The 72,089-nt window shown below is 38.1% G+C and overlaps 3 protein-coding genes across 7 annotated transcripts; 1 reads left to right on the forward strand and 2 right to left on the reverse strand.

Moving 5' to 3' along the window:
• Positions 1–5,112: 5,112 nt before the first annotated feature.
• hsd17b10 (hydroxysteroid (17-beta) dehydrogenase 10) lies at positions 5,113–8,806 on the reverse strand. Of its 4 annotated transcripts, XM_081385838.1 has the most exons (8): positions 8,717–8,768; positions 8,509–8,582; positions 8,050–8,120; positions 7,247–7,411; positions 6,961–7,125; positions 6,635–6,763; positions 5,906–6,014; positions 5,148–5,762 (listed from the first exon to the last, which is right to left on the reverse strand). In XM_081385838.1, exons 4-8 carry the CDS (start codon positions 7,406–7,408, stop codon positions 5,572–5,574), a joined length of 756 nt encoding a protein of 251 aa, XP_081241964.1. In that variant the 5' UTR covers positions 7,409–7,411; positions 8,050–8,120; positions 8,509–8,582; positions 8,717–8,768; the 3' UTR covers positions 5,148–5,571. The 4 variants fall into 4 exon arrangements, with proteins under 4 accessions (XP_081241962.1, XP_081241963.1, XP_081241965.1 ...); XM_081385837.1 differs by lacking the exon at positions 8,050–8,120 and having other exon boundaries at positions 5,114–5,762; positions 8,717–8,780; XM_081385839.1 differs by lacking the exon at positions 8,509–8,582 and having other exon boundaries at positions 5,115–5,762.
• A 3,671-nt stretch (positions 8,807–12,477) lies between these two features.
• fam120c (family with sequence similarity 120 member C) lies at positions 12,478–37,978 on the reverse strand. Of its 2 annotated transcripts, XR_014031736.1 has the most exons (17): positions 36,029–37,978; positions 32,597–32,843; positions 32,420–32,502; positions 32,150–32,278; positions 31,924–32,026; positions 31,325–31,398; positions 30,480–30,766; positions 30,136–30,382; positions 29,497–29,668; positions 28,030–28,279; positions 27,791–27,905; positions 22,040–22,249; positions 21,726–21,951; positions 21,505–21,637; positions 19,216–19,279; positions 17,756–19,107; positions 12,478–16,313 (listed from the first exon to the last, which is right to left on the reverse strand). XR_014031736.1 is itself a non-coding variant. In XM_081387669.1 (16 exons), exons 1-16 carry the CDS (start codon positions 36,548–36,550, stop codon positions 18,826–18,828), a joined length of 3,144 nt encoding a protein of 1,047 aa, XP_081243795.1. In that variant the 5' UTR covers positions 36,551–37,978; the 3' UTR covers positions 15,766–18,825. The 2 variants fall into 2 exon arrangements, 1 of the variants encoding a protein (XP_081243795.1); XM_081387669.1 differs by having other exon boundaries at positions 15,766–19,107.
• Positions 37,979–39,137: 1,159 nt separating this feature from the next.
• On the forward strand, positions 39,138–53,766 carry LOC308702845 (isocitrate dehydrogenase [NAD] subunit gamma, mitochondrial-like). Its single transcript, XM_081385972.1, has 13 exons — positions 39,138–39,317; positions 39,638–39,685; positions 42,134–42,231; positions 42,321–42,436; positions 42,806–42,866; positions 42,947–43,079; positions 43,161–43,294; positions 43,992–44,094; positions 44,419–44,565; positions 44,650–44,744; positions 44,934–44,994; positions 45,168–45,287; positions 53,667–53,766. Exons 1-12 carry the CDS (start codon positions 39,225–39,227, stop codon positions 45,270–45,272), a joined length of 1,194 nt encoding a protein of 397 aa, XP_081242098.1. The 5' UTR covers positions 39,138–39,224; the 3' UTR covers positions 45,273–45,287; positions 53,667–53,766.
• The last annotated feature ends 18,323 nt before the right edge of the window (positions 53,767–72,089 follow it).

Genomic DNA, 72,089 nt, shown 5'->3' on the forward strand with positions numbered 1-72,089 from the left:
GGGCACAAATACACACACAGATACAGGATTACCGTCCCTCAGCACAAGGACTGCTACTGTAGCCTGCACTCAACAGATAAACCAGCACAATGCCTCTAATAGGTCCCAGAAAGACTCCATATCCAATGTTTCAGACAAACCTATTTGTTGTCATGAAGGATAAAGCGTAAATGAGCAGTGTCAGGCTGGGTTACGGTATTGTCGGATGTGAAAGGTATTGTAAATGTGGGATTGAGTGATAATGCTCATATTCAAACCAGCCAATGGTCCTAGACATCTGTGATCATTGGGACTCTTTAGATTTAATGACTGGGAATTATCTTTTCACTGTTTCTTCAGTGGGCGCAGTCGTCCCTTGAAGATTTATGGGGTGTTTTTCTGGAGTTTTCCAAATTTGATTTGATTTTCTTGGTTTTGGAGGAGGGATGCTGTTGTGGGAAGCATTCTCACTGCAGCTTCTGCTGGAGATTAAGGATTGAACGTCTCAGTGGGACGTCGCTGTGCTGTTTAATTACAAACGCACTATTCATAAAGCTGTTTCTGTTCATGTGCTTTCTATGGTTTTTAATGACTCGCCAAATATAATTCTTCTATTTCACTTTTTTATTCAAAAAATAAAATAAAAAATGTCGTACTAGCATTCAAAAGATTATGGTCTGCAAGATTTTTTAAACCTTCAAGGCTGCATTTATTTAATCAAAAATATGAATTATTGAGAATTATTATAATCTTAATAAAAAAATAATACTTTTTTAATTACAAAATTTGTCACTTTTGATCATGCATCCTTAAAGTTCATTTCTTAAAGGGATACTTCACTTTGAAATTTTGGGATGTTTTAGCTTACCTCAAGGGCATCCAAGATGTAGGTGTCTTTTTTTCTGCAGTAGTTTCAATTTTGATATTTTTAGGTCAAACCGTTCTTATCTGTCAGTCATATAATGCAGGTCTACGGTCACTGTCTCAAAGAGCATGCACAGAGTCCAAATTAAAACAATTCCCCATCGTCCAAATTAAACAATTCCCCATCGTAAGTACACATTGATGGCCTAAGACACGAAACGAGCGGTTTGTGTGAGAAAACGGACAGTATTTATATCGTTTTTACCTCTTATACACAGCCACGTCCAAGTGATCTGAGGGCGCGAGCGCATCCTGCTGTGTGAGGTGTGCGCAGACTGGTGCATAGATATATACACTAGATGTCGCATTAAAGACATTCGTTCCAATGAACTGCGTAGCCAAGGCGACATCTAGTGTATATTTCTTTGCACCAGTCTGCGCACACGTCACACAGCAGGATGCGTGTGCGCCCTCAGATCCTCAATTATTTGAAATAACGAATTTGAGCGCGCAAAAGACGCGATATGTGAACGGCCCTTGGCGAACTACCTCCAATCAGGCCACGAGCTACTGGTAGCTCGCGAGCGATGTGTTGGAGACCCCTGTATTAGAGATTATATAGATCTATGTGAGACTACAGTTTGACTTTTCATGACACATTGACATTATAGTACAAAATAGCTTTTTGGGCATTATCCTGAACATTGTATAAGCATTCATTTTACGTGTGTATTGAACAGAAGAGAGGCTTTCCAGAGCGCGTGTAAGTGTTACATTTAGATTTTCCAGGCAAAAGTGAGTCCTTCACATAAAAATCAGGAAGGACAACCTAGGAAGTCAAGGTAGGTCTTTTTTCATTAAGTTTCGTTACAAGCTGTTCACACATTAGTTCACAGCTGTTTTTGATTAATACATGGAAATTCTTACATATAGCCCCTTTAAAAAAATCTTACCAGCCCCAAAGTGTTTATATATTGCATGAAAAGAGGAATCTTATTTTTAGGACCATTATGATTTCTGAGCTCAGTCTACCTCCAAATTCTCATTACCAAAATGCAAAAAGTCTCATTCTCAGTATTGTATTCTCATTAGTGTAATGTGAAAAAACAATGAATTATTATGTACATTTTTTGTTCTGGAAGCATTCTGGTACTAAAAGAGGGAATAATCTGGATGTGTTGTCACTACAGAAAAAAAACCCCAGCTTAAATACGCTTTATTTTCTTAAACATTTATGTTCTTTGATTCGCCCAGTAACACTAATAAAGGCTACTGATATCTCACTGCTATGTCAGTTTATGTTTTAACATATTTATGTTTTACTAAAGAAAAGAGGTCGGTCTGACTGACCCAGATAAATGACAATCAGCTCACATTCTCTCCTCCTCTTTTCTGCATCTGTCCCCATCTCCAAAAGACTTCCAGCCCAGATCCCTTTTATTTTCTTTGGAGCACTTCAAGGAACACACAGCAGGCTAGACGTGACTTCATGGGGATCTACACTGATAAAATCAACTTCAAGCAATGTCTTTTCTATATCTTGGGGGATTTATAGAGACAGCTTGTTATCCAAATGATGCATGTACATGCTGTCAATGCACGTCTCTAAACACGATCAGGTCATGGCGTGTTTGTGCAGTCTGCCCCCTAGAGGCTCACATTGTGTTCTGATTACACCCAAGCCCTCACATTTACACAGTCTGGAGGGATTGAATTGTCCCGAGCACATTAATAATGCATAATGATGAATCAGTCTAGTTAGTGTGCTCTTGAAACCTCTATGGTGATTCTGGGCAAAACCTTTGTTGCTTTGGGAACAAGCACCTCTGTCTTTAACCTTGTCTTCACACAGTCTCCGATGTTTGTCCTCTGTGGATGGCAGCGCTCCATAGTTAATAGTGAAAGTAATTTTCCTGACAGTGCAGAGATCAATGGGATGACAGCAAGTGTCCATCAAAGCTGTCCTAACTCACGGCCCCCTGATAGATGCACGAAATGATGGAGCAGACGCTGGGCAACACATCAGAGTGAAGTTGAGACAACACAGTGACACTCAATAACCATCACCCATGATTCAAACCACTCTCCATGTATGGCGTCCCTCAATCTGATGTTTGATCTAACATCTGTTTCACCACACACTTGAGCAAGTCTAGTGAAATGCTTGTTTGACTCATATCATATTCATGTTTGGTACAGCTCATCAAAGGAGATCCTTCTTGCATTGTGCGTTACATATTGCTGTATAATGCAGCAAGACTCAAGATTTTTATTCGTCACAGACAGTTAGATACACAATAAAACTGGCAGTGAAATATCAACCTTGTGAGCTATTTAGACTGTGTATTAAATATATAAATAGTTTGCTATAGCTGAGATGTCTGTCCATTTGGTTTCATAGTGAATTTAACATTAGTTTACTATCTAGCTACGAACTACGACCTAACAATACTTCTACAGCATGATTTTAAAAAGTCAGAAAACAGAAATCATCCTTTAATATTCCAGAGCCAAATGAACCGTTAACTTCTCTAAACTAAAGTGTAATCATGTTAACATGTCATGCCCTGCAGTCTATAGCTTGTATGATAGACTGAAATGAATAAATCAGAGATTACAGTGGAACTGCCACCTTGTGGTCAGAAATCAATCAGCTGTATGTGTGTGTATGTGTTCTTGTATAGCCTATAGGCCTATGTTTTTTTTTTTTTTTTTTTTTTTTTTGTTTTTTTTTATGCTGAGAACGGAAACATACAAAAGAGAAAGTATACATCACATAATATCAGCCAAAACAATAATAAAGGAGACTAGTCTATATGGTTTACGAGAACACAGATGTGTATAATGACATAGGTATTACAATGTAAACATGGTTTGAGGACACTTCTTGTATATCCTCGTAAACCAAATGGTTTAAAAAAACATACTTAACGCTGTTGAAATTCGAAAATGCCAAAAGGTTTAGTGTAGGACTAGGAGGATAATATACAGTTTGTACAGTAAAAAAAACAAACACATTACGGCTATGGAGAGTCCCCGTAAAACACATATGTGTGTGTGTGTGTGTGTGTGTGTGTGTGTGTAAAGCAGATTTACGAACATCAATCTGGGCTTACTTTAATTATGCTCAATCTGTTCACTAAAGGATTTACCAGGACTTTTGTGCACAGCTGTCAATATTTTTCGGTTTTACTTTTTTTTGGATGGTGATTAGTCTTACATGCTGTTTAAGTAGCTGTATATTTAAGTCACTAATGAATGTTTTACAAAAAAAATCCAGAGAAATCCACAAAAAATATAGCCGCCTTTATCTAATAAATATTATAGGCTACATGTAGCCTATTTAGAATATTTTTGCCAAACAAAAATAGCACTACAGATATTTTATTAATGCAATAAAGACCTATGACCCTGCGGCCTCATTTATAAAATGTTACGTAGAAACCATCCTACGTTTTTCAAATGTGCGTAAACCTACGTGTGATTTAGAGAACGAACGTCTCTTCCAGAAGGGAAAGTATAGTCGCTAATGATCTTGAAATCGAGCGCAGCTGAATGGTTTCCGATCTCCGCTTTGTAAACGTCGCCTAATTAATGTCATTAACATATAAAAGAGCACCAGTCAACGACCAAATCCTTTACTTGAAAATGGCGAGCGGCAAGAAGTGAATAAATTCTTTTCCACGGCAAATACCGTTTTGATAAAAATGAACGTTGGCGTGGATTTCAGCTTTATAAATGAGGCCCCGTCACAATATAGAAGATCATTATGCAAAAGTCATATGAGCCTCCAGTCCTGATTAAGTCAAAACAAGCTCAATTCTGCCCTCTATTGGTCCAGCTATTCACTGTACTGTGATCTCTGACAGTGATTGTAATTTATTCTTTTTTCAAAATGGAAATAAATAATTCTCCATTCAGAAAGGGTTTATTTTACAGCAAAAAAAAATGTATCATATTATAGAGCAGTGGTTCTCAACCTTTTTGACTCAAAGGTCAAATTGCCCAACACAATTTTCAAAAGCCTCTCAATAGGTGAAATATTTCCTGCAGTATTTCTGATATGATTATGACAGATATGGTTGTTGTTGTTTTTTACGATAAGAAATTGGGGAAACAAACAGAAACAAAAGTTATCGAGGGAACAATATTATATATATATTTCTTAATTTTAGTTTAAGTTCTATTTATTTGAATTTATTAATGATATTAATTGCATGAATAATAATATATTAATTTGAATCATTTTAAGTCACGACGAGTCACATAACGTCAGTGTGGTTACAAATCCAATGCGTCTTATTGACCATCTTGCCTGTAGCTTTATTTTCGGTTCACTACAGTTGATCCATGAGCTTTTCTACAACAGCAAATATTCATTCATTAAAACATCCTGTTGTGCTTTAAATATTTTATTTTACACAAAAAGTTATGTTGATACAGAGACATTCAGTTTACATGACTACAACCTTATGATTGTATGAACACATTAGTCATTAGTTAGACCACAGTCCCTCCGTGGCACAAAAGTGCAGTCAGTATATAAATACCAGACAGACTTAAGAGTGTAAAAATCTACAAGATTTCCAAGGAAACAAAACAAAACATGGTAGCACTTTCACTCGGGTACAACGTATCCTGACTTTATGCTGTATCAGTTTCTTCAGCCACAGGGAAGTTTGGGCTATTTCAAAGAGAGTCTGTCCACTCTGTTCTCTTTTTTTCCCGTCAAGGTTGCATGCGAATGGCTCCGTCCAAACGTATCACTTCGCCGTTGATCATGGGGTTTTCTGCTATTGCAGTCACAAGGTGTGCAAACTCAGCTGGATCTCCCAGACGTGACGGGAAGGGCACCTGCCTGGCCAGGAAGCTCTGCACTTTCTCAGGTAATCCTGCTAGAAGTGGTGTTGCGAACAGACCTGTAGGGAAAGAAGAGGAAACATGGCAAAAGCATGGAAAGGCAACAAAAAGGCATAATAATGAATTAACTGTGTTAAAAGTATAAGACTAACAGATGAGGACATCATTCTGTTTAGAGAAAATATGTTTCGGGGATACCGACCTGGAGCGATGGTGACCACGCGGATCCCCATTGGTGCAAGGTCTCGAGCAATAGGAAGTGTCATTCCCACAATCCCACCCTTAGAGGCGGAGTATGCAGCCTGACCCACCTTTAAAAGTCAACAAAACACCTTACAAAACATGTAGTATTGCAATGCTTTACATCTGTAAAGTTGACAAGAAGTTCAAAAGTAAGGGTCAGTAAGAAGTCTCATACTCACCAAAGCTACATTGATTTGATCAAAAGTACTGTAAAAAATTTAATATTGTGGAAATATATTAAAATAGAAAACTGTTATTTTAAATTGAAATTATATTGTAAAATGTAATTTATTACTGTGATGCAAAGCTGAATTTATAGCATCATTACTCCAGTCTTCAGTGTCACATGATCCTTTAAAGGAACACTCCACCGTTTTTTTAAATAGGGCTTATTCACCTTCTTTCCTACATTTAGATAAGTGGGCAAATGCATTTTTGTCTCAGTGCATGCATTGTTTTAGTTTGACAGGGTCGGCGCTAGCTTAGCTTAGCATAATGAATGGAATCCTTTGTTGCCAGCTAGCATGTCCTGAGTAAAAGTGATATAAAAAACAAACAAAAAACACCTAATTACTTCTTGTGGCCACAACAGGTACAAATAGCGACTTCAAAGAGAAGTCAAAGAAGAAAGAATAATAATTCTTACAGACCCCAAACTTATGAACAATAGTGTATGGCTGTGTTATACCTGCCCATCATAAGCAGCAACACTGGCTGTGTTGACAATGCAACCTCGGTGTCCATCCGCATCAGGCTCATTTTTTCCCATCTCCCCTACAGCCAGTCTGATCACATTAAAAGTCCCTGCGATGTTCACCTTTAATAGATTAAATTTATAATTCATGCAATAACATGGAAAAAAAGACTGATGCTTTAGAGAAATTCCACAGATAAACTTTACAGTGACAAATGAAAGTTGCTTTGGGATATTTAGAGTAGTCATCAGCTGTAGAAGTGTATGATCCAGTGGCATGTATGAGTTTCAGGCAGCACTGTAAATACAGTGAGGCTTACAGTGATAACACGAGTGAAATCCTCCAGACTGTGGGGAAGGTCCTTTTTAAAGTTGTACGTTTTCACAGCCACAGCGATCCCAGCACAGTTCACCGCCAAGTCCACTTTGCCATACTTCTCCTTGGCCAAATCCACAGCCGATCTCACATCTGACTCCGATGTGACCTGAATTAAAAACAAAAGCCAAATCAGAAGGAAAGAACATTTTTGAAATCTGCATTGTCTAAAAGAGCAAAAAGAGAGAGTGAACAATGCAAAAGGGTGGTTAATAATAAGTGTCGCTCACGTCAGTTGGTGCAAATGCACATCGCTCCCCAAGAGCAGCGGCCAGATTGTGTCCATCTGAGCTGGGCAGGTCCAGGATCACAGCGCTGGCCCCCTGACGGATGAGCCGCTCCACAGTCGCTCTCCCCAAACCAGAGGCCCCTCCTGTCACCAGACCCACCATACCCTGTCAAATCGTCAAAATGCCTGTTTTTGGGGTGTATCCTCTTAAGTGCAGTCTTAAATGAGTTAATAAGATTTAAATGAACGTAAAGAGCTGGGAGAAAATCAGATAGGTGTCAGATCAGTGTCATGTGCGTCAAGTCTTAAAGTGACAGTGGCCTAATATACCTGCTGCAGTCTGTGTCATTAATGTTAATTAAAGACCAGAAGAAAAGGAGAAGATAACTTGCTGCTCTTGACTGAATAAACATTGTTGCTTTAATAAGGATTTCTCTATATATAATTATATATACAGTGAAATTAATGCAGTGTTATTTTACACTTGATTACTCTATTCGATTACATTAACATTTCTTACCTGGGTATCACTGTTAGACCTACCTAAAAATCTTAAAGCAGTTTATTTCATTTGAATCTTTGTTCTATTGTACTCATTTGTGCTATCGCTTGTAATTTGTCTATTTGTTCTTATTCTATTACTTCCTGTTTGTCTTTAAAATACTTTATATTAGTTATGTTAGGATCTTTTTTTTTTTTTTTTTGGTATGTGAAATGCTGGTGACATAACCATATTTAATTATTAAAATACAATGTTACATGTGTCAAAAACAACAATAACAATAACTTTTACTCATTTCATACCCAAAAATAGAGAGAAATTCAGTAGCAGTATTGGTGTTGGTGATACTGGCCTTCATTCATAGTAACGTTACCTAGTAGAAATATGCCATTAAACAAATATGTAAAATATATCTTTATGTTGTTTGTACATTCATTTGGAGATTCAATGAGAATTTTGTATTAAAATATAAAAAATATATTACAAGTTTAAATGTTAGGTGCCATTTATTACAGAAAAGAGTGCAATTTTTTTAATCGATAGCTAGAAAGAAAGACAGACAGATGCAAGGGTAAGAAAGATACACAACCTGCATAAAGCTTGGTGATGTTTGAGTATACTACAAACACAATGCAGTCGTGGTTCAACAGTAATATACGGCAAAACAATGAGGTTGAGCACACAACACCGGAGTTTGAGGACTGATACAATGGAACAAATAAGAGCAAAGCTGGATAATCGCCATTGTTTCAAATATTTACCTGCCTATCAGTCAAACTCAACTGCACAGAAGTTCCATTCAATTAGTTAGCAGTGAGGCTAGAACTTCAAAATACTGCGAAAAGATGTGAAATACAACCATACAACGACGCAAAAATTAACAAAGGTAGCAAAGCAACCTTGAACTACAGGAAAAACGACATTTTTGAGACTGTACATTTCTGTTAATTCGTTAAATTTCTCTCTCACCTTGACACTTCTAATGTTCGCCATATTTACACGCTGCAACTGCTTGAGTACCAGTGGTGACGTCAACGCGCGACGTAAAAGCGCTTGCTTCAGACCAATCAGAAATACGGACACGACAACTCCCTTTAACGCGATTGGCTGCAGTAACTTTGACTGACATCTTCATAGGAAGTCTCGCGCCAGTCATTAATATTTTAAGTTCTCGGCGCATTTTATATGTTGATTCGGTAAAGGTAGTCTGAAGACTCATTTTGAAAATATACTTTGTAAGACCCATTTATTTGAGTAATATTAAAAACGAAATCCAGTTCTAATAATAATGAATAATTACTGAGAGACACAATGAGTCTATTCAGTTTACTTTTATAAATTACAGCAGTTGCACAAATAATCATAATAATAACATACATAATAAAAATTGATACACAAATGTATGGGCTGACAATTACATAACAACCTAGTTATAGCATAATGGATAATGACGGTAGGTAGTGCAGTCCGATTTCTGACCACCAATTTACACCAATGTAACATTAAATAAAGACTGCATGAAATAAATTAAGACCTTCAGTTATTACCATCAATATTTTTTGGGGGGAGGGGAGGGGGGGGGGATCACCATGAAATCAAAACTCACAATTCTTTTTATTTATTTATGGAATTGCAGTATTTATTATAAATGATTCATCCGTGCACATCATTATTTTTTAAATTCATGTATCCTTGTAATCTTTATTCAAAATAACTTCCCCTCCCTCTTGCAGCATAATCTCTTCTCTTCTCTGATGATGTGTTTACCGGCGTGAGGGCGGGACAACCTGTCACTCACATGACATCACAGCAATAGCAAACCACAACCATCCAATCAACTACCCATAGACAAAATCAAGTCCCGCCCTTCATTTTTCACTTGGATATGCCCCGCCCCTGGAGCTCAGACTTCCAGACCCACTGAAAATGTCCAAGTCCAGACTTCCAAAGGTCTGTCACATTGGAAATCGAATCCCACGCCCGCCCAGGGTACACATTAGGGAAGAAAAACTATCACAACTTCCGTTTCATGCCGACTTTAATATATATTGTGACGTTTGTGCAGTAAGACAATCACCAACTCTCAGAAGAAAGCACACAGTACAAAGACACATAAATTCAGCTATCCACTGATGAAGGACCATCATTGGTGCATCTGATGTGAGGGAGCAGCTGTGAGAAAGACAGTAGGCTGTATAGTTATCTCCCAGATCTGGTGTGATCCCAAACTATACAAACTACTACCTCATTCCACAGCCCCCATGCAGCAGCCCCTCTGTCTGGTACCCTGCGGGAGGAGACAGGAGGCAGAAAGACATGTCAGCGCTACAAATAAATTGCTTGTTTGTGCTATTTTTATTCTAAATTTAACGAACTATCTTTGCCACTGCTAATGTGATTTTCATAAATCCCACAGTGAAGGCTGTCATCATCATCCTTTAACCCCTAGCTCAAACATCCACACCATGGAGTGTGGGCAGACTTCTGGCATATTTCTTTTGAAACATGAGTCATGATATACCATGAACAACAAAGAGATTACACAAAATGGATCAGGATCTGGTGCTCCGCAGCATTTGATGCAATAAATGTATTGCCACTTATATGTGCTTAGAGAGCAATGGCAAAAAATAATGAATACTGCTTATCAAATAATGTTATGCATTATAATATTATTATTATGCATTATATATTTTCATAATTCTATATTTCACTGTATGACTGCAACACTGGTTATAATATGCATTATGCCCTGTATTAGTAAAGATAATGCAATTATAGCAGTGTCTAGATGTGTTAGGACTGGTCCTTGAGTGAAATTAAGCAATGAATCAACCCCCAAGTAAGATTTTATTGCACATATACACAAAAATCTTGTACAGTAGTCATTATTAATAGCCTATGCATCCCTGCTGGAAAATCCAGCTAAAGCTGATAGCCAAATTTTGGAACATGGTAGCATGATGATCTGCTAGAATCAAACTGTCATGCTCCAAAGCAAACTCATCTACCATCTTAAACTGGATTTTCCAGCAGGGATGTGATTCCCACCCATGCACATTTCAAGAGAGCATCAAAATAAACTGCATGTAAACTGAATGTTATGTGATGATGACTGGTCTGGTATACCGGTATTATTATTATTATTATTGCAAACCATCCATCCTAACTCAGTACTTCTGTCTTAGTAATCAACAGCTGGCAGAGGCTTGATAATGCATGTCAATCTGGTGTTTGAATCACATCAGTGTTTGATCGGTTGAACAGTAGACTGTCTGTCTGGCCGCCAGATTAATTTTATCATGACAAGCAGAGACACGCGTGCGATTATCAGTGTCTTATCGAGAAAATTCAGCTTTGCAAATCAGATCGACACCCTAACTAGACTGACTTACCGCTTGAAATGGAGCATTTTGTCAGCTAATTTTTCAGTGAATATTGTAGATCTCCATGCATGATCTACTTTGCCTTTCACGTGATATTAAGATCATATACTCTGAATATTAGTAAAGCTATCAAATACGAAAAATGGCGGTTGCCTCACTAGTGCCCCCGGTTTGATAATCAATAAATTGCATGCTAAACTGGAAATGTGTCCATGCAAATGTAAGACAGATTGTAAATTGCTGCGCCCGTGTTCGCAGTGACTGCGGCAATGACAATTTAAAGAAGGAACGTGGTGTTTCGCTCACCTGAGATCGCGACTGTACATGATACCGCCATCTTACATCAGCAGAAGAGCAGAGTGAGACTCACTAGCTGCAGGCGCGCAGATCTACCCCTGAGGTGACCTGCCCCTTGAGTGATGTGATCCGATCCGCCGTCCTCTCAGTTCACCATTAGGTCATTTAATGGACTACAAAGTGAGCAATTAACAACTAATGGTTGTCAAATGTCACAACTTGCACGAGAGAAAATGCTATTTGTTACCATTTCACGAGGAAGGTTGCTCTTCCATTTTGAAATGGTGATTTAGTCAAGTTAAAAGTAGCCTACATTTTAAAAATTCTATCAGTGTTTAAATGTTAACAAATGGGACTTTCTCAAGCTAAACTTTAAAAGATTATTGTCGAGTTATGCTGTTATTTTATTGTGCTCCAGGTCATGACATTACAAGATGTGTAGTAGAAAAGGAACATAAGCTAATATTTCTACAAATCCAATAATACATTTAATAAGGTCAAAAGATTTATAGCAAAAATATTGCTACATTTCTAAGGAATGTGTTCTCCATGCACTATAGCACTAATTTTACGTCTTAGAAAATTATAGCACTGGAAAAAAATAGCCTTCAGATTGCAATAATTCATTGATTTCATGCGGTAATGTCCTAATATTGCACAATCTTGGAGATAAATTCTAATTTTATTCATTTCAATACTTTTTAGTTATACATTTAGAAATTTTATAAGTAACACTTAACAATAATGCAAATGCACTTGATAAAAACAGTGACATTAGCATCATTACTCCAGTCTTCAGTGTCACACGATCCTTCAGAAATCGTGCTGATTTGGTGCTCAAGAAACATTTCTTATTATGTTGAAGAGTTATGCTGCTTTAAAAATTTTAATCTTTATTTCCCCAAACAGCAGAACTGTAGTGCATAATAAATGCTGTAGAAACATGATACCTAATTAACCAATGTTAACCACTTTAATCTGGTACGAGTGTTAACTTTCATTAAAAAAAAAAAAAAAAAAGGCAAATGAAAACCCAAACTCCTTTTTACTAAAAGAATAAATTTTATTTCAGCACTGTAAGTCATTTCCCAACCATACAAACATGACTGCCAACTTTGACTTTCTCTCTCTCTCTCTCTTTCTTTGAGCCTTTTGGCTTTCTCCCCAATCCATTGTGAAATCAGACCACAACAGCAAGACAAATTAAAAAGAAAAGTTTCTTTCCAAAACAATCAGGTGCTTTCTTTATACTAAAAATAAGAAATTGTTAATAACGATCATAACCATAACAGCAATAATAATAATGAACTTTACCCTTCACTTCACAAGTTTTTTGGAGCTTTTGGAGATCTTGATGCATGCATCAATGCGATTGTGTTGATGAGCGGATCAGTTTTCCAAGAACAGACGACAGAATGTGTTGCCTACAAATGGATGTCTTGAGTTGACGTTGAGTCTTGGGGGCACATGCTATAAAGCAATGGGGACAAGATATAGAGGCTACTACATACTTCTAGAAAATGTAGGATGTCAGCGGGCCACTGTACACAACACATTGCTGTTATCAGACTAGGATTGAAACCTGACCACACCAGTGGTCCTGTGGAGTGAAGGGCTACAGAGCCAGGATACAGGGGAAACAATTATAAAGCAAGAGTCAGATCTGAGGTCCAGACACAAATCTACAGGAATGCACAGGCAAAACTCTTTACCAAAATAGCTGTGTGTGTGTGTGTGTGCACACATGTGTGCATGGTTACAGTATGCGTTCACACTTAACCTATCCATGACTACATTGAAACTACATTTTTCAGAGGGACAACACATGTGCATGGGAGCTGAAGTGTTCTAGGGTTAATCGCTAAGCTCCACTTGAGAGGAAAAAAGAAATCTTTATTTTAGCAATGAAACTGGACGATACAAGATTTAGCCACTTTTCACCAAAAAGATGTAAACATCACATTTTTCTTCATTTAGAATCGGATTACGGACCCTTTACGTACTCTAATATCTCAATTACTGAAAACACGTAGCTGTATAATCATATATACAGGATCCAGAAAGAGAATCAAGACTATATACTGGAAAAGTAGTTTCCAGAAATTTACTTTGGTTGAAAATTAATGTTGCACAGATGTATATTAGTCTGCTTTGTGTGCAAGGAAGCAAAATTAGATTCACTCAAAATAATTCAGCTTTTACATGTAACAATTTTAAAGAGACTTACTTAAAACAAAGTAATGGGTTATTTACGTAAGTGACAATTACATCATGATGGTGAAGTGGTTTGAAACGATATTATACAAAATAGAGGTGAGGAAAATTGCAATCATTACACTTGAAAAATATCTAGTTATCTCCGCTAAGCAAATTTTAATACTAAATGTAGCAACGGTCAAAGGAGTAGCTGTTGTAATAATAATTTTTTTTTTTAAGTAAGAAAAACACAATTTCACAACTGAAAGAAACCAAAAATGGTAAGGTTAAATTTCTCAGTTCACTGTTGAAAATGTTACCAACTCTCGTCTAAGATTACTTACAGACAGATTATTAGACTAATTATAAAAGTTAAAATCTCTCACTGTTAGTATGAAGACTGCAGGGGAAACAAAGGCAAGAATAAAAATCAACAGAGACAAGAATTAAGAGGGAGAACATTTTAAAAAGTGTATACGGCCCAAAACTGTGAAGAAAAAAAGAAGAGGAGAAAACACATGGGGATCTGCATTTGTGACCAGATTTGAGTGCTGAAAATCAGTTTTATCAGGACCAACATCTGGACAGTGCCATTCTAACAGCAACGGCCAGAGCGACCTCACTGATTTCCAGGGCATCAAATATTATCAACTAGATATTTCTTAGTCTAGATTTTACTCACGTGAATCTCTATAAATGTATGATTGAGAGTTTAAGCAGCAATCTAGAACAGAGAAGAGAAGCTTTGGAGAGGATAACTTTGGAACCAAGCATCTGAAACTGCAAATTTAAGTATCCAAATTAGTATTAGTGAAATGAACACTCTGGACAATACATTAAAAGTTTGACTATTTTTCTTCTCCTTTATACTAGCTGATGTTTCTCTACAGGTATAATAAAGGTATTGTGTGTGTGTGTGTGTGTGTGAAAGAGAGAGAGATTATATCTTTATTTGGTGTGTCTGTATATTTCGGTTTATGCTGTTCCTTTCTTAGATTATACTTAAAACTAAATGTGAAGGAGTTACTGATACTCTATGACAAACACACTGAGAAAAAACCCAACTAACTGAGACGGCTGTTAATCACAGATGAAAAAGGACTGATTTTTTTTTTTTAAAGGATCTACAGTTATTCGGAGGAAACCAAAATTCCATTAACGGGTGTGTTTGCATGTTCATATGCACTAACATGCTGGAGATCCTTTCTTGAAAACTAGCACTACTGTACTTAACTCGTAATAAAACGTGACAACCTAAGGTTGAGGTTTAAATGCTCTAGCGCACATGACCGTGTAGCGTATCCGTTCACAAATACTACGGTCAAGATTCTTCTTGGTTTAGTCTGTCCGGTATGTCCAGTATTGTCACATATTCTGACACCGATATATCACCGTCAAATTTTTTTTTTCTTTTTTACTCATTTTGTCCATAGCAAACTGCATTCATAATGCATGCTTCAGGTAATTGTAATATTTCTGATGGGCTGATCTGTCTGGGAATTTGCAGAATATACATAGTCGCATAACTATAATGGGTGTCTTCCATAATCTGACTTAGAGCTTTCGATATACTTTTAGTGGCACTAAATATAATATTAACTTCTTAACAAAATAAGGTGCATCTTATAACTTCAATAGAAAGCAGTGATGTAATCTTGACATTGTCAATTGTACAGATTTTAAACTATGATAATTAAATGCAATAGCCTCTCTCAAGTGTATTAGTTAATTATTACATTTAAATTCTCATTCATTACGTCCAACAAATTATTGGTACAAAACAAGTATTTTGTTTTTTAAAATGGATTTAAAACATTAACACGTAAGTAAAATTAATTTCCTAACCATCTGATGCAAAATGGTCAATATAATGGCAAGTGCGGCTTTAATCTTTAGGGTGTTTCGTTCGGCTTTGACTTAAAAGCCCATTTGCCTCAATAGAAGTACTGTCTTGAACACAGAAGTGCATGAGTTCATAGGACTGTCACAAAAACAAGACGAGACAGACAGATCATGAAACGGTCTGGAGAACCACAGACTCTGATTTGTTTTTGTTTTTTAAATGACTGTCACAATAAAAGATGATCCTAAGGTTCGTTCAATAATTACTTTGCAGAGGAACAAAATTGCAATGATTTTAGCGATGGTGGGAGAATGCACATGTACAAAAAAGCATCCACATGGTACACATGCACAAGGCACAGGGGAGACGTGAACAACGAGAGAATGAAAAGAGCTGCTAAAACCCAGAACGGTGTGAAGTTGAGAGATGTCAAATGGCAGGTCTTCAGGTTTCTCTGAGGGACTGTGTGCATTCTCGACCACTGATAAAATCACTCCCGTAAATCACGTCATAGCGTAACAGGATCATGTACATTTGGGTCTATATACAAGCGGCTGGGATGTCAAACAGTATCACGGTTCAATCCGAACACATCCCTAATTCTGGCAGAGGCCTCGATTTTTCTTTATCCTGGTTCGAGGACAACCCAGTGTGTTTTCGGTTTTAAAACAAAGTGCAGATTACGATGCACTCCGTTCTCACATTCAAATGGGTTGGTGTTGATTTGTACGTCATACTGGTAAACAACACGCAAGGTAAAACGTTTATTTGGACAGTTAAACTGTTGAAAGGAATGACTTCAGGTCTGCTGCTCATTAAAAGGAAGTTAACCAAATTACTGTCTCTATATAGTAGGGTTGGGCGGTATTACGGTAATATCGGATACCGCGGGATCTTAAAATAGCACCGGTATCAGTTTCAATACCGTCATTACCGGCACTTATATAGCCTAAAGCCTATAATATATATAATTTATTTATTGCCTAAAAAATGCTTATGTGTGGTTGCAGTTTGGCAATATTTCTGGTTCCAACCGAATGAGAAGGGAGAGGCGGTAAATACTGATGAGGCAATTTGTAAATTGTTCCATAAAAAGGTGACCGCGAGATATGTAAACACCTCTAACCTAATGTCGCATCTCCGAAACTACCACCCACTCACTGCTGCCAGGATGCATTTTGTTCTCGCGTTCATTAAATAAGCGCATTGTTTCGTATTGGTTAAAATATTATAATGTTATTTTTTCCATCTTTCTTGATTATGAAAAGTGAACAGCACAAATAAGATGGGATGCATCGGGAGTCAGACGATTTGACCACTTCAATAAATTTCGTTTTGTAAAAGGCCTCTTTAAAACGAATTTCGTTTTGTATAAATTCTATCTTAATTTTAATAAATTTTTCATCAACCAATTGCCTATATATTTAATATAATCATGACATGATGGGCGATGGCATGCCGCGGTCACTTTAACCGAAACTTGGAGATGGCGATCGTCAATTTCTTTAAACAAAACAATTCAAAACGAAAAGAAATATAGGGTAGCCTACTCTCTGATTAATCCATGATGTGCATTTCTCTCTATGGCGTTCACAGAGATGGCGATCGTCAATTTCTCAAAACGAAAAGACAAAGGCCACTCTGATTATTTAATCCATGATGTGCATTTCTCTCTAGGCGCGTTCATACGGAGATGTGATCATCAATTTCAGCAAACGAAACCATACAAACCGAAAAGAAATAGACTAGCCTACTCTCTGTAATCCATGATGTGCATTTCTCTCTATCGTTCACTATGGAGATGGTGATCGTCAATTTCTTTAAACGAAACAATTCAAAACGAAAAGAAATATAGTCTGATTAATCAATGATGTGCATTTCTCTCTATATGCGCGCTCACTACAGAGATGGCGATCGTCAACTTCCACCTTTACAGAAAAGTTTTATTAAAAATCAAATGGACACGCGTCACCGGATTACAAAGGCACTTCTTGCTTGTTGCACGCACACAGTATTATGTTGAATAATGGTGGGCTCGGGCTCATAATAACAGTTAATGCCGTCGACCGGACTCAGACACAACGTGCACGGCTTGATTTTTTTTTTTTTTTTTTTGCCCGATCTGGCATTCAGTTTCTGAACTGTGTAGGCACAAACCAACAGTTTGGTGACGCCGTCTGAGCCCATTATGTCATCATTTTTAATTAGTCACGGTAATACCGTATACCCCGGTAAAATTGGGAGGGGGTTTGACGGTATCAAAATTCGAATACCGCCCAAGCCTACTATATAGCATAGTACTATCCTAAATAACAAGTGCTTTTTTTTCTTTTTTAAGTGCTCTACGTTAGAATACAATCAATGGAGGGGAGGAATTTGCATATGTATATTTTCGGCCGTAAGGTGCTTTAAAGATCTCATTTAGAACTATTCTGTGAATCTTCAGGGGGGTGTGGGCCTAAAAAGAAGATTGTCTACATGTGAGATAAAGCAACAGAGTTGGGCTAGCTGTGTGATGCTGAGTGTAACCTGTACAACTCTTTCCCTTCCTCTTGCTCAGCCTTACTCAAACATGTCTCTCTGAGTCTGGACTTCTCGGGCCGCCCGTGGCCCCCGTGCTGAAGACAATTGCAACTTCTCCACATGCAAATCACTTTTTTAAAAGATAATATACAAAACAAAACAAAGGGACTACCATGTGTGTGTGAATGCACACTGTGACATACAAATACAACCCGCGTTCTCCGACGGTTTCCACTCGTCTACTGTATTCAGGGCAGTGTTGACTTTGAATCCTCGCCTATGTGGTACACTGCAGATACAGCCACGTGTAGAACAAATAGTGTAATTCTTTGTTGTGTGGTGGAAAGTTTAAAACAGCTGGAGCTGCTGTGCAACTTGACACGTGCAAGTGTTTCGAGTAGGTCAATTATCAAATATACTTTGGGCATTACGGGGCTTTTCGTAGCCATTTTAGGCAATCATTTAATGTACTAAGGTCTGAAAAGAAAACTGTGTCAAAATAAAAACACTCGAGAGCTTTTCACTATGCTACAACAATGATGGGCCAGTGGAAAGGATGAGGTCCAGAATCTGAAGATTCAGGGCGATGTGCAATCGAGGGTTGTGATTTAAACGTGCTCAGTTTTAAACCAGACCCGACTCTTAAGGTGACACATAGACCGCAATCCTGACACTGTCCATCTGTCGTTTCCAGCATGTGCAGCATCATAAATTATACCATGACAACACAAAGTGGCTACTGTGCCCTAAATATTCAATTTTGCAAGGAAAAGGCAGTCGACCTTAAATCATTCCCTCTCACTCTCTCATTCTTATTACATTTTGGGATGTAATTACTCCTCTTTCTGTAGTGCACCATCTGATGGGCAGTCGTCAAGGCAACAAGGGGCCTCTACCTCCACCCCATCTTCTGACTGGTTGTCTCTGCTGGCTAAGGCACACTGGATTGGCTGGGCCAGTGGTGGCAGGTCAAGGGCTTGACCAGTGGCGCTTCCTGAAGAGCTGCCGTTCAGCTGCTGTGAAGGAGTCCCCGTTCCCTCCATGGGCCGTCCCACCGATTTAACGTCCTCAGTGAGCTTTGGGGGGCTGGAGGAGGGAGGTGAGGAGGACAAAGTCTACGAGAAACATTGGGAAAGGAAGCAAATCAAACTCAACCTCATCGCTAACCAATGTCAATATAAATATTGTGCGTTTATAGTGCAAAATATATATGTCGAACTGACCTGTGTTCTGTTGGTTGTCACTTTCTTTCCTCCCCTTGCTTTTACTGACAATTCTTTACCCCTTCTGGGAAATAAGAAAAATAACAGATGTTTTATATACATGTGTGTTAGGAATGCAACAATATTTTGGCAGATTTTTAATGCTAATAACCAATATGCCTGCTAATACTGTATAGTAAAGTAAAATCAAGCACTGAAAAATCAAATGTACATGAGAAAAAAACATAAGATCTATTTTAAGTGCTACTTTAAGAGCATGGTCTAAAGCGCACGGCGCCAGTGCACTTAGGGCATGTCTGAATCCCTACACATCTCATTTTCAGACCAGCACACCCATGGGCCAACAGATGGGCGCAAATGCATTTGCTATTTAACCAACACAGGACGTGAAAATGATAACTGCGTCGGGCTGAAACCAGCAAAAAACACATCATTGCGTCATTTTCAGTTATCATTTTCACGTCCTGCACCACATTGTTTAAATAGCCAATGCATTTAGATCATGCGCTTCGATTGTTAAAATAGGGCCCAAGGTCAAAACGAATCTTGAAAGTTTCATTTTGAAAGTTTTTTTAGTACAGAATGTGAAAATAACTAATTTTTGAAAATATGCTCATTGCAACTCATTTTGCCAGCACGGGTCACAAATGATGTTTGTGCTTATATTACAAATGTAAACATTGCACATTTTTATTCATATTTATTTAACATTAATTCAATTATAAATTAGGGCTGTCAAAATTAACATGTTAATGTTGCGATAAAATTTTCTTCATTTAACCCACTAAAATTATTTAACGCAATTAACGCAGCATCCATTTCTTTTTGTCATCCTTTGGCTGCGCTAGAGTATATGATGACATTATTCATGTGAAGCAGCTCTCTGTGAACTAAAGCCACGGTCATTCTAGACTTTGAGCATGAAAAATTTCTTCGGACACTGTAGCGTCAAATAGTAATACACTCAAAATGTAAAAAATATACAATCTACTTGACTTTACTGCAAAAAATATTGTTCTTTTAATACAGCCAAGAGGTCACGCAGTGATGTATCGATCTTCTACTGGTCACACATGCATTCACAAACTTGAACTTTGGAACACAGTGAAATGCCAAACTTTTCGCATGCGCATTCGTTTTTCGGTCCGACACATTCGCATACGTTTGAATGGAAGTCAATGTAACGAAATGTCAATTGGGACCACGCCTAAACACCTGAAACGCATGTACAGAATGCCAATTCAGACAGCGGGCCAGTGCCGCATTGAGTTCTCTTCCACACTTGAATGGACAAAAACACAAAATTGTCAAAATGCCTGTTTTGTCGAGTATCCTAGTAAGCAGTCTTAAATGAGTTAAATGAGTCTAAAAGTGTTAAAAGAACATGAGTTTTGAGAAAATCGGATGTGTGTCAGATCCATGTCGTGCATCAGGTATTGAAATGACAGCAGCCTAATAAACCTGCTGCTGTCTGTTATTATTGTTAATCAAAGAATAAATAAGGATAAGAATAAAAGGAAGAAAATTACTCACTGCTTTTGAGTGAATAACTTTAGTAGCTTTAATAAGGATTCTATATTTAATTTATCATTTTTGCAGTGAAGACTGTGCAGTGTTTGATGACTGACTTCAATTTCTATATATTTCCTACCTGTTAAACCTACCTGAATATCTCAAAGCAATGTTTCCAAGGTTACATGGGTCAAAAACAATGAAAACAATAACTTTGTGCATTTTGGCAGAGCAAGTAAAAATCTGAACTTAGCGTTGAGCCCTGATATATTCAAACAACAGCTAAATGTGACATTTATTACAATGGGTTTATGTGAATATTGTTTTAAGTTTTTTTTTTTAAAGCCTATTAAATGTTTTAAAATGGATAACTTTCATACTGTAATGTTGAATGGCTATAATTTATGGCTAAAACTAATAAATGACACTGGCCTTCAATCATAGTGCTTGGTAAATATTTAAAATATACGTCTTCATGTGGTTTCTACAATTTGTCTTATGTGTCCGTTCAAGCACAAAGAAACGCGAAAGAGGAATCAATTCGGTGTTCGAGTGCTATCTGATCCGTTACAACCCTAGGAAATACATATGCAGTCAGAGATTCCACCTGCTGCTATTAGTCCTTACCAGTAGATGGTGCAAGTGAGAGTTAATAAAAATCAAGAGCAACAGGGAGAAAGAAGTCCTCAAAAACAAGTTATTTTTTGTGAGGCTTTGTCATACCGCCATAAATAATCAGCCAAATGGCCCCTATTTTATGACACAGAATGGACTCACCCTTTCCCTCCGACTGACACCACCTGCATATTGAACCCCCCTCTGCCACGGATTGGCTTGTTCCCAGCCCACTGACCAACAACCATGCCAGCTATTTCCAGCTTGCCACCCTGTGGAGGTATAGACTGGATTCCTAAAAGAATTACAGACAATTACTAAGTGACACCCAAAGGGCAGTAAAGAAAATGTAGTAAATGTGCTAAATAAGAGGAATGTCTAACCTGGGAAGGCCCTGGGACGGTGCTGGTGGTGATGGTGAGGAGGAGGAGGCATGGAGCCCAATGGGCGAGGAGGATAAAGAGGATGCATGGGGTAAAAAGGGGGCACCATGGAAGGGGGGAGGAATGCAGGGGGTGGCAGTGGTGGAGGTGGAGGCGGCGGCCGGGACAGGTTGATGCCTTCCAGAATGGCCTGGCGCATCTTCTCCACCCTTGAAACCAGTTCCTCCTGCAGGGACAAGGTGTCAAAAACATTAAAAAACCCTGATAAATTGTGAAATATTAAACAACTGCACCTGCACATTTATGTTTTTTACCTGGCCTTCACACATATCAAGTAAGGAGGCTCTGTCTCTGGTGGCTTTAGCTAGCTTGCTCTGGAACAACTTCCCATCAAAAAAGCCCCAAGGGCAGCAGTGGTCCCATGGCAGGGGCTGTCCACATACATCATTCACGAACAGAGCAGTGTCCACTCCGCTCATGAACAGAGAGGCCAGCTGCACCCCACGGTTATCCACCTTCTCCACCTGGTATCAGTGTCAAAGAAAAGAAATATGATCTGGCGGCATGCTTGGCATCAGCCTGGTAAATGTCACAGTAGCGTGTCATTTCAGATTTCACAGAGGTCTTTCAAAACAGAATATTGACAGCCTGACAGTTGAAAGACAGCATCTATTTTAAAGAAATGCTACGCTTTGCTTTATGTGACATACAGCTATTGAAGTTGAGCTGAGCTATTGAATCCTTATTTACAACAAGTGTTGCCTCAAGACAAAAAAAAAAGAAAAAACCTGTCAAAATTGTTGTGAACAAACATTTAATAAAGCATGGAAGATACAAAGATAAAGAGTTCAAGAGGTATGTTGTGTGCAGTGTTCAATTCAATCCTTCCTCCCACTGTTTTTACTGTAATCTGGGTTATATAAGAACATGAAAACACATGCAAATGTGCTTTAGTCTCAAACCACATCTCTCTATCCATCTACTTTTAACAATTTCACACAACAAAAAGTAAATATTTCATTAGAAACATGATTCAAAGTCAAGAATGGCAGATGCTTGAGATGCACTTTAAACAAAACAAAACATATATTTTGAACTGTTCTCTGAAGAAAATGACATTTATAAGCATTTAATCAATCATATCAATAATGCTGGTTAAGTCTTATTATTGAACATCCCAACATAAAATCTATAATTTTGAGCATATTTTCACATTCATAGAATAAATAAAAGAATTGAAATTAAATACATCTGCACAAGTAATAAAGCAAAGTAAATTTTTGGTTAAAGGCCGTGTTGCAGGTTTTTTTTTTCATCGAATTTGTGCATTTGTGCTAGAGCCCGACCGATATATCGGCGGGCCGATATTATCGGCCGATATTAGGCATTTTCCTAACTATCGGTATCGGCATTTATAAGGCCGATAAATTAATATTTAAAAAAATGCAGCGTTCAGTGATTTATGTAAGGATGGCGCTGCCAATAAAGCACCTAAAAGCTGTTACAAAGAACTGGTAAAAAAATAACAGCCGTTAACAGTGTTAAAGCTCATTCTGCTACGTTACAACATCAAGCAATATTCCAATAATTAATGTAATTATAACACTTTATATAGGGCCATTTTGCATTAAAAGTAGCCAGATAGAGACGTGACACGTTCAGAATTAATACACTTTTAGTAAACTACAGAACAGCGGCGAGCGGGACGAGGCGCACCTCATGCGGGCAGAGAACGCGTCCGAGAACGGACACTGTTAGTGATATAAAACGCACACACACACACAGGTCTGTTAAATTAAGCAATACTTTTAAGGTAGTCTAATATTTTTCTGACTTACAAAATTACTGACACAGTAAAGGGTAGATTTAAATAAATAAAAACGAAATTTAAATAAAGAAATTAAATGAAATTTAAATAAAGAAAAACGAAATTTAAATAAAGAAATTAAATGAAATTTAAATAAAGAAATTAAATGAAATTTAAATAAAAGAAATTAAACGAAATTTAAATAAAGAAATTAAACGAAATTTAAATAAAGAAACACGAAATTTAAATAAAGAAAAACGAAATTTAAATAAAGAAATTAAACGAAATTGAAATAAAGAAAAACGAAATTAAGTTAAATTAAAAAACGAGATTAATTTAGATTGATAATAACGGGTAAAAAGGCTAATACATTTTGTTTCTATTATTCTATTTTCCACAATGTCAAAGCAACACAGCTTAATCCAAAACACAAGCTCAGACATGCACTCCGTCCATACAAACTTCGCTGTTCTGCGCTCTTGCAGAGAAGACTTGCCCGTCGGTTCTGTTTCTGGCATGCACGCGTTTTCCGCGTGGCTCGAGCCGCGCCTGAGAGACGCGTATCTCACGCAGGCAGTGTGCAAACTCCAACCTGTTAACATGGGAGCCGAAATAAAAACGGCCATGCCAGCAGTCAGTGTGTCGCCGGCCTTATTCAAGCGCGAATGAGAACCGTTTCGCGGGGGATCCCAGATGTGAAAAAAAAAATATATATATATTCCAATGTCAAATTTTCAAATCGAATACCAACCCACCGAACAAATATTCGGGTCCAGCCCTATAGCCTAGTTTCACGTTTAGTACATTTTGCTTACTACTTATTTAAAATAGTATAAAACCACTATACATATGTAATTATAAACGTTTTCATTATGATATTATTCATTTTACTTTACTAAAAAGATCTGAGTTCTTCCTCCACTGGTAGATATTAGAGAAATTAAGATTAAAAATAGAAGAGTATATAGAATATAATATAATATAAAATGCAATGCAAACTAGTTTGGTTACAGCTCAAATTCTCATTCTATCATTCACCCTGCCTCCATTCTTTGTCACACAAGTGTTTAATCACCACATTTGAGTTATCATTGCAAAACGTTTATATATTTATTATGTTTATACTGTGTATTATATATACAGAACCCATCAAAAGTTTGTACACACCAATTGGAAAGTTTGTCCAAACTTACTGTACTATAATACACATAAATAATATTGCTACTGTATTATAATATACACACAAATAATATCGGCCGATATATCGGTATCTGGCCTTTTTTTATCGGTATCGGCATCGGCGCCCAAAAATCCATATCGGTCGGGCTCTAATTTGTGCATTTACTTGTTGGTAATAAACATTTAAACTGTTATTCATTGTATTTTATGTTGTTGGGTATCACAAAACGGAATATAATACGAAAAAGTAGGTACTATCTTACAGCGGCTTGCAATTCTCCTTTCCACCACAATGCATTGCATTACGTCACGTTGGGGAGAGAATTTAATAAAGCCCGGCTAGCCCGCCTTGAGAGCATTGAGAGTGACTAGAGAGACGAGTAACTTAGTAGACGAGACGAGAGTATTCAGATAGCGCAGATTATAGATAAATAGATAAATACATAGACATAGATAGACAGACAGACAGACAGATATAGATAGATAGATAGATAGGCTAGTATAGAGAGAGATAGGCAGACAGGCAGATAGCATAACGTTAGCATAGATAGCTAGCAGCTAGATAGATAAATATATAGAAATATATAGTAGGTAGATTGACAATGGTGAACTACTGTGTTTGTGCTGAGTGTAAAAACTGGATGCTGAGTGAGGCACGTCACATCTGGTTGCGGGGTGAGCTCCTCGACCAGCGACCAAAACGCACTCACTTCCCTACAGCACAAGCTTTCTAACGCAGTTTCCAAGGGACGGCACCGCAGGCGCCCACACAAGCACCTGCCAAACACAGCGACAGACACGCGGCGGCTACGTTTGCAACAACATTTTCACTGGAGGAAGAGATAAACGCTAAGAAACGCCCATATAGCTAGCATGATGCCTTCTATTTCTACAGTAGATGACAAAGACAATGTTTACCAGTACTACGTCTACAACACTATGACAAAGGTTAGCGGTACTTATCTGAACTAACGTCATGATCACTGCTACTAGCAGTGAAAAGAAAACGTTGATTTTTCACTCGGTGCTATTCAATGACAGTAAAAAAAAGTGCCGTTAGTGCACTGTTGCTCGTAGACTATTTTTTACAGTCTATGGTAGAATAGCTCCAGTGCTCATTTCTGCGTTGCTAAATGAACTCACCAGGACACTTCACCAACTCTCATCACATTCTCCTCGGACCATGCATTTAATTATTAAGTATTTACGACATTGTGGTGGCGTTCAAGTGCGTTTAACTCGTAAATACGATCTATACGAGATGACTTGAACGAGCCATAATACTAGGCTGAGGCTAGCTTTCCTCCACTTCTCCCCAACGTGACGTCATCACCGAATTGCGTAAAAAAAAACCGTTAATACCAAAAACGTAAAAAACTGGGCCCGTATTCATAAAGATTCTAAGAATCCTCTCAGAAAACTCTTAATTTAGCTTAAAAACTTTTACGTAGGAGTCTTAGCTTAAGAGCAATTCGGGACTGATCTGAGAGCAACTCTGAGTAAGGAAAAGACAAAAACTTTTATCTTAGTAAGAAGGCGGGGTTGACCCCGTTGCTATGTATGACACAATCTTTTAAAGACTGTTATTGGTTGGTTGTCCAAGAAGGGGAAAGAAGTGATTTTAAGTATAGGGTCTATTCTAAGCCTTCACTTTGAAATTACATGCGTAATTTTACCTATTTGACCGTTCTCACACACACACATTATATATAAATCCTTATTTTATTAACCATGCTGTTGATTTCCTATAAGGTATTTGCTTGGCTTAGAATGATAAAAATTGTTCCACTCTTTCTAATTACACTGATTGTTGGCATGTCTATTTAAATGGTGGTTTGAATGTTGGTTTTAATGTATCAAACATGGAATTTTCCCAGTTGCCAAATATCGTAATGTAGTGATTACTTTCATTTTCGGGCGCTATGGCATTTCTGCGCTGTGTTGGAGATATTAGCGTGTCTCTAAAAAGATCTGTCACAAACATGATCCCTGCATGATCTAATTTAAAGCGTCTTATTAACTCACTGTCATCCATTGTCTGCAACACATTTCTTCTCCTTCTTCGTCTTTCTGCCATTTTCTCCTCTGCTAAAGAAACTCTTAAGCCTCTTAAAAGTCCTCGTCCGTGCTCCTAACAATTTTGACCTTAAGACCTCTTTTAAGGGTTAAGATGCTTTCTGAATTACTTTTTTCTTTACTAGGATTTTTTCTTTAAATTTAAGAGTAAACGCCCACATTTCTAAGAATTTTCTTAGAATTTTGTCACTAGAAGCTACTCTTTGCATTAAGATTCTTTATGAATACGGGCCCTGGTCTTTAAGACCATTTTTATGACATTTTAAAAATGATATACATATCTTGAGTGATTTATGTACCCATTAATCGACAGTGGTGGTTAACCTGCAACATGGACTTTAATCAAAATAAAACTGAAATCACAATCTGACTTGGCAAATAAAATGATCAGATTGCAGAGGCAGCAGTTTAAATAAATATATGGCCTCGGCTGGGTGTTTCAGTCTGAAACACGGCAATGTCTCAGAATGGCTCGGTTTGCAGTAAATGCTGCTCTACACTAGTGTTAATTTCTTTAACGAAATCTATGACGAAAAATGTTGGTTGACACCCTTTTTTTCCATGACTAAGACAAGATGACGAGACAACAACGTCATTAAACGATAACTGTGACAATAGCAACATGGAATAACGTTGATGAAAAAAGACGAGACTAAAATGTAGTTAAAAAAAATAAAAACTTTACCAAAATCTTGTCGTTTTTGTCGAAATAAAAAGGAGACAAAATATTACAGACCGTTTTTAACATGCCCCTAATATGAGCCTTGATGCTTGCGGTTGCCAAATGTCAAGATATTAAATCCTCAATCAGAGCTTTTCTATTAAAAGAATATATTTTCTGGCAGATTTATTTGTGTCGCTTATAACATGCATTTGGGAATGCAACCATCTTCCTAAAATTGTAACGAGAAGCACTTGTAAAGCTTTAAAAGATCCTGCGGTTTTTGCCCAAATAATAGGTGGTTACTGTATGACAACAGACCGTTAATGAGACATGACTTGCCTTGAGTTCCTGAAGTTGGTCAGGCTCATAGAGCTGGTTGGACACAGCTTGAGCCAAAAAGGCATCAAGCTCATGGCGCTGAAGAATGCGACCCCCCGGCCACTGCATCATATACCTGTAAACACACTTTACTGTTCAAAACACCCAGAGCTACTCAGATTCAGTGCTGACCTACTAATCCAGTCAGTGTGGAGTAAGAACCATATCAATGTCCACTGAGAAACATCTCACAAATATACCTGAGCACGCAGCACATGAGCAGCAGGTGAGATGGCACACAGGTCGGGTTGAGCAGGGCAGGGCAGTCAGAGCGCATGCAGGCTAGAAAGGCTCGCGTACGACGGCTACGGTCCTCTGAGGCTCTGCCCAGCCACAACCGCCTCAGGTTGGGACATGTCCACTCGCGGAAACACAGGGCTGGAACGAGCTCTGGGGTCAGGGCAGATTTAGCTTTACTGGCACACCACTCCTTTACAATCACCGGGGGCACTGTAGAATCAAACAGAAACAAGAAGATTGATTTTGATCTTCTGACGATGTCTTCCTCTCAGTTAGTTGAGACATAGTAGGCCAAAATATCTGCATTATTAAAAGCAACACAGAACAAGAGCTAATTCTCTGGTCAGACATGTACAAATATTTGCATTTTTAGGGATGTTCAATACTGAATAATGAAAAGCTGAATAAACACCTGTAAGCTGATGTGCTTTGTTAGCGGGTTAATTAACTCAACGAAACCTATATGAAATGAATCAGATATTTATGCAACATAAACATAATATTACAACTTATAACTGCACAAAATGACGCAAATTACGTTTAATCTACATAGCTTCTCGTAACAACGCTCTGTACGGGAACTAAACCCAAAGAATTCACAACTTTTTATTGCAATAGTGTTCTCTTTATAATGTTATGTAATATGACAGTCCCAATCATAGTTATTAATGTTGTGCATTGCTGTTTGAGCTGCATGCACTGAAGCTAAAGATGATCGCTAGTAAACTAGAGCGCTTTGCTAGCAGGTTAATTCTTAACCAGATGCATCCTATATGAGATAAATCATATAAATATATATGCAAAATAAACATATTAAAACTTGCACTTGCACAAAACAAAAGGCTGCGAATGCACAAGTGAACTTATAGTCATGAAGGTGTAACTTCTGGATGCGTTTATCCCGTAACCGGCTAAACCATGGGTGTACAAAGAATTCACGACATTCTATTACAGTAGTGTTTTCATGATAATTTCATGTAGCCTATATGAAAGACCTGCGCTACACATGTTGCACTTAACTGTATTTTCCTTTTCAAAGTGATTTTAATCATATTTCAAGCAATTTAAAACCATCATGGTGAACAGTGCACATCTCAAGTGTCTCAGCTGAAGAAAATAATCCATTATTTATCAGCTTTAAGATACTGGCCAAATTTTCTTATCGGGAAATTTTCTTATTACTATTTAAATACATAATAATAAGTAATAATAATTATTATTATTATTAATCTTTAAAACATGAAGCAATATTTAAATTATTTAACAAATAATTAAGATACTTTTTTATTAATACTTAACCTAAATATTGTGTTAAATAACGCATAATTTTCTGCTGTATTGATTTTTTGGTATTGGCATTCACTTACAACATGAATGCTATTCTACAGTCTCATCTACACAAGGTTTATGCCCACCCTCCCTCTCACCGTCAATGGGACTACGCTTGCGCATAGCCAGTCTCTCCAGCCTCCGTTGGGTCTCAGCCAAGCTGAACAGCACCCCGTAGCCATACTGGCGGGCAGAACGGAAAAGTAGAGAAGCAGGTGGCAGGTCAGGGTTGCACTCATCCTCTATACACACTGGCATCTTCATTTCCCCCTGGGAGGCGACAGAAAAGAAATGGAGAGTAAGGGACAGAGAGAGAAGAGTGTTAGAGCTTTCATAGGTATTTTGTATATTTCAGGGCATTTTCCATCATAAATGTAAACAGTTTTTAGTCTACTATTATAAAAGTACTATTTAAACTTTTTTAAATGAATATACTGCAGTTTTATTATTAATTTTTTAAGTACATATAAACATGTTGTCATATAAACATCAGTAATGATATTGAATTGAGGTGCACAAGGAAGTTTCATTTTAGTTAGACTTGACATAAAGGAAAAACTAAATAAAATGAGTCACTGTTAATTCAGTAACCCCTCTGCAAGTTCAGTGAAGGAAAACTGTACAAATAAAAAGTTTTTTTGGCTGTGCCGTTGCATATCCAGCAGTGAAATATATTAAGGCAGAAACTCTCCCAGAATGGCATTTATTTGTGAGCACATGCTGTGTGACTGCGGTACCTTGGTCAAGATGTGGTAGATCTGTGGATACATGAGTCCTCTCCTGTGTCTGTGCTCCGCCACTCTCAGCACCTCGGCACTGACCTGTGGAAGGGGTGGAGTTGTGATGTCCATGTGAGTCCGTGTTGGCATGGACAGCAATGATGGAATGGACGGCCCACTACCGTTACCATGGTGGCCGTCCCCAGAGCCACTGCCGCCCCGTCCACTGGGATCTTCCCATCTTGTGGACTTGTCAGCCAAATGACTATGACAGAAAATGAATATTTATTTTGCTCTGAATACCAGATTGCTAGTTAAACAGGTACAACACAATGAACAGATTCCGTACAAAGTGGACTCACTTAGTGCTGGTGTCATTATGCTCCTCCCCATCTGAAGACGACGACGATGAGGGGGAGGGGCCTGTGGGAGCAGCAGTGTGATGATTGGGCTGTCGGTTGCCATCTTGAGAGGAATCATATGGAGCAGACCAATCAGCAAAGCCCATTTTCCCAACTAGTGAATCATTACAGTCCTGCAGAGGCTGAGTTGGGTTCTGGCATAAAAGGGCTGGACCAGTTACAGGGCTGGGTCCGTAGAGCCCACCTGGATAAGGCACCTTAACACCTGACACCTGGGGTGGGCCAAACTGTGGAGAACAGCAAAAAGTGACGGGCTGAAATCTGTTTCTGGAAAATAAATGTGATTTGAAGCACTAAACATCTGAAGTGTTTCCCACAGGATTTTGTGAATCTGTTCGGGGGCATAAATCTGGTGCACTTTGAGAGTTCAAAATGAAGAGCTCTAACCCAAATTGAAATAAGAAAAAGTCTGTGCATTGACTTGTACCTGAACTTTAAAGGGGACTCAAAACCTCCTTTTAGTTGTGATATAGTGTCTACATAACACTGCATAATACTACTACTAATAATACTTCTATTACTAATAAAAATAATATTCCTATGGCAGTAATAGCCATATACTGTATAACAAAAATTTTAATAAAAAAATAAATGCACTGAAAAATGACACTTTCATAATTAGTTTTGTCCTAATTTCTTTACATGCAAGAGATAAACCCGTGAGCTTTTATTATGGCGGAAAACAAGTTTACAAACGTGTCGGATTTTAGTTTCTTTGACAGCAATGGCGCAAACCACGACATTAAAGACTCTTTATGTTATGTTGCTGTACAGTAAATAATTACCTGAGCTTTTAGAGGCTGCATCGCCCCCATGTGGCCGGGAGGTCCGCCAAATTGATTAGGCCCAAAGCCTGGAACTGAGAGAAGAGTCAAGAGAAACCTAATTAACATTGTATGAGTATAACATGATGTCAGAGCTTATCTTAAGGCTGCTGAAAGCTAAACAGTGGAAACTAAACATATACTATAGTTCAAAAGTTTGAGGTCTGTAATATTCTTTTTAAAAGAAGTCTCTTTTGCTCACCAAGTAAAAAAAGCAATATTGTGAAATATTATTATAAACTTAAAACAACTTTTCTATTTGAATATATTTTCAGCAGCCATTAGCCATTAGGCTACATTATATTCTAAAATGCTTATTTGCTGCTCAATACACATTTCTTGTTATTATTTATGTTGAAAAAAGGTGTGCTGCTTAATATTTGTGAAAAGCAAATTTTTATCTTGAATCTCTGATAAAGAGAATGTTCAAAAGAGCATGTATCAAAATTACTGTCACTTTTGTTCAATTTAATGTATCCATGTTGACCTGTACTGACCCCAAACTTTTAAAAGGTTGTGCATGTACAGTGAATGGTCTTCAAACACCACATTCTACCTACAGAGGTAAGGAGAAGGTCCCATGGAGAGAGGTCTTGGTTTACTGGCCGCTGAAAAATACTCCACTGCCTTCTTAAACCTCTCAAATTTGTCTTCTGTACGTGACTAGAGGTTAGAAAATGGGAAGTCTCCATGTTAGGATGAGCTTTTAAGATGACAACAACAGTACAGTAAAAGTGTACAAAAGTAGTACATGAAAATGCAAATGTTAACACAGCCATGCTTCACCTGTGACTGCTTGAAAACATCCTTGGCCACCGAATCTAAATTCCCAAGATCTTTGATAGATGCCACATACTCAGATACAGCCTTGATAACAACCTCACATGGAGGGAGGACTAACTGATGAGCCCTTACCTGAACAAAGGGAAGAAATTAAAAGAATGGGTTATAGTGATAAATCTGATGCTCAAGGATGCATAAGTCTATATTATCAATTACAATTACAGAAGATTAAAAATATAAAAAAATATGTGAAATGACACATTGCATAAGCACCTTGAGGGAGGCAAGAGGGTGTTCTGGGCCTAGAAGACTCCAATGAAAGGCAGCCAAGTCTTCATCTGGCAGAATGTGGTTACCTGATTTTGATGAAGACCCGCATTTAGAACTAAACAATGTTATTAAAAAATAAAGTCACATGCCAGGACACAACAAAACAGCAGTGTTCCTTACCAAGAAGAGCAGCAAAGATTGGCAGGTGCTGGGTCTTGAGGCCGAGCTGGCGAGCCGCTTCTGATAGCAGGTACTGGTGAGTGGTCAGATTCTTGCCATTCCAGGAGAGCTTGAGAGCGTGGGAGCTGAAATAGGCTGGAACGTTGCATAGCGCAAACTCTGAGTCCTGTGCAATCAGACCCTGAAAACCATAGTCTCTGTACAGGGATAGCACCTCCTGATGGTGGTCCTCCAGGGTCTGCACCACCTACAACACAAGCAGGGTGGAAGAAGACCATGTAACAAGCTCCCATTGCTCTGAACTTCTGATCAAACCACACTGTGACCAGTTACTTTTTGTTTATGGAATTTTGACTTGGAATTGTACTAACACATTAGGCCGTGTGTCCACCAAAGTGTTTTTAGCCAGGTGAAAACGCCTAGCTATGGGTGCTTGAGAGTGTTTTGGCATTTTTTCCAGTTGCGACACTTTGCTTGTTATGATGACTTTCCTGTAGCTCAAACAGTAGAGCGTTGGTGCTTGCAACGCCAAGGTCATGGGTTCGATTCCCAGGGAAAGCAAGAACTGATAAGAATGTAAATGCGTACCTTGAAATGCAATGCAAGTCGCTTTGGATAAAAGCGTCTGCCAAATGCATAAATGTAAAATGATACGTAATAGCCGCGAAAGTGTTACTAGCATCTCATTTCACACATATTTTGTTTCTGTGTTGATTCTATATTAAAATGTCAATGCAATGTAACGCATTTTCTCTGGCTCTTGTTTTAAATTATTTTGTTCTGTTATTATGCTTGTTGTTGTCATCTCATCTGTTGACGTTGTACAAGAAGAATGTGGCGGTTGGACGGTGTGGTATTAGTCCCGACTCCCGACTCTCCTCCACTGTGATTGAACAGTTGGGTAAAAAGTGAGTGATGAACGCTGCGTTTTACCCAAAGTTGAACATTCTTCAACTCTCAGCAACCTGTACAAAAGGCCGGGCGCTCAGCGTGAAAAAACACTCAGCGCCTCGTTACGCTCCCATTGAAAACAATTGAAAAAATACGCCAGCCACATGAAAAAACGCTTTGGTGGACAGACGGCCTTAGTGTTGTCAAAAGTATAGATTTTACAATACATATTGATTCTCAATATTTGAAACTTTCAATTCTCATTTTCTCCAGTATCGATACAATGGTACCAGCTGAGCTTTCTCGCTTCGCAGTGTCTTTTAATTAAGTATACAGTCCGTTGCGTGTTTCAAAGTGAAGGGCATCGCTGTGATCTTACACTTGAGTGGTTTGGTTCACAGTAAATGCAGCTAACTCCATCTCTGCCTGTGAGTTTAACATGCACCAGTATTTTCATATTCACATTATTTCCAACACTTCTGTGAACAGATGATTACAGCATTTGACACAGAGTTGTAATGAGAAGCGTTTATAAATCTATTGTCACAGTCACAAAAATAAAAGCTTGAGGGGTTATTTGAAAGAATTAAAGTCATAAGTATTGACATTTTACTACTGTTAAGTAAAATAATGCTTATGAAATATTCATTTTTTATTTTACAGTGTAGTTGTATTACAATAGTAATATATTTCTGTCTTAGAGGTAATAAAAATAATAAAGTTATTATTATTAGGCTATATAATCCCACTCAGAGCTATCAAGCTAGGCTATCTCAGATAGATTCATTTGATAAGAAAATATTTTGACTCAGGACAAAAGTGAATTATATGCTTTTGATAATTGTATTGAATATAAAAAATTGTATTGAATATATTTTTGTATATGAATATATATTTTTCAAGGTACAGTGTCGAAGTTAAAAATTCCAGTATAGTGACAACACTAACACATATTAGATAGAAAATGAGCCATGATTAAGTTATTCTGCAAGCAAAAGTGTCCAAGGGTTATTAAAATAAAGCTAGTAGTATTTGGCTAGTCCTGTGATCCAGTCGTGTGCAGTGGTGTTCTGAAATGAGGTGGCAAAGTCTTCACTGTTATCTGTTTTAATATAAATTCATATTCCAGTTTTACTTAATGTTGACATTTTTCAGATTAAATAAACATTACTTGCACTATCAAGAAAATAACAACTAAAACGATTTTGTACAGTAACAAATGAATTATTGTTATTTTTTATTCAAAAGTTTCTTTCTGTGATCTCCCCTAAACTTCACAGATTACCGTGAACGAGCTCCGCCGTGTGCATGCATGACAAACGAGCGCAATAGAATGGGAGTGCAATAATTCTGATTAAAACACATATTGCTAAAATATTTGTTGTTGAACAATAAATGTGCCAAATGTAGAATTTTAAACCAACAAGTAAGTGTATTTATATGATAGCAGTAGCCTAAGTCTTGGCTTTTGATTGCATTTATTTTTAGTGTAGTGAATTTAAAAAAGTTAGAATCTAATTTGATTTTAACCATTTTTTGCAAATAATATACCAGAGCCACATGGTTACATTCACTATATTTGTTTTCTTAGTATTCAATATGAACATTGCTTGTAGGAAAACATTGGGCAGGATGTGAAATTAAAAAAAAATGAAAAAATAAATACAGATTTTCATTTAAATCCAAGTAAAAAAAAAAGAAGAAAATATAGGCTACACCGTATACCGCCATTCAACCAAAAAATACAGAGGTATGAATTTTTGGCCATATCGCCCAGCGTTAAGGCCAACACAGGAGAATACATCAATATCTTTCTAAATATGCAAACTGTTCATTGCAATTTCAAAATAAAAAGTTTAAACCCTCACTCTGAGTTTGCATGTCCACATATTCATGTTCAAGAAATTACAGTGGCTGTAGCGTTTCAATCATAAAAAAATATAATCGCCAAATATTTAAGATATTTAAAAGTCGTTTGCCCAATATTAACAAGGACTTCATCTGCTGTAAAGTGTAACAACACTAGACCGCTGGCCCCCTCTGCAGACATTCGTTATAAAACATTAGGCTACATGATTGTTTTTATTATGTATAATGTATTAGGCCTATGTATTGTAAGAGTGTTGCTCTATAAAACCATATGATCACAAATATTATTGCCTCATTGTTATAATACATGTATTTTAAGTCATTTTAAAGGCAATTGTTTGCTTGGGTCTATTTTTATTACCACAAAAATATCCGATTACTTGATTATTCGCCAAAATAATCGTCCGATTACTTGATTACCAAAACAATTGTTAGTGACAGCCCTACTGTATTATAAGCAACCTTTGCACGAGTGCACCTTCAAAAGTAGTTTAACTAATATTAATGAATAATTCTGACCTTGCTTTTGAAACATTTGTTCAATGACACAAATAACTGAAATTGACAAAGCATTTGCAGCACGCTGCATATGTAAAAGCAAGGAAGGAAGACAATTCATAGAAAGACAACACAAGCCACAGTTCCTCTCGAGGAGGGCATCAGGCCACTCACCCGCACGCGGAATCGGAACATGGCGAGGCGGACACAGTGGCTCAGGCAGGCCGGGGGCAGGAACCAGGCCCGCGGAGGGGGCGTGGCCTTGCTTCCGACATGGTTGACGATGAGCTGGGCCGTCTGCCGCTGCCCCTGTGCCCGCCGCGCCCACTCTGGCCATCGATCCTTCCCAAGCGTGCCGTTAAAAACCACCACCAGCTCCAGTCCGCCTTGGTACAGACAGGCCTGGGAGAGCGCCGCCAGATAGCCGAGCATTGCATTCCACTCGCCTCCACAAACCCAGTCGGTCTGGTAGCCCCCGTAGAGCCGCTGAAGGCCAGAGTCTGCGTCGACCAGAATGCGTGCTGGCGGGGGAGGCGGAGGCAGCGAGCTTGGATGATGGGGATGGTGGTGGTGGTGGTGGTGATGATGGTGTGGGGGCTGACGGCCTGCCGTTCGGGCGAGCTTGAGAAGATCTACTGGAACTGCCGCCCCAGGGCAGCGTTTCTCCAAATACTCCTGAAAGCCTTGAACTCCCATATTGTGTCTGTCTATGCGCGTGAGATGGATGAACCTTGTTAAGAAGTTGATTTCTTGGTTATGTGCTCAGAACTAGATCTGGCCGGTTATAGTTGGATAACTAAAGACCTGAAATGTCTGGTAAATCATCCGACAAATGCAACTGTCAACCGACCCCCTGTAAAATTCCAGATACGCGTGGCTATTTATTACATTTGGTCGTGTAAGTGCAATCTGTGTCCATTCCTTACGGTGTCAATATTATAATCCCGCCAAAGTCTCTATTTTGATCAATTATAATGTTGCACGGTCTACAACGTAACGATGGAGAGAATAACGGCGCGCACGCTACAGTTGTGATGTCGACAATGTTGGTAACATCAAAATATAATCCTATTTGTCACACATCTAGCTGCAAAACTAAACAACAACTACGCCGTTGCCATCGAACATGCCCGTTAGGTAATTAAAACTAACTCTAGCTGGTAGTGGATACAGTATGTCCTGTACTGGTTAACAGTTAATAAGAGCTACAGTTTGTGGCTAACAAACTAGCTCGCGCACTTAGCCAGTTAGCTCAGATCCCGGCGTGATTGACGCGTCAACTAGTCGAGGCAAATCGGGGGCTGCTGCGATTCGGAATGAGATGAATAACTAAGGGGAAAATAAAGTAAAACAACTAAAATAAAACAAAAACAAAAGCCCGACGTAAGCTCCCTCGCTCTCTGTCTCACTCACGACTTCATGTTGAGGAGAGGAACATACTTTCATGCGACGTCGGCCATCTTGCGACTTCCCCGCGGACCAACAGAAAGTGGGAGTGGAGGCGAGCTGAGGAAAGTGGGAGGGGCGATGTGACTTATGCCTGGGGGATGTAGTTTTTTCCTGTGTGTAGGTGTATCTGGACGTTTGCTTAAAAGACTACAACTACCATACAGCAATGTGACAGACCCGAAGCATGCCATTTCCAAAAGGACCGGTTCATTCAAGAGTTGATGAAGAAAATTGGTTCAGTTGGAAAAGCTAGATTAAAATCTCTGAAGTTCTCACGTTGTGTGGGAATAAACAGTTTAGGGCCAATGGACTGCAAGAGTAGCCTATACTAGGGGCTCTGCAGAAATGTGAAGGATATTTTTTAACAAATGACTGGTCTGTCAGATATATTGATTATGTTTAACACAACATTTTCAACACATTTAACTTTTTCCCTTTATTTAGGCTACTGTTTTATTTTTCATTCTACTGTCGGTGTTTATTTCATACATTTGACAGTCCTTGATACCAAGTAATCAAAACCAAAATTGCATATTGATTTGTAAAAAAAAATTTTTTATTGAAATATTGTTCATCTCATCTATTCTCTGTAAAAATATATACGAAAAGATTTGAATTGACTTTAAAAAAAAAATCTAATAGCATGTAACATGAAAAACAATAAAAACATACTGTCAATTTAACATGATACATCATCTTTTCCAGGTAGTATTTAAATAGGCTAGGATTTTTTTGTTTGTTTTTGCTTCAGTTCATTAACATGAAAAAAAAACAAGTTATTTAATTTGGGAAACAACATATCTTTATAATATTCTTATTATTTTCTCACATGGTACAAATGGGTCTTTATAGGTAGGCTATGTGAAAATATAGGTATGTAGCATCATATTCGGTAGTCCTTCAAAAGGTTTGAAAATCTCTGATTTAGGGATTGCCACAGGTTTTAGTTGCCACGTTGAACAGAAGAAAATAGATTATGTATGTATGGGTTTCAAATATGTCTGCCCACTGATCTGAATGCAACAAGTGCTTTGTGAAAAAAGAAGAAAAAAAGAAAGATAGGGCCATTTTATGCTTGAAAGCCGTGCTCTCTTTAAAAAAAAAAAAAAAAAAAGATTTTCAAGTAGGTTAATGTTTTATTTTGAATGAAAATCCTCACCATTCTAGGCTTACTTTCCAAATAGTTTGGAAAAGAGTATCTTCAACTGGTTCACAGTTTGTCTGAGCTATACATGATTTATAAAGTCCAAAGCAACATATTCAGTTCAAATGAGTGCTTATTTTAATAACGTAAGTTGCTTCATAAGGACATAATAAATATTTTATATGTCTATGACCTACAATGGTTGTCTGTATATGATTCAAGCACGTAAATTCACACTTGTGATATAGTTGTAGGCCTATTCCTTTTGTAGCAACTTAGCAAACGTTTGATCTATGAATGTATGTAATTTGTGTTGTAGCACGAATCGTGCATGTTTTCAAGTAATGTTGTGACAGACCTTAATGAATAGAAAAACGTTTTTTTTTTTTTAAACCCATGGTGGGCAAATGTGTTGGCCTACAAACTGACGTCATGACTGAAAAGCTCGACAAGATGGATACAAATGGATATATCCTTGTATATTTTTGTTTAATAATTAGTTTTCTTAGATGTTGTGAGTTGTATATTTGTAAGAATTTTGTACACAGTGGTATTTAAAAATATATAATATATATTAATACATACACTGATACACACACACACACACACACACACACACATAATGGACGCTAGAGCGCGCCAAAGGCAAAGTTTGTTTGGTTATAAAAGTTCATTCTTAAGTTTTGTGTCAGCTGATTGTGGAACAACAGCACTGCTGGCTCAACAATTCGGTTTGTTTGCTGATGCTGGAGCGGCAAAAGCTGAACTCAATCCAAAATGTCTATAGCCGCAGCAGCCAGACCAGCGCTCTTCCTCTCCTCAACGCGTCTGCAGCAGCCATGGACCGGACTAAAGTGCACGGTATCCAAAGTAAGCCTCCGCTTAAATTGTCATCATTCAACAAATGGCAAGCACGTGTAGTTTATCGTCTGTAAAAAATAGAAACAGATATTCGCAGGTCGCAGATATAAGTCAGGTCGGGGAAAGGTGTGGTATGTCTTACACTCTCTGACAAGGACATGTCTGGTTACATGCACCTTATTTCATCATTGATGTTGGCTATTAATTGAAATATTTTAGACTTTGTAGAAAATGTTGCAATTAGTTATTTTATGACGGACCAGCTAAAATTAACAATGTTTTTTTGTCTCTGGATGCATTTTCCTTTTTCTGTTATCAAATAATGTCAGCTGAAAAGCCCTGCAGTGTGCTGCCACAGGGAGAAGTCCTCATATACTGTAAGTTTTGGACTGAAGTCTTAATTTATGATAATACACATTATTTAATTAACGAAAGCTAATTACAGCATGACTAATCTTTTCTTGCAACCCTTTACTGTCACCTCACTCCCTCTTCCCCCCTATTCATCTGAAAGTACTTAATTTAAGGGCTGTAATATACTTTGGGTTCCCTGTAGAGAGGTCATATTTATTTAATGTAAACCATTTTTGTAAGCACTTAAATGCAGCTCCACTGTACCTCCAATGTTCTGCTTCTCTCTTGTGCTTGTTGTAAGCTGATTTGTGTAAGGATAACCAAAGCAGAATGATTTGACTCTCTCCTCTGACTAACCACTCCTGTTTACTCCCTCTGATTCATCAACTCACCGTGACCAGACTATTGTGAGTACTGGTTCTGCAAACGATATATGTGCTTACAGGATGTGTGGTAGATTTGTGATGTCTGGGCTTGATATTTAGATCATCAACAGGTACAATAAACATCCAAGTCACTGACAGGTATTTGATTACAGGTTTGGTAGAATATAAAATGCCAGCGTTTTTTTTGTGGATTAATCTCAATATGGCAATTTAATAACTAACTGCTGAATATATAAATGAATTACAATCACATATTGAGCGTACTGTATGTAATGGTAATTTGGCCCTAAACATTAGTTGTAGCAAAAATATGAAATCATCTTTATTATATGGAAAAACCATATGGTTTATTAAAAAAAAATATTATGTTTCACCTAGAACTACCGTTGAAGCTTGGGATTGGTAAGGTTTCTTTTATGTTTTTGAAAAAAGTCTCTCATGCTCAACAAGGCTGCATTTATAAAAAAAAAAAAAAAATACAGTAAAAACAATATTGTGAAATATTATTAGTTTAAAAGAGCCGTTTTCTATTTTAATATATTTTAAACATGTAATGTGATGTTAAAGGGTTACTTCAGGATTTAGCATTAAGCTTTGTATTAGTAGAAAACCTGTAGTATTTTCGAATTACCATGCTTTCCCCCCTCATATCCCCCTGAGAGGAGAGATTTATGTATTTTTTGTCTGGAAAAAATCCTCCGATGACGCAAAAATCGTCATTTTGCGTCATCGGAGGATTTTCTGTCCAGAGGCTAAAGACTACAGCCAGTAGATGGCGTTGTTCCGCATGTTTTCAACCCGCCCATACAGGGTGGGATCTCACTCACAGAATGTACACAGTATCAGCCGTCTTTCTTTGGAAGCTAAGCTAGCATGCTCTTGTTCTGTGGAGAAAGCTGAATAATAGGAGAAAGCTGAGTAAGTAGGGGTTACCATCTTCCTTTTCCCGGACTTGTCCGGCGGGCGAGACTGTTAAAAATGTCCGGGATTCGGCTTTTGCGTTCTGCGGTCGCCATTCATTGTTTACATGCACACCTCTCATTTCAATCTAACTGAATTCATTCCGATTGGTGAATCTGACTGTAGTGTTTACATGAACGCTAAACAAGTGATTGGTTGATGTGCGTTTTAACATTGCTAAGAAAATTCCCGCTCCTCCGTGAGAGATGCGAGACCCGGCGCGTCTCAGTAATGAAGCCACCGGCCTCGCGCCGTTCTCCCGCGGCCGTCAGCCTCGTCCTGCTCGCCACAGTAAACATGATGAATGCCGACTGTAGAACGCAAAAGCCGAGTCCCGGACATTTTGGGTCTCTAAATCCCTGGCAAACTCATCACGTAGGCTAGCCTTGTTGTTTGTTTTCAACTGTGCTCTCTAACCGGTAGGCGTGGCCTCCTAAGGCAGCGAAGCAAGTGCATTCTGGGAGTTGTTGTCTTTCATCCACATAAGCCAAAAATACATTTTCTGGCTTTTCTCAGTCTAGAAAGCTCCAAATTCAAAAATTTCTCCACATTTCTTCTACTTAAATTACCTATTTTAAATACACATTCATCTTCCCAGAGGTGAAGTATCCCTTTAAAGCTGAATTTTCAGCGTCATTACTTCAGTTTTTCAGTGTCACATGAATCTTCAAAAATCCTTCTAATATGATGATTTGCTGCTCGAGAAACATTTCTTATTATTATCAATGTTGGAAACAGTTGAGCTGCTTAATATTTTTGTGGAAACTGTGATAAAAAAAATCCAGGATGAATAGAAAGTTCAAAAGAACAGAATTTATTTAAAAATAGAAATTGTTTGTAACATTATAAATATCTGTACTGTCGCTTATTATCAATTTAATGCATCTTTGTTGAATAAAAGTATTAATTTCTTTCAATAACAACAAAAAAATCTTACTGACCCCAAACCTTTGAATGGCAGTGTTTAGTAGTATTGTGTTGGTAGAATCGAAAGCTGATGAACAAATGACAAGTAGTGGTAATATTTCCTGTAACTGAGGTTTGGCTTCATATTGTAAGCTTGACCTTTACCCTTGCTTCTACCCTTCTTTTGTCAATGGTCTGTTTGGCATCTTTACCCATCAGCCCCCACCTGCTAAATATGGAGGCAGACACACTGTGACTTTGATCCCTGGTGATGGTATCGGACCAGAACTGTTGAACCACGTCAGAGAGCTTTTCAGGTTTGAATATAAAGCTCTCTATAAACAGACTTTACCAGCGAACACTAAAGAAGCCCTCTTATGTATTTAGCATTCAACAATATTCCCAGATTCTGCTGTGTGCCTGTGGACTTTGAGGTTGTCAATGTGAATTCGGCTGCTTCCTCCGAGGATGACATCAATAATGCTGTTACTGCAATCAAACGTAATGGAGTAGCACTTAAGGGTGAGCATGGGAATATGGTTCATTAACCTCAGAAATGTTTGCTATATATAAGGGATATAAATATATTAACACATCAGTTATCGGCCAATTCTTGATATTTAATTGTTCATGCTAATTTCCTCTATTTTTACATTTTGTCACAAGATTACCTTACACACACTTAAAGTACATGTTTAAAAACACCATTTTAATTACTAACAAAACTGTGTTAACACTTTTAAATATTTGGCAAATCTGAAAATCAATATAAATTTTAAATCATGCCACTTAACTGTTATCGGTCTTAACATAAAAATAATGGACTTTATCATCATAATTAAATAGCGGTGCTCGCATTCCTACTGTATTAAAGGTAATACTCTTTTGCAGGTAACATAGAGACTAATCACAACCTTCCTCCATCTCATAAATCCAGGAACAATTTGCTTCGGTAAGATGTATTTTTTTCTTTGATTATCTGTGATAAGTCCATAGGGTGAGTTTATATAAACTGTTTGAACTCTCCCACAGTACATCTTTGGACCTGTATGCTAACGTGATGCACTGTCAGTCTCTTCCTGGAGTCCCGAGCCACCACAAAGACATCGATGTCATCATCATTAGAGAGAATACTGAAGGAGAGTACAGCAGCTTGGAGCATGAGGTCCGTGTTTGGGTCTCTTACAGTTTGAGGACACCAGGTACTGAACACACGTTCCTCAAGTTGAAATCTTCTTTCTTTCAGAATGTTCCTGGGGTGGTGGAGAGTCTAAAGATCATAACACGAGTGAATTCATTGCGAATCGCTGAGTATGCCTTTAACTTGGCCAGGGAGAAAGGTCGCCGCAAGGTCACAGCAGTACACAAAGCTAATATCATGTGAGAGTCTGTCCTCACTTACAAATGAATCACCCTGCTTTATTTTCAGCCAATTCATCAGGCAAAATACTGCTTCAGAACATATCTGCATATACGTTATTGTTCAAAAGTTTGGGGTCAGTCAGATTTTGTATTTATTTATATATATATATATATATATATTTTAAAGAAATTAATACTTTTTCAGCAGGCATTAAACTGATTAAAACTGACAGGAACGTTTTTATAATGTATTTATTTATTAAATACAACATTTTTCTATCTCAAATAAATACTGTTCCCTTGAACTTTATATTCATCAAATAATCCTGAAAAATATTATGTTTTCCACAAAAATAGCAAGAAGCACAACTGTGTTCAACACAGATACCGGTAATAAGAAATGTTTCTTGAGCAGCAAATCAGCATATTAGGATGATTTCTGAAGGGTCATGTTGCACTGAAGACTGGAGTAATGATGCTGAAAATTCAGCTTTACAACACAGGAATAAATGACATTTTAAAATATATTGAAATAAAATTTCAGAATATTTATATTTTGCTTTATTTTTGGTCAAATAAATTCAGCTTTGGTGAGACTTCTTTCAAAGACATTTTACCAAGCCCAAACTTTTGAATGGTAGAATCTTGTTCAAATATTGGTTTTATATGGTACAAGTTTGAATGAGTTTGGGATTGTTTTTCTTTTGCTTTATAGGAAGCTTGGTGACGGCCTTTTCCTGCAGTGCTGTAAAGAGGTGGCAGCAGGATATCCTGATATCACGTTTGATGACATGATTGTGGATAATACCACCATGCAGGTATTTAAATGGGGAACTACATAAGTGGATGATATTGTATTGCATTATTATATGTTATAACTATTCTTTGGAGGCTTCCATCATTTTTGACAATATATTTATCTAGTTATTTATTTTGAGTTCATTTGTATAGGGACAGTATATAACAGTTTTAATTGAAAGTCTAAAAAAGAGGCATTGCAAATAGAGATTATAGCAAAAGCTAATTTGCTCACACTACTGTTCATAAGTACTACTAATAAAAACATTCAAAATAAGAAATGTTTCTTGAAAAGTATATGTTTATATATCAATTTTTTTGTTGTTGTTGTTGTTGTTGTATAGCTGGTCTCTAAGCCCCAGCAGTTTGATGTGATGGTGATGCCAAATCTCTATGGTAATGTGGTGAGCAATGTGTGTGCTGGACTTGTTGGAGGTCCAGGTCTGGTACCAGGAGTCAACTACGGCAAGGACTATGCTGTTTTTGAAAGCGTAAGAATGAACAGAGCAGGTACTGGATATGTCAGCTGTCGGAGTGACTAGAGGATATATGAGTTGTTCCTTGTGTTTATACAGGCCACAAGGAACACTGGGAAAAGCATTGCTAACAAGAATATTGCAAACCCCACGGCCACACTGCTGGCCGGCTGCGTGATGCTGGACCACTTAAAGTGCGTGTGTATGAATATTCATTTGATTATTTTCATTGGACGTTTTACCTATATTCTAGTTATTAGATCCTCATTTCCTTCATGCATTATGACATACACCATAATTCTACATACAAATCAAGAAAATGTTGCTGCAGGATTAGAACTGTGCATTTTGTTCATGTCTGGGCTGTCTTTTCCCTTTCCTAGGCTTCACGCATATGCCAGGATGATTCGAAAGGCAGTTTTGAAAACTTTGTCTGAAACTCGGGTATGATACATGCTAAATCTCATTATGTCAAACAGCTGTATGAATGCATGCCATTCAACTTTGCCTATAATAAGCCAAATCAGTTAATGTTACTCTTGTTTACTCAAACACATCTGCCATATTACATCTCTTCTGTACTCAAACAGCTTGTGTTGTCATTTGTTTCCTTGCAGTTGCAGACTGCTGATTTGGGAGGTCAGTGTACTACATCTGAAGTGGTCCACTCCATTATGCAGGAGATCCAGAGAGGAGGACCACGCACATCAGAACAGATCTGAACATCATTTCAGCAGGTTCTAGAGACCACACAAACAATCCAAATACACGCCTAATGCTTCTGTGAAACACAGGTGAAATACAGAATCTGTATGTTTAACAGTATAAATGTTATTTATCTGTTATGATCAGGTTAAGTTAAAGCCTTTATGTGAACTTGTATGGACAGGTTTTGTATGAATATTTCAGAATTTATGGATATTTATTACCTGTTGTTAACTGATGGTGAACCAAACACTTTCATTAATGCATTTCATACATTGTACATCAAAAAAAAAAAGATAAGATGACTTGGTTTGATGGACAAACTTTTTCCAGTAGGTGGCACTGAAACGCTTTACTTCAGCTTCATTAAATTTGGATGCTTTTTGACATTAATTCATGAGAATCCTAAAAAGTTTTGACTTTTTATTTATTTATTTATTTACGTTTTTTGTGCAGAAAATGGAAAAATATATAACATGCAATGTTTACTTTCAGTGCAGGTGTGTAGTAATAAGTGACAAAAATTAACTGATATATTTGAACATGACATTTAAATGTTTTCAACTATGCTGGTCATTCATTAGATATTTTGCAACATGAATCCTGGAGGAATGTTGAGTGTATTTGGAAACAAAGTAAATCTATCATCAGTAAAAATGTGAGATACTTGAGATACTTGCCCAAAACACATGCCTATGAAATTTCTCTGTATGAGAGTGTTGGCAGTCGTTGCTGTTTGATTATGATTAATAGCCATTCTTTTGAGGTTGATTTTTATGTATTTATTTGGTTCATCCAACTAACAAGTATTTTTAAAATTTTATGAATGATGCAGAGAAAGGGAAATCACTCAATTGCTGGCTGAATTAGTTAGGTGTGACAAGCGGCAACACTTGTTTTTGACCCGCAGGAGTTCAAATAATTGTATGGAGGAGAAACAAAAAGATCAGATGAGAAAAAGATCCATCAAAGGGGAGAAAGTCTTCAAAGGAACTAATGTCACCCTGTGGTTATTAAATCAATGCAAGTGCACTCTCTTGATGAGGGAGCAATTGAGTGGAAAAAATACATTTTGCCACTGCCAGTGAGAGGGCGATGAAAAGGAAAGAGATGGAATTTCAAAAAAGGAATGAAAAGGAAGAGAAACTGATGTTGAAATGAAGAACAAACCCTTAGCAGGGTTATATTGATCATATTTTTCTGTTGATCACACGTACATTCTCTCACATGATTTGAATTATTGGCAAAATAAATATATATACATATATATACACACATTTGGCCATCTTTGCTCACAGCAGGAGGAAGAGGGTCACGGGTGGGCTGTTACGAGCGCTTTGCCGGTAATATACTATGAAGTACTGAAGTGAACTAGAATGAGAAAAACAGCTTCAGCATCTCAGGATCAGCAATGCAGAGAAAAACAGCTCGTGAATCAGACTGAAAAGGGCCAAAAGTAATTTTGCTGCCTATAACTGTGCTTTCAAAAACAAGACACATTCCAACTGAAGAGGACTCTCCCAAAACCAAGGGTGTTGTTTTGGTCTGAACATTGGAGTGTGAACAGTTTTAGCGGTTTAGTTAAAAATGGTCTTTTGTGGTATCTATATCATCCGCACGTGCAAAGTGGGTTAATAACATAATTGAAATAAACTAAAGAAATAGTTAACAATTACTTGTTTAAATAGGATATGTATTTATATTATTTAAGCAACTGGAACTTTATCAGTTTGACAGAATTTCCTATTTGAAAGTGCCATGGGAAGTCAAACTTTATTTAACATTCTTATATTAAAATTGTTTATTTCCTACTCCTTGACGGTTCATGCAGCCTCTATGATTTTGGCTATGTCATATCTGAAGGCCAGTTTTTTCCTAATATCAGTTATCATTAGAACCGAACACATTTCACACATGGTGAAAACTGATTGTTTGGCCAATAATTCAAGAAGCTCTTGATAGCTCTAACTTGTACCATAGTTCTTGTAATTGTTTACCTGTAACATGTTACAATAAGGCAAGCTGCAATTACAGGTAAGACCATTGATGGCTCCTTATTTGGCCAATGTTGATTTGTTTTATATTATTGATCTATTTGTTATGTAAAATAGCAGCCAGCACATTTAGAAACTAGCTAATGCTTTCCCCTAACATTATCCACTAGCGTTCCCCTAACATTATATTTTAACATTATCCTCTAGCTTTCCTCTAACATTATCCTAGCTATCCCCTAACATTAAATTCTAACGTTTTCCTCTAGCGTTTCCCTAACGTTTTCCTCTAGAGTTCCCCTAACGTTATATTCTAACATTATCCTCTAGCGTTCCCCTAATGTTATCCTCTAGCGTTTCTCTAATGTTATATTCTAACATTATCCTTTAGCTTTCCGCTAACATTATATTCTAACATCCACGTTGTCCTTCAGTGTAGCGTTCCCCTAACCTCTTTACTCCAATATCATTACCCCACTGTACGTCAGTAAATCACCCAGTATAAGCAGTATGGAAGATGGATGTATGGACCCCTAACATTATATTCTAACGTTTTCCTCTAGCATTCCCCTGATGTTATATTCTAACATTATCTTCTAACTTTCCCCTAACATTATCCTCTAGCGTTCCCCTGACGTTATATTCTAACGTTATACTCTAGCTTTCCCCTTACGTTATATTCTAACGTTATCCTCTAGCGTTCCCCTTACGTTATATTCTAACGTTATCCTCTAGCTTTCCCCTGACGCTATATTCTAACGTTATCCTCTAGCTTTCCCCTGACGCTATATTCTAACGTTATCCTCTAGCTTTCCCCTAACGTTATATTCTAACGTTATCCTCTAGCGTTCCCCTGAGGTTATATTCTAACATTATCCTCTAGCGTTCCCCTAACATTATCCTCTAGCGTTCCCCTAACGTTATATTCTAACATTATCCTCTAGCGTTCCCCAGACGTTATATTCTAACGTTATCCTCTAGCGTTCCCCAGACGTTATATTCTAACGTTATCCTCTAGCTTTCCCCTAACGTTATATTCTAACGTTATCCTCTAGCTTTCCCCTGACGCTATATTCTAACGTTATCCTCTAGCTTTCCCCTAACGTTATATTCTAACGTTATCCTCTAGCGTTCCCCAGACGTTATATTCTAACGTTATCCTCTAGCTTTCCCCTGACGCTATATTCTAACGTTTTCCTCTAGCATTCCCCTGATGTTATATTCTAACATTATCTTCTAACTTTCCCCTAACATTATCCTCTAGCGTTCCCCTGACGTTATATTCTAACGTTATACTCTAGCGTTCCCCTTACGTTATATTCTAACGTTATCCTCTAGCTTTCCCCTGACGCTATATTCTAACGTTATCCTCTAGCTTTCCCCTGACGCTATATTCTAACGTTATCCTCTAGCTTTCCCCTAACGTTATATTCTAACGTTATCCTCTAGCGTTCCCCTGAGGTTATATTCTAACATTATCCTCTAGCGTTCCCCTAACGTTATATTCTAACATTATCCTCTAGCGTTCCCCAGACGTTATATTCTAACGTTATCCTCTAGCGTTCCCCAGACGTTATATTCTAACGTTATCCTCTAGCTTTCCCCTAACGTTATATTCTAACGTTATCCTCTAGCTTTCCCCTGACGCTATATTCTAACGTTATCCTCTAGCTTTCCCCTAACGTTATATTCTAACGTTATCCTCTAGCTTTCCCCTAACGTTATATTCTAACATTATCCTCTAGCGTTCCCCAGACGTTATATTCTAACGTTATCCTCTAGCGTTCCCCAGACGTTATATTCTAACGTTATCCTCTAGCTTTCCCCTAACGTTATATTCTAACGTTATCCTCTAGCTTTCCCCTGACGCTATATTCTAACGTTATCCTCTAGCTTTCCCCTAACGTTATATTCTAACATTATCCTCTAGCGTTCCCCAGACGTTATATTCTAACGTTATCCTCTAGCGTTCCCCAGACGTTATATTCTAACGTTATCCTCTAGCTTTCCCCTAACGTTATATTCTAACGTTATCCTCTAGCTTTCCCCTGACGTTATATTCTAACATTATCCTCTAGCGTTCCCCAGACGTTATATTCTAACGTTATCCTCTAGCTTTCCCCTGACGCTATATTCTAACGTTATCCTCTAGCTTTCCCCTGACGCTATATTCTAACGTTATCCTCTAGCTTTCCCCTAACGTTATATTCTAACGTTATCCTCTAGCGTTCCCCAGACGTTATATTCTAACGTTATCCTCTAGCTTTCCCCTGACGCTATATTCTAACGTTATCCTCTAGCTTTCCCCTGACGCTATATTCTAACATTATCCTCTAGCGTTCCCCAGACGTTATATTCTAACGTTATCCTCTAGCGTTCCCCAGACGTTATATTCTAACATTATCCTCTAGCGTTCCCCTAACGTTATATTCTAACGTTATCCTCTAGTGTTCCCCAGACGTTATATTCTAACTAGGGCTGTAGTCAACCAAAGAAATGCTTAGTCGACCAAAGTCCTGTCCTGCGCAACGATTAGTCGACTAAAAAAAAAAAAAAAAAAGACGCGATGTTTTGCATTTTGATTGAACATTTATTAAACAATTGTCATAGAGCATTTATAAAACAACAACGAAAAAACGTGTTTTTTTTATTTATTTTTTTTTATTGACACCTGGGATCCCCCGCGAAACGGTTCTCATTCGCGCTTGAATAAGGCCGGCGACACACTGGCTGCTGGCGTGAGAGTCTCAGCTGCTGTGGCGTGTCTGTTTTTATTTCAGCTCCCATGTTAATAGGTTGGAGTTTGCACACTGCCTGTGTGAGACACGCGTCTCACGCCCGTTTCACACATACTCCGTGTGCAGTGCATATGCGGTGCGTGTTGCAGTGCGTATGCAGTGCAGGAGCAGCACACGCAATAGTGCTTTCACATATGCTGCGTTTGCAGTGCGTAACTGATTCGCTGCTGTTATACCACAAATACATACTCACTGTATTTCAAATCCAGAAGATATCAGCAACTTTTATGTATTGCGATTCTCTTTGTACACATATACACTGTTTAATAGACGTATTCACGTTTAAACACAATTTAAACAACATATTATTAAAAGCATTACTTCTATATAATTATATATTAAGTTGCTCAAGCAAGTGGTAAAAATATTTTACCATGTAGGCTATACTATTAAAATCGCATAGCCTACATTTTAAATTAAAACTTAAAATTGACAAAAACAGCAGACTCATACCCTTGCCTTTCTTTTGCATAATTTAAATCTTTATACAATAAATCTTGCATGTCACTAATAACTTGTTTTTCCACCTCCACGAATGAGACGAGTGTTGTTCATTATGTTGTCTTATTGAAGTAAATGGTATTTTCCCTTGATTTACCCCGGTCTTAACGTCTCAGCATTCCGATTGTCTTTGTACGCATATACACTCTTTAACAGACGCACGTTTAAACACAATTTAAACAACGTCAGCCTATTATTCAATGGATTACTTTTACTTATATTAAGTTGCTCAAGCAAGTGGGCAAATATTTAACCATGTACTTTATATTAAATCGCAAACATTTTAAATTAAAACTTAAAATTGACAAAAACAGCCGACTCTCGTGCCTTTTCTTTTTCATTTAAATTTGAATACAATAAATCTTGCATATCACAAAGAACTTGTTTTTCCACCTCCACGAATGAGACAAGTGTTGTTCATTATGTCACCTTGTTGAGGTAAATTGTAGCTTTCCTTGCTTTACCCCGGTCTTAAAGTGAAAAAAAAAAGTATTTAAATACATTTATGTTGAGATTACTACATTTTATTTAATTAATCGCATTTATGGTGAAATTGCTACATTTTTAGGTCAATCTGTGTTCATTTTGACCACGAAACATGCGCTGTCACTTTAATTCAGCGCGTGCAGCACAGCAAAAATAGACTCGGTGCGGAAACGATCGCTGCACTGCTGTATACGCACCGCAACTGGAACGGATCGCCGGACTGCATCCGTGTGCAGTGTGAAAGCTCTAACCTGTTAACATGGGTACGGAAAAAAATACGCACCGCATACGCACTGCAAACGGAGTATGTGTGAAACGGGCGTCAGGGTCCGTGTAACGCTTCACAATTCAGTTTTCAGACCATACCATGCAAATGCAAAAATGAAAAAGTGAAACCAGACATTCTTTTTTCTTGTTTTTCCAGTACATTATCAATGGATATTTGCCTTTTTTCCCCCTTTTTTCAATTTTACTTTTGCTAAATTGTGACTTCAGAAACAAACATTTGAATAAATGAAATAAACCAATTTTCTATTTTTCCATTTTTTCGTCTTGTAATTTGTGCCGTGGGCGGTACCATTAGCACGGGGGTGTGGCCGTGGACTAACTTAGTCTTTACTATCATTTCATTTATGTAACTGCTTTATTTACACTGCATGCACGTTTGAGGGGAAGTTTAAAAGACGGAACACAGGACAACATTTTTTCACCCGAAGTGCCATAACTTGTATTATTAGGCTAATAGTCTACGTGTAGGCTACTAAATTATAAGGCAGTCTCGGACCGGCCATCGGGAGCAGCCGGGAAAAGTGAAATCCCGGTGGCCTGGGTATGATTTGGCACATTGCCCGACCTGTTTGTATTGACCTAATAAAAAATACTACCAAGCGAAAATATAGAAAAAAAAAGTTTCTTTTTTTTGTTAGGTTTTTAGCTCTCGTTTGTAATAGTCTACAATACAATAAAGATGCAGATGTTTTCACTATAGCGGGCATTGTTCGTTACCAAGGCATCCGCTTGAGCTTCTGTGTGCTTTAGCTCTACACTGCTTCTCGTTCCCGTAAAATGCCCTTAAATCTATCTAAATCTATCTTAAATCACAGTTGTAGACTATATAGTCTGTTCATTACAATAGAAGCAGTTCGCCGGGATATGAGCATGAGGCGATAGCCTATATGCTATAGCTATGTGCTGCAAATCAAAAGCAATAATATTTATTTATTTTCAATAAATAAACATAAATACCTTGCTACGTTTGGCACATTGCCCAGCTTGTTTTTTATTTTTTTATCCGAGCACATTAAATTCGCCATTCGATAATGAATCAGCACTATAGACATTAAATAGCCTATTGTATTAGCCTACAAACGAGAGCTAAAAACCTTTAAAAAATTGTGGGGGGGGGGGAAATATGCTTATTTTTTTCTATATTTTTTGCTTAGTAGGCTATAATTTTTATCGTTATTCTAGATTCTCGTGAAGTATCTTGAAAAGCGCTGCTGCTCGCGAGCCACCCCCGTTCTGCTGCACTGAAAATGAACTGTCTGGGATCTCGTGGTTGTGGCTGCCTCGGCTACTGTACCATGTAAAATGAACAACAACAAGGATATAGCTATATATTAATAAAATAAAATAAGAATGAATAGGTAAATACAAACAAGGGCAATGTGCCAAACCCAGGCCACCGGAATTTCACTTTTCCCGGCTGCTCCCGATGGCCGTTCCGAGACTGCCTTATAATTTAGCACAGACTATTAATAATAAAAATGATGGCACTTCGGGTGAAAAATGTCGTCCCGTGTTCCGTCTTTTAAACTTCTCCTCAAACGTGCATGCAGTAAATAAAGCAGTTACATCAATGAAATGATAGTAAAGACTAAGTTAGTCCACGGCCACACCCCTGTGCTAATGGTACCGCCCACGGCACAAATTACAAGACGAAAAATGGAAAAATAGAAAATCGGTTTATTTCATTTATTCAAATGTTTGTTTCTGAAGTCACAATTTAGCAAAAGTAAAATTGAAAAAAGGGGAGAAAAAGGCAAATATCCATTGATAATGTAACTGGAAAAACAAGAAAAATGAATGTCTGGTTTCAATTTTTCATTTTTGCATTTGCATGACGTGTTCCAGCAAGGGGAGTGTTTTCTTTATTTAAATTTCGTTTTTCTTTAGGCCTATTTACATTTCGTTTTTCTTTATTTAAATTTAATTTTTTCTTTATTTAAATTTCATTTTTCTCTATTTAAATTTCGTTTTTTCTGTATTTAAATTTCGTTTTTTCTTTATTTAAATTTCGTTTTTTCTTTATTTAAATTTCGTTTTTTTCTTTATTTAAATTTCGTTTTTCTTTATTTAAATTTCATTTCTCTCTATTTAAATTTCGTTTTTTCTGTATTTAAATTTCGTTTTTTTCTTTATTTAAATTTCGTTTTTTTCTTTATTTAAATTTCGTTTTTCTTTATTTAAATCTACCCTTTACTGTGTCAGTAATTTGTTAGTCAGAAAAATATTAGACTACCTTAAAAGTAAACGTGCATATACAAGGAATGAGTCAGTGAAAAGCCAACAGTATCAGAGAAAGTCGCGAAGTCACCACTTAGCTTTGAATTGAAAGTCTCTTTGTCCTTTGCAGGTGTGGATGAATGAAGATTGTCAGTGGGAGGAGGAGGAGGACGACGAACTACTACTACTACTACTACTACTACTGCTCCACAAGGCAGGTAAGCAGTAAGGTAAATCCATACATACAGTAGAAAATTACGAGACCAGACATTGCGAGAGTGTAGATGGCATGCTTAAATGTGGTGCTGCTGATGAGGGTGATTGATGGCAGTGCGGGTGGTGATTGAGTGTGTGCAGGTGGGAGCCAGGAGGGATGCTGGGAAATGTAGTGCTGCAGTGTCGGGCTGGTGACTGGAGATCGTGACCGTATTATACAAACCATATTATGTTTTTATTTATTGTTTAATTAATAAAAAATAATCTGAGCACATCAACTATGTCACATACTGCTCTGAGACACAAAGGTTGAGGATCCAAATGCAGTATTTATTGAACAGAGGACAATCCAAAGACGTAATCCAAATCTAGGCAAGGATCATACACAAACAAGCAAACCAAAAAATAACAGATAAGGGCTGAGGCAAAGAGAGAAATCCGAGGGAAAAGGCAGAGAGTCAAGATAACCAGGACACAGGAGAAACAAGATACAAACACGCTCAAAATTGCAGTACAAACACTAAACAAGACGTCACAGAGAATGAATGAGAAAGCCAGGCTTATATGGGGTGAGCTAAACAAGGAAATGAGACACAGGTGAATGTGGTAATGGATGATGGTCTGGGAAAGGATTATGGGGAATGGAGTCTGTGGATGTGTGGTGATTTGTCCGGGTTGGAGTGCCCTCTAATGGTAATCCCGGGCACTCTCACTGGTGATCATTACAAACTATCACATGGAAGATTAAATAAGATTTGTCCATTAATATGTAAGATTTACTATATTTCACAGTGTTCCCAGAGTTTACATTTCTTATTTTCTTCAGCACCACATAACACAATCTATGATTTTTAAAATATGGAATATATTCACAGACATTAAGAAATGAATAAACAATTCTATTTGACTTAAAGTAGGATATCAATACATTTATTTTTTTACCACTGAATTGTACTGTTTAACAGGACATGCTTATTTTGGTCTGTAAGCAAAAACTTCTCGATTAGCATCATGTTCTCTTCAATAAGGGTGTCAAATTTATTCGTGTCTGTATTAATTATAAGTAATTATACTACAGGGCTGTTGAATGCTTGAATCTGATAGGTTGACAAACGTTCTAAGGTGTGCAGTTATTCTCAGGGAAACGCACAGCTAAAGTAGTTCCAGCAGGTCTTGACCGCATTACAGTTCCATATCACTTCGCCAAAGGATTACAGTTATTTCAAAGGTCTTTACAGCCGAGAACAGCAAAAGAACCAAAACCCACTCCAACCCACCCCGCTCCTCTCAGGGAACAGAGGTAACTTAAGAGTAACCAGAGACGTTTCCTTTCGAGTTGGTCTCTCGACATTGCTTGTGGGGATCGCGTTCAATCCCGCTGTGTTGTAACCCAACATAGAGAAGAGTACATGAGCCAGACTCGATAGAGCCAAGTCCATTGACCATTTCACATCCACTAGTGCACCTAGGGGAAAAGAACTTGGAATTTGTCCCGAACCTAGAGTACTCCCCACGTATCCCTGGTTAGGAAAGTAATCAGGCGAGATTGAGGAGACGGGGTGGTGGAGGGATGCAGAAAACTGTTGAGGGACATAGGTGAGTCGGCTATGTATATATAGGCCTCCCTCTAATAAATAAGTAATAAGTCAATAAATCATAAATAAGTGCCCTCCAGCTCATAGCGGAGCGGGAATAAGCAACAATACACCCGACCTGGTCGAAATCGCCTCGCTTACGAAGGGGGCGCGTCCAGGTGTGGCCAAAAAAAAAACAATCCAGAACAGCTGCCATCTCACTGCACATGCAGGCAGAACAAGTGGTGCAAAAGATGGAATCTCAAGGTTGTAAAATCTAGCAAAAGATTTTGCGAAGACAGACCTGGCGCCAGACAAATATCCTGAATCGACATTCCTCTAGCCCAAGCCCATGAAGAAGCCAAACTCCTCGTCGAGTGAGCGCGAACTCCAAAAGGACAGGTTTCATTCTTAGAAGCATATGAATGAAAGCTCATTCCAGCTCATTCGTTTCCACAATCTTATGGGATAGCCACTGTTCCGAAACCAGCAGGCCTTTAGCGCAGCCTACAAAACAGACGAACAGCTGCTCAGACAGTCTAAAGTGACTGAGCCTGGCGTAGAATCCTGAGGAGCAAACACTTGCAGCGTTATAACATGCACTCTAAACAAAGTCGAAAGTCAACAGCGAGAAGTATTCGATGCTTGCTTCGTGATGCTTTGTGAAGGAGGACGATTTTTCATTTAATTTAAGAAAGTTAATTTTACCGGCGCAATGCAATCAGGCCTCAGTATTTGTGGAAGGAGGGGGATAACCCCAATATTATAGCTATGCAATCTCGAGAGACCGATTTGAAAGGGAACTATATATTTCCAATAAACATGGTATAAATATGATGGCAGTTCCTTTCCATACCCTGGACATAAAAGCAAACTGTCACAGGGCCGTCATCAGGAATGTTTTGTGAAAGTGGCCAACTTGTCACCATATTTAATATTATTTAAAGGAAAACATGTTTTGTGTCAAGGTTTAGGTGAAGCAACACTGAAAATACACTTTTAAAAAATATTTACAGTAGACAAAAATTTGGTTTCTAAAATTTGACATGAAATAAAACCATAAGACTTTATTGTCTTTCAGCTTTAAATTTTGAAGAAAAGTCATTTAAAATCTTTTTCTCTCACCTTTTTCTTTAAACTAATTTAGTGGTGGACTTGAGGATAGATGATATACTGTAAGGTTAGCCTTGTTAACACCGGTATTTTTGTTTTCTGCCTTGCCCTTTCCTTTTGCTTGTTTTCTCTTTTTTACCGCCCTTCCTTACACTTGTATTTACATAGATTTAGCTACTTAATGTCATCAAAAATTGAAGACATTTTGGCCTAAATGCTGCCAAAATGCGGTGCAGTTGAAAGCCCAGTGGAGGCAGTCATCATTGCTCACGTAACTGCTCTGATTTCTGCTTTTACTTTTTACTCTTTCAAATAAGCATTCACTCCATCTGTCCTTCCACCTTCTCTCCCTCCACATCCTCTCGGTCTGTCTATCATGCTGCTCAGAGGGTTCTCCTAGGCTGTAGTAATTAGTGTAGACACCCGCTGCCCTCCTCGAGACCTGCAGTCATCCCAGATCAGCTTCAGCAGCAGTGCGCAATAGATCCACCCGTGATGGAAACAACAGCAGGAGGTGCTCAGTTCCTCAGCAGGAACTTACAAGGGCCACTGCTTATTTCCATGGTAACATTAGGGGGTGAGTGCGAGCGTTCCAATCTTACCGCAAGGCCTGTTTCACACTGCGCATAAGCAAGTGTGTAAGTGAAGCAGCAGCATGCTTTCTGTAACTGAAAGTGTTGCTGCTGCTGCACTTTCTGGGTTACTGCATTGAGTATTTCGGCAACACTTTACAATAAGGTCTCAGTTATTAACATGACTAACAATGAGCAATACATTTGTTACAGTATTTATTCATATTTGTTAACATTAATTAATACAAATCCAGCTGATCATTGTTCATGTGAGTTCACAGTGCTTTAACTAATGTTAACAAATAAAAATTTTGTAGACTTATTGTTCATTCTTAGTTCATGTTAACTAATGAAACCTTATTGTAGTGTTTCCAGTAGGCCTATTTCTTTTAATAAATTAAATGTTATCAGGAGTGATCCATTGCAAATTATTACAATCTTGATCATCTTGAAATCTTATTTACATCACAGGGGTCACATTTTCATCTAAATGTTAATTAATCTACCCTGAATTAAATCCAAACCAAAAATAAACTGCTTAAACTGTCTAGATCAGTGGTTCTCAACCTGGGCACACTTCCATAAGATGGCTTAAAATTATTTAAAATGAGACAAAAAATAAACTTTAATATAAACCAAACCAGCTCAAATTCAAGATTCAACTTTTTCCCTCAACAATTGTCATTTTTATTTAAGGAGCAGGGACCTGGGAAAAAAAGTAAGAGAAATTAATAAAATATTAAGAAGCTATAGAAATGTCTATATGAATCAAAAGTTTTCTGGATATGTCAAGTTTTAACATATTTCATCAGGTAATTGTGAGTAAAAAATCATTTTTAAAACTCCCATTATCACGAATGGTTGGAAAAGTCATGTAAATTCATTGCTCATAAATAGTAAAAATGCTTAACAGCACTCAATTCTTGAAACTTCTTTAATATAGATTCTGTGAATAAAAAAAGGGTTGAAGGCACCTTTGACATTACAACGAAGTATTAAAAATATCTTATCCTTCAAATATTGCCTTGGAGTCAAAAAGGTTGAGAACCACTGGATTCAGACAGCGTTACTGAACAGAAAACTTCAGTTTGGAACTTGGATCAAGGCCAAACAGATGTTTTTTTTTTTTTTTTTTTCAAACAATGTATGAGTAGTGCAGTCGTTTATATTACTTTCAATAGACACATTGCAAAACATTGTTTGGACTAATATCGTTTCACCATATTTTCAGCATGCTGTGTGTTTCAAAATAAGCTTGGTGCTTAAAATCTATTTGTTTAAGGCACGTCATCAAAAATCATCAAAGTAATATAATCTTTTAAAGGAACACTCCGACTTTTTGGGACTTTAGCTTATTCACAGTATCCCCCAGAGTTAGATAAGTCCATACATACCTTTTTCATTTCTGTGCGTTCTGTAAGTGTTATTTGACGCACCCACCGCTAGCCTAGCTTAGCACAAAGACTGGATGTAAATGGATAAGGTAGCATACTAATCCCAATAAGTGACAAAATAAGTTAAAATAAGCAGCACACGAGACGCCCTGTTGATGGTTCCGTAAACAAAACAAACGTGACTAACTAGCTAGTAGCGAACGTGACTCGTGATCATGGCTGACTTTGAGGAATTGTCAGAGGAATTTTACTGGGTATCAAACCAAATCAAATCAAATCAAATCAAATCAATTTTATTTATAGAGCACATTTAAAATCAACCTTGGTTGAGTAAGATAAGAGTACAGTAAGATAAGTAAAATAAACAAACAAACAAGACAATAACATACAAGTTATGGTACATTGAACGCTTTAGAGAAAAAATGTGTTTTCAGCAAAGATTTGAATTCAGCTAGTGTGGAGGCTGATTTAACATGTAGTGGTAGGGTGTTCCACAGCTTAGGGCCGACTACTGCAAAAGCCCGATCACCTCTTCGTTTTAAGCGAGAACGTGGGACAGCCAGGAGATGATGATCTCTTGATCTGAGTGATCTGGATGGATTATGAATGATAATTAAATCGGAAAGGTATTTGGGGGCTTGGTTGTTAAGAGATTTGTAAACAAATAATAAAATTTTAAAATCAATTCTGAATCGAACCGGTAACCAATGCAGAGACCGTAGGATTGGGGTGATGTGATCTCGCTTTCGGCTGCCAGTGAGCAGACGGGCAGCCGCGTTTTGGACCATCTGAAGACGAGAGATGGAGGTGAGAGGTAACCCAACATATAGTGAGTTGCAATAGTCAAGTCGTGTTGAAATAAAAGCGTGAATAATTGTTTCGAAGCTATTCCTGTTTAAAAATGGCTTGACTTTGGCTAACCGTCGTAAATGATAAAAGCTGGCTCTAACAGTGGCATTAATTTGCTTGGTCAGTTTAAGACTACTGTCAAGGTAGAAACCTAAGTTTTTAACTTCAGAAGTGAGGTATGGCATGAGGGTACCAAGATCAGTGCAGTGTCGGTCAAAGAGCTCATTTGGACCAAATTGGATGATTTGGGTTTTGTCGTCATTTAGCAGCATGAAGTTGTTAGTGAGCCATAGCTTGAGTTCGTGGAGACAGTCTTGCAGTCTCATATATGTAGTGCTATCTTTAGATTTTATGGGTATGTAGAGTTGGGTATCGTCCGCAAAGCAATGGTACGACACACCAAATCTACTCATAATTGTTCCCAGAGGAAGCATGTACAATGAAAAAAGTAGGGGTGCCAGAACCGATCCCTGGGGTACCCCACAATTGAGGTGGGTCGCAGAAGATAAATGAGTACCTAATCTAACAGAAAAACTTCTGTTAGATAGGAAAGACTGGAACCATTTGAGTACCATACCTGAGATACCGATCGAATGTTCTAGCCGAGATAAGAGAATCTGGTGATCTACAAGGTCAAAAGCTGAACTCAGGTCTAATAACACTAAAGCCATGGTATCGCCAGCGTCTGTCGTTGTTAGAATGTCATTAAGAACTTTTAAAAGAGCAGACTCAGTGCTGTGAAGGGGTTTAAAACCAGACTGAAAAATATCAGAAATAGAATTAAAGTGCAGATAGTGTTGCAGCTGTATAAAGACTGTTTTTTCTAGAATTTTTGATAGGAAAGACAGGTTGGAAATGGGTCTGTAATTAGCATATACAGCGGAGTCAAGTGATGTTTTTTTGAGAATGGGAGTCACAGTGGCGAGTTTAAAACAGGCAGGGAAAACCCCAGATGAAAGACTGTTGTTAATGATATGCAGAACATCTGAACCAACAGTGTCAAATACCTGTTTTATAAAATGAGAAGGTAGAATATCTTGAGGAGAGAAGGTGGATTTCAGTTTTAAAGTGATTTCCCTGCATGTCTGAAGGGAGATCAGTTCAAAGTGGCTCCATTGTGAGCTGGAGAAAGTAGGGTCGGGTACATGCTCTCTTGAAGTAAAAACTTGTGCTCGAGTGGTGTTCATTTTATCAGAGAAGAAATTAAGGAAGTTTTCGCACTCGGTGGGAGAGATCATAGGAAAAGACTTAACAGAAGGGTTTAAAACAGAATCAATAGTAGAAAAGAGCGTTTTGGAACAATGCACATTTTTTTCAATGATGTCAGATAAGAATTTATGCTTTGCTGCCTTGGCTGTTTTTTGGAAATTATTTAGTGAAACAGTCAGCATCTCAAAGGAAATTTGAAGCCTGTCTTTCTTCCATTTACGCTCAAGCCGACGACATTGTTGACGCAATAAACAAATGTCCCTAGTTATCCATGGCTGGGGCTTTTTTTGAGGGTGAATAAGCTTTCGAGGTGCAATGGAGTCTAAGATGTTGGAACATTTGTTATTAAAAGCTTGTAGCTGCTCATCGACATCCGGATGAGAAGTAGGGGAGTCCAAAATGAGATGATTTTCGGCCTCAGAGTACATTTCAGAGAACACGACATGAGAGAGTAAGGTTAAAGAGCGAGACCAAAGAGCATGGGGTGGTACAGTTGTGGGTGGTAAAGGAAGGAATGTTGAAAAGAGCAATGGTTTGTGGTCAGAAAGTGGAGTATCTCTAATTTCAATATCGGCCACAGACAGACCATACGACAGAAGTAAATCTAATGTATGACCGTGACAGTGGGTGGGACCATTAACCCACTGAACAATGTTTAAAGAAGATAATAGGTTTAAAAAGTCCTTGGCTAAAGCATTAGCAGAACAACATACATGAATGTTAAAATCACCAATTATTAAAATATGGTCATATTTAGTCAAGACGCTCCCCAAGAGATCTGCAAACTCATTTATGAAATTACTGGATGAAGGTGGACGATAAATAAGTAGAAGTAGAACAGGGCAGGGAGAATTTAGATGAATTTCCTGGAGTTCAAAGCTGGTAAAAGTGGTAGTTGACTGTTGGCGACACTGTACTCTGTTTTTAAAAATAGTCACAAGTCCACCTCCCCTGCCGGTTAACCGGGGAGTGTTGAAGAGATCATACTCCGGGGGAACCAATTCGGAAAAAACACTTAGATCGCCTGTTTTTATCCATGATTCAGTCACGAAAAAATAATCCAAATTGTTTGAGGAGATGAAGTCATTGCAAATAAAAGTTTTATTAAGTAAGGATCGAACGTTGGCAAGCGCCATCCTGAGCTGCGGTGGATCCTGTGGGAAATATAGTGCACTACGGAGTGATCGCAGATTATGATGATTAACAGACCTGCGTCGGAACCGTGGGGAGGTACGTTGAGCAAGCCCGGTTGATGTACATGGGGCAATCGGACGAATCCACGGACGATTTGGCTCCGTAGCCCCTCGAGAAAGCCGAGAGTGGCACGTCAAGTTCAACAAGGCGGAGATCGACGCCGAGGTGGAAGATGAGCCCGTTGCCCAGGCCAACCTCAGCCGAACGGCGACGCCACCCCGCCTTCCGCGTCTCCTCCGGCGTTTCCTGCGTCGAACTTCAAAATCGCACCGGTGTTGATAGCCCGGTAGATTTGACTGCAGGGGTGGTGAGTAAAACTCGTAGTTGTTTAAATCGGGGTGAATCTCAGAGAATTTTGGCATGGAATGATAAATGTCTATGAGTTGTAGGCGATCATAAGCGATCAATGAGTGACAACATAAAAACAACAGAGACAGTAAAGACATCATCAATAGCATAGAGGGGAGACGGCAGGCCACACACACCGGCGCCATCTTTCTCTATTACTCAAACCAAGATCCAGAACCATATAGTTTTGAGCCAGAATACACAGACGAGGAGTTACAAACTTTGGAAGCTGTAAGACAAGATACAGCGAACACCCATGATTGTAAACTATAAATTTACTATCTAGTAATTGCTGACTCTATTACTCCAACTGAGCGAACTCTCTGCTCCTCACCACAGGGCGTCTCGTGTGCTGCGCTAATCACTCCGCCCAAGTAGCCACTCCGCCCAAGTAGCTGTGCTCCTACGCCTAGTGAGAATATAGTTCCCAGTATTTATACGATTAAAAATGGTCTCTGTCTCATATAGCCTTGTTATTTGTACACGCTGTGACTATACAGATCACAGCATGTAAATAGGAAAATGTTTGCATTATTTTGTCACTTACTGGGATTAGTATGCTACCTTATCCATTTACATCCAGTCTTTGTGCTAAGCTAGGCTAGCGGTGGGTGCGTCAAATAACACTTACAGAACGCACAGAAATGAAAAAGGTATGTATGGACTTATCTAACTCTGGGGGATACTGTGAATAAGCTAAAGTCCCAAAAAGTTGGAGTGTTCCTTTAACTTCAGTGTGGGACTAAAACCATGTACACAAAATAAAGGTTCCAAAAGGGTTTGTTTGTTGCGATGCCACAGAATTTTGAGACATTTTGGTCCCCCAAAGAACCTTTAAGTGAACAGTTATTAAAAGAACCATTTTTGTCTTGGTGTGAACTGTGAAGAACATTTTAATGATCTTTATTACATGGCTTGGTTGAATTCTAATGTAGAATGCGGTCTGTTATCAAGAAATAAGAACTGCTAAGTATAACACACCGTTGCCATGAAAAACAGAGCGTTGCTATGGACGCAGGATTCTAACCGTAGAGACGGAACGGACTATTTTCTTTAGCGGAAGCAATACAATCGTTTTTAAATCAATAAACTCCTTTTTAAATCAAGATTTTGTGTCAAATTATTGATTTATTTGGTAGGTAGCCATGTAATAAGCAGGATAATGTAGACCTCCGCTTCGCGTCGGGGTCCTGATCAGCCTCTCGGGGTTGTATTCGCTATAACAACCGCCTCGCTCTACATTATCCCTTACATAGAACCTTTTTCCACTATAAAGAATATTTTGTGCAATGCAAAGATTCTTGGATGTTAAAGGCTCTCCACGGAACCATAAGTAAGGGATACTTAGCCTACTCTGCTTTGCGTCGGGGTCCTGGTCACCCTGTTGGGGTTTATTCTGAGATATTATCCCGCTTATTACATGGTTACTTGCCACATAAGTAAATAATTAGACACAAAATAATGATCTGAGTCAAAATATTTTATTAGCTCTTTAAACGCAAAGCTTCCACGGAGAGAGCAGTTGCTAGCGCGGCATTTAAGGGATATGGTACCTTAATACCACTTATTACACAGCAGCATTTCACCCCATAAATAATTATGGGGATAAGAGATATTGATCTGAGATTAAACTGTTTTAAAATCTTACCTGTTTGTAATTTATAATCCATAATCCAACAGTGTACAAAACAGTCACAAAATGGCAGCAGCTGCGTTTGTATGAAACGAGAGAGCGAGTCCATGATACTGGATGACATTATTAATTAACTATACACAAAATATTGATTTGACTGAGTTTTAATATTTTATTAGCTCACCAAATGCAAAACTTCCACGAAGAAAGAACGTTTCTAGCAAGCGTATAGCGCAGCTGACTTCAGTAACCCGGATGTTATCTGTTTTCAGCAGTTGTTATCGGGAAATAACATACCGCTGGATGGTGCGATTGGCCAATTAGAATCAAGTATTCCACAGAGCCGTGTAATAAATGCCAATAAAGAACCTTTATTTTTAAGACCGTAGTGTAGTGCATTAAGTATCTTCCATTCATCGGGATTCCTCTCTTTATAATTCTTCTGTTACGTGGGCAGTGAGGAATCAGTTAATATTAGTATGAGCCTGTCAGTTTTGCATGCAGTGAGAAACAGGCCTATGTAAGAACATTGCACAGGCCGTGCGCATTCATTTTAGCATCTTATGTTGTCCGGTTCCTCAGTGCCAAACAGCTGCTGTTTTTCCAATCCCCCTACCCCTCCTTCCACGGCTTCCTGCCTTTCCCACTCTCTCTAAGAATGTCTGCCACCATCTGTCTGTTTTTCCACACCGTTCCTCTGTCCCCTTCATCAGCCTCACCAGGTGCACTGCTCTTATAATCCTACGGCTGGAAACAGATTTGGACCCCGCTGAACCTGCAGAGGTGTGATCTGTGACTCAATCACTCATGCGCTCATTCACAGATGACCGCATCCTCCTGACAGCGCTTCTGTTTAGCATTCTTTTAATTTAACTTTATGTTTCAATGCAGAGTTTAATCGTTCTTTAAGATCCCGCCTATTATTTCAAAGGAGGGAACCTCAAAATGTGCGTGTGAATGTTTAGTGTAATGAAAGATGTTGTGGATCATTAGCTGGGTCAGATATCAGAGGCTGTAGTTTCATACTGGCAGCTGTGTGCCGACACCTGTCGAACCACATCTCTGCAGGGCAGCATAACAGAGAGAGAAACAATGAGAGACAGACAGGATACATCAGAAGTGGCCATTAAATTGGAGAGAGAAATTAGCTTTAGAAGAAAGCCAGTCTTGCATGACGCCCCTGGAATCTGTGTTAATCTCTAAACATGTTTGGCAGACACCTGACTGTTATGTCTCTGTGAATGCTGTGCTCACTCGGTGCATGTACTGTATGTGGGCTATGCATGTGTTTAGAGTTACCAGGGTGTCTTTGGTAAACAGGGTGCATTGGCCTTTACGGCAGAGTTCCCAACCCCAGCAAGTCAATCTGCCATTATTTTTAATATAATTATTCTTATTGTGCTGCTGATATAACAGTCCAACAACAGCACTGAGACATTTACGAGTCATTCGATTCATTCACTCAACACATTCGTTCAAACGCATTGATTCATTCGGGAGTTGCTGAGTTCGGAACCACACGCTAGAATATAACTCTTACTAATTCTGCCATATAACAATACGATAAATTCAGTGGCTGCCTTTCTGAGCTATTTATTTTATTATTTACTCAACTGATTCATTCAGGAGCGAAACAAGAGTCTTCCTTTATGAGCGATCGTTTAATCCGGTTTTCCTCAACCGATTAGTTCAAAATCACTAAACTGTTCAGCAACCCCACTGTGCAAATGCACAACGTTTGATTTGTGATTTTGTTAGGAACTATTTTAAAATGTAAGTTACACAATATTAACTTCTTGTCTATTGAACTTTTGTATAAAAGTACACATACAAACCCTTAAAACTTACCGTCTTACTTTATGCTTCCTTGTTCGTTTCCCACTGGTAAACCCGAAATGAATTTACACCCTAGTATTACAATATCTGCTCCCTTCATCTCCATCCTCACCATATGACATTTCCTCACATTGATTCATCTTCTGTCTCTAATATTCGTCTGTACTCATCTGTTGTCCATTCTCTCTTTTCTCTCTTCCATTTTGCACATTCCCTGAGTGTCACGCACAGGCGTTTTCTCGCTCTCTCAGACCATCTCTTGACCTCAAAGGACCTGCTTTACCCCGCGCAGCCTCTCCATTCATGTGGCCGCAGACAGGATATCGACTGCTCCAGTCGCCTGTCTGAATCTGGATTTGGCACCAAAAGCAGTGAGACACACTGCCTAAACAAAACCAGAGAGCGAAAGTTATAAACCAGACTTTCATTATTTGTTGAAAACAAATTGCTTATTTGATGTCTCAATGGTAAATGATCAATATATATGTAGCTCACTTGTTTTTTGAAGCTTCAGGGAATAGTTTGGTTCAAAGGAATTAAATGTTATTGAATAACACATGGAACAAACAAATCCATCCATCCACACCTCTCTTCTCGTACTCTTTTTTTCTTTTCTTCTTTTATCCCTTTCTGTTTTACCACAACATGCTATTTTGACTGCCTTGGGGAGATTGCATATAATTGGATATGTCTTTCTTGGCTTGTATTGTACTTAAGCATTCTTTGCTGGGAAATATTAAAAAGGACTGTGAGACTTTACATCTATATATCCATTTATCCATCTATCCATCCATCCATATGGTTGCCTGTCTTTCCTACTCTTTCTAAGACCATCTGTCCATTTCTTCCTCACCGCCACATTCCTCCTGTCACGTTCAACATCCTCACCAGGTGCACAGCTTTTAAAATCCTACAGCTGGAAACAGATTTGGACCTCATTAAACTTGGCAGACATGATATGTTTAGGAAAATATGTCTCTTGATAAGATTTATTTTTTGCATTTCAATTTAGTCTTTTATGCATGGATGCTTCACCCCAGGTGCTCTCAAATGACCTTCCTACCAACAGGCCCATGACATGTATCCTTTGATGTGCCACTTCGCAATAGCAGTTTCCCTGACAACAAAATTGCAGATTATGAGGATAAATGCAAAGTGGAGTCCTTAATAAAGCTTTTACTATCTGCTAGAGAAATACATCATGGCCTTGCTCCCCACTCACACACTGATGTCAACCCTGATAGAGGATGTCGAATGCAAATACAAAAATCTGTAGTTCAGACCGACAGTAAATAGGATGCGACAGACGGAGACAAAGCAAAGGAAATTGGAGACAGAAACACTGAACTGCCTTAATGAGGCACTTTTAATGCTCGTGACGACCCAGTCGCAAATAACTTGATAAAAACAAAACTCTTCATGGAGAGAGTCATTTGGCTAAGTCCACAGAGATATGCAAGGAACTGAATGATTAGCATGGGCCCTCACCCACACGTATGCTAATGATGCTAACAGAATGCCAATTAATTAGCTCTATCAGCTGAAATTAACTCCACACTGCCCATCCAGAAAACGAAAGGGTCTTTATCACACTCTCCAGAAAAAAAAAGTCTTATCTCACGCCTGAAGCTGTGCACTTTGCTTATAAATATTGGTTTCGCTCCATCTCAGTGTTTTTAATTCAGTGGTGTACGTGAGAAAAACAGTGTGGAGACCTGAGATGCATCAGAATAGATTCTCCTGGGTTCAGGAGTGTTCTCCTTTACTGCCTGCTCCATTCATCATGATCACTTCTCTCTCTCTCTCTCTCTCTCTCTCTCTCTTCTCCTTCTCTTTTTGCTAACCTTTATGTTTTCCACGGCTTATGCACCTGCAGTGTGGGCCATCTGCTTCTTTTACCATTCCACTCATTTGCGCTAAATCCTTGTGGACAACTGTATTCCCCACGTCATTACTTCTTCACTACATGAGACTGTACCGAACAACTTAAACCAGTTACGCTGTATTTTCTTGGCTTCCCTTCATTAAACTGCACATTTAACAATAGCTATATGAATTCTGCTTATGACAACATATGCCAGAATCCATACTGTACTTTTCTGCGATAATGAAACACCTGTCATGAACACCCACTGTGATTCACACACTCTTAATTTCCATGTTGGTCCTGACTGGTTTCCGCTGGTTAGTTCTGGCGGCTCAGCGGCACAGCCTTCCCAAATTTTTGAGGTGGAAAATGGGAGAAGGACAATTTAATGTTCATTTCATGTCTCAGAATTATTTAATTTCGCCATTGTAACACCATAAAATATTAGTGAAGTCGGAACCATCGCTGCTGTTGCCTGAACATGCCGAATCGGCTGTTCGGAAAACTGTGCTAAAGCGAGTCTGAGGGGATAGGGAAGGGGAAGGGGAGGGGGAGACAAATTCATAGCCAGAGACTTTTGTCTCCGTTGGTAAAAAAATTTTAGTGGTTTGAGTGTTGAGAAAAAATACACTGATAATCTAGCAACTACCTTAATAGAAGTAGAGATATTAAATATTTGATCGCCAACAAATTTACCAAGATACCATCCGAGCAGCAGCTACAAATTAAAAAACGAACGAAGACCCCACGCCAAAGTTGGGCTTATTGGCTACAGCATTCAGCTTCACCAAACGGCCGAACGCGCTCTTTTAACACAGACATTTAAAAGGACAGAAGGATAGGTGGGAGTGGACATCTATTTTCTTGCATTTTTATAATTACGTGCAGTTAATAACAATAATAACAATAAATCATTGGGAAGGATCCCCAGACCACTACAATTAATGTGCCTCCTCTACTTCAAAATCCCGCCACTGATGGGATTCAGTGTTATTTGGAGCCCAATGTTCTTTCAAATATATTTTATGTTCCACAGAAGAAAGAAATTCATACAGGTTTGGAACGACTTGATGGTAAATAAATGATGACAGAATTTTTAGGTGAACTAATGCCTAATGATATGATGCTATTTTTATATATACTCTATAAGTAAGGGGTCAGTGAGATTTTTATATGTTTTTAAAGAAGTCTAACCAATAATTATATATTAGTACAATATAACATATTTTAAAATGTAATTTATTCCTGTGATGTCAAAGCTGAATTTTCAGCATCATTACTTCAGTCTTCAGAGTCACATGATCCTTCAGAAATCATTCTAATATGATGATTTGCTGCTCAAGAAGCATTTCTTATTATTTCCAGTTGTGTTACTTAATATTTTGTGGAAACCATGAAACATTTTTTTTCTTCAGGATTCTTTGATGAATATAAAGTGCAAAAGAACAATATTTATTTAAAATTGTATCTACAAAATGTAACTCACTTAAAACCTGTAATTTATGCTTCAAAGCATAGCTTTGAAATGCATTAGCATTTCATTAACTGAATTCCATTTTGTTTTTTTTTCTCCACATTTTATTTACAGTATATTACTTTCTGGTTGCTTATGTGACATGTGAAAACACAAAGCTATACAGCAGACCAGTTGACAAATATTAGGAGCCCTTCTCCCATGCCATGGGGGGCTGGGCAAACGCCTTGGCCCTTCTTCATCTTTGACCCTGAGCACGCTGTCTTATACTCTCAGACTGGCCTGGGTAAAAGCTGCTTCTGCAATTCCCACAGCGCTGACTGAGGAAAACAGAATAAGTTATCAGGGGAAAGAAGAAAAATGGCCAAACATGGAACTATCGTAATGAGGGTATTGTGAGTTGGTGAGAGAATGGTAAAGATGACAGTCTGAGGAGGAGCGGTCTGATGTAATTGCTCACGTACACTCTGCTCCTTTTAATTAAGCCGTATAATAACGATTAATCAAAGCATGACTAATGCACCTCACTGAGAGCTGTTCAGGGATACCTACATCCGTCTTTCATTAAAGAAAAAGGAAAGTGGTGGGTGTGAAATATGTGTGTAGAGTGCGATAGCAGGTTTGAGAGGATCGGAGGGAAGCTAGAGGACATATAGGACATCAGTTCATGTGCTAATGACGGGTGTTTCCTGTGGATTTTGTCACCATGATTAAGTGAGTTTGCAAAAAATCAATGACAAAAAAGAGAGTTCACAATAAAGGGAAGAAAAATGTTTTGAAAATTCTTTCTTAGTTCTAGGAGTATGTGTAATAGTATGCGTTGTCATATAGGGTACAACAGGGCTAAAGGCTCACCGGGGTAAAAGGCGCCTTTGATTTTATTTACCTCTAAACCATTAGATGGCACAAAAACTTGCCGCAGCACTTTCCAAAACTTCCGCTTTGGATGAAAAATTTGTCAGTAGCCACTCAAAAAAAAGTGAAAAAAAATTGTACGCAGCCGCTCTACTCCTGAGCGCAAGTCAGTGTTGTGTAAGGTATAGGCAAGGCACTAGGCAGGTTTTTTGTGTTCATTACTATTTCCTGTCGCTGTGCAGGCTCTTTTATTGTATATGACAGTGTAAACAGCCCAATAACCCATTCATTTAAAAGCTTAATTTATGTCCCGTATAGACCGGTCCGTTGCATTACGATTGAAAGCAGTATCAATAATGTAAAAAATGTGATGTGCAGTCAAGTTCGGGTGTGTGTATGCTGTTTAAATGAGTGTTCTCACCGATACGCTTGTTGTGATTTGCGGAGTTTTGACGAGTTTTATAAACTATTGTTTATTATTCAAAAGTGGTTATAGTTGTCAACAATATGTTATTTATGTCAACAAAAATGATTCATGTAGTTTTAACACAAATGAATTAGGTGAACCTCAGTTTTAAATATATTAGGTTGATTGAATACAGTTAAATGAAGTTGTGACAATGTTTAAAAAAAAATCGAATAAATGTTACTTTAGCTCTTTTAATTAATTAAACTGAACAAGAGGCAGAAAAATAATTTTTCAAATGCATGCCCAGAAGGCTCTCCTCTTTCCTAAATCCAACCAAATTGAGTTGATCAAACTTAAGTAAATTTCATAGACCATATTTAAATATTTTATGTAAAACTCATTAAATATAAATGCATAATACTCCTAATTAGATATGTTTTAAGTAAAGTGAATGAATTTAAATGTCATATCTATGAAGGGCCTGAATCATTTTTGAGTGTCCAAATGTCTTTACTGTCACTTTTGATCAATTGAATGCATCCTTGCTGAATAAAAGTATTAATTTGACCCCAAAAAACTGACCCCAAACTTTGGAACTGTAGTGTGTGTTTACTTATGCTTTTTTTCCTATGCAGAAGAGAATGAATACAATGCTCTGGCCTTTCTTTACAGATCACTATGTGTCATAAATGTATATTATCATAGAATGTGATCTTGCATCATCCAACCTGAACTTTGAAGTCCATCTTACAGCATCAGCATTGATGTGCATTAATGTGTGTATACTAAGTTTATTTTAAACGAGATGTCCAGTATAAGGCTGGATAACTGTAGCCTGCAGCTGGATTTGTGACAACTTGGCACCTAACTCTAGTATCCCGTTCCAAGTGTTTTTCTCCCCCTCAAACCTTCCTCAAAGGATTCAGAACTTAATCAGATGCACTTGCTGTAATCCAGATCCAGATGCAGTCATCCCTTCTCTCTGTCAATCAATCCTTCTTGTTTATGTAGTTACATGTGTGACCGCAACTTGACCAATAGCCTTAAAGCCTTGAATTTGCATCTAATAACCTATGAACTGAACCTTTCACCCTTACCTATATGTACTCTGTATATATTACAGGACCACTGCTCATAACCACCATTGTTCATGAGCTGTTCACGTGTGTTTAAGGGCCCCTCGTGATTAAGATTGCGGTTCATGTCTGTTTGAGGATTCCTGGTCATAAACCATTAGGCATAATGAATGATAGCTTATTGTGGTTGTGGATTCCTGTGGCCAGTTTCAGTAATTGATGATTATGAAAAGGCCCTCTGTCATATGGAGTATTGCATGGTAAAACACACAGACATACACAAACACACACAGTCACCACAGCTCAGTAATGGGTTATACGTATAAGTGAGGCTTTGGGATCTGGACTGAACCCAGAGGAATCAGTTAATGCTCAACAGTTTTTTTTATTCACAGCTCAGAAGACTCAATGGTGTTCTCAGCTTTCTATGAACGTGGTCAAAGAGAAAAATAAGAGAAAATATATGAATCAATATAGAGTCAGAGCATAGTTATACTTTTAATGTGGATGGTAGAGTCTAGATAAATTAGCATTGAAGCACTAATATTAAAATTATGAATACACTTATTGATAATTATATTCTTGTTATGGCTGATAATTGATAAGGGACTGATGCTACACTACAGTAGAAAGGATTTTTAAAAGTTGTAAATAAAACAAAATGTATTGGGTATGTTTTACAAGAAAATAGGCTACTATTACTTCTAAATTGCATGTGTAACCAGAGCGGTATTGTTTTTGGTATAACCAAATCCAGATAGCACGGACTACGCCACCTTGGGAATTGCACCCAAGGAAATATTAAAGGAACCCAGGTTCGGTGGTGCAGAGAAAAGACAGAGTCGTGTCAAATAAACAAATACATACTTTTATTTGTGAGGAAAATACTCTACTGGCATCATTTATTCACAGTGTAAATCACTGACAAGTTTAT

The sequence above is a fragment of the Scardinius erythrophthalmus genome, assembly GCF_964197995.2.
Source record: "Scardinius erythrophthalmus genome assembly, chromosome: 15".
NCBI lineage: Eukaryota > Metazoa > Chordata > Actinopteri > Cypriniformes > Leuciscidae > Scardinius > Scardinius erythrophthalmus.

Excerpts from the sequence above, each read along its gene's own strand:
- hsd17b10 (XM_081385836.1), bottom strand. The coding sequence starts at position 8,740 with ATGGCGAACATTAGAAGTGTCAAG. Across the intron at positions 7,412-8,716 it reads CGAACATTAGAAGTGTCAAG|GGTATGGTGGGTCTGGTGAC; the intron begins GTGAGAGAGAAA and ends ACGATTTGACAG. Across the intron at positions 6,015-6,634 it reads TTGCTGCTTATGATGGGCAG|GTGGGTCAGGCTGCATACTC; the intron begins GTATAACACAGC and ends TGACTTTTAAAG.
- fam120c (XM_081387669.1), bottom strand. The coding sequence starts at position 36,550 with ATGGGAGTTCAAGGCTTTCAGGAGTATTTGGAGAAACGCTGCCCTGGG. Across the intron at positions 32,027-32,149 it reads ATGTTTTCAAGCAGTCACAG|TCACGTACAGAAGACAAATT; the intron begins GTGAAGCATGGC and ends TCTAACCTCTAG. Across the intron at positions 19,280-21,504 it reads GTGTCAGTCGGAGGGAAAGG|AAGGGGTAAAGAATTGTCAG; the intron begins GTGAGTCCATTC and ends CTTATTTCCCAG.
- LOC308702845 (XM_081385972.1), top strand. The coding sequence starts at position 39,225 with ATGTCTATAGCCGCAGCAGCCAGACCAGCGCTCTTCCTCTCCTCAACG. Across the intron at positions 39,686-42,133 it reads GGGAGAAGTCCTCATATACT|CCCCCACCTGCTAAATATGG; the intron begins GTAAGTTTTGGA and ends TTTACCCATCAG. Across the intron at positions 42,867-42,946 it reads TCCAGGAACAATTTGCTTCG|TACATCTTTGGACCTGTATG; the intron begins GTAAGATGTATT and ends ACTCTCCCACAG.